At 50.4% G+C, this 72089-nt stretch overlaps 1 protein-coding gene across 1 annotated transcript; it reads left to right on the top strand.

The window, feature by feature from the left end:
- The first annotated feature begins 29607 nt into the window (after positions 1-29607).
- On the top strand, positions 29608-68312 carry LOC138371307 (uncharacterized). Its single transcript, XM_069336091.1, has 3 exons — positions 29608-30056; positions 30173-30610; positions 68175-68312. The coding sequence occupies exons 1-3, from the start codon at positions 29859-29861 to the stop codon at positions 68310-68312; spliced, it is 774 nt and encodes a 257-aa protein (XP_069192192.1). The 5' UTR covers positions 29608-29858.
- Positions 68313-72089: the final 3777 nt, after the last annotated feature.

The raw sequence follows: 72089 nt of genomic DNA, 5'->3' as shown, positions 1-72089 counted from the left end.
CAAGCCAGTAGAGGGGGGCTGGAGCTACAGGTCCAGCACCAACCCCCTGCCAGTAGAGGGGGGGCTGGAGCTACACGTCAAGCACCATCCCCCTCCCATTAGAGGGGGGGGGTGCTGGAGATACAGGTGCAGCACCTACCCCCTGCCAGTAGAGGGGGGCTGGAGCTACAGCTCCAGCACCTACCCCCTGCCAGTAGAGGGGGGCTGGAGCTACAGGTCCAGCACCAACCCCCTGCCAGTAGAGGGGGGCTGGAGCTACAAGTCCAGCACGAAACCCATTCCAGTAGAGGGGGGCTGGAGCTACTGGTCCAGCACCAACCCCCTGCCAGTATAGGGGGGGGCTGGAGCTATAGGTCCAGCACCTACCCCCTGCCAGTAGAGGGGAACTGGAGCTACTGGTCCAGCACCAACCCCCTGCCAGTAGAGGGGGGCTGGAGCTACAAGTCCAGCACCAACCCTCTTCCAGTAGAGGGGGGCTGGAGCTACAGGTCAAGCACCAATCCCCTGCCAGTAGAGGGGGGGCTGGAGCTACAGGTCCAGCACCAAACCCCTGCCAGTAGAGGGGGGGGGGGCTGGAGCTACAGGTCCAGCCCCACCCCTCTACCAGTAGAGGGGGGCTGGAGCTATAGGTCCAGCACCTACCCCCTGCCAGTAGAGGGGAGCTGGAGCTACTGGTCCAGCACCAACCCCCTGCCAGTAGAGGGGGGTTGGAACTACAGGTCCAGCACCAACCATCTGCCAGTTTAAGGGGTCCTGGAGCTTCAGGTCCAGCACCAATTCCCTGCCAGTAGAGGGGGGGGCTGGAGCTACAGGTCCAGCACCAACCCCCTGCCAGTAGAGGAAGGTTGGAGCTACAGGTCCAGCACCAACCATCTGCCAGTAGAAGGGGTTCTGGAGCTTCAGGTCCAGCACCAATCCCCTGCCAGTAGAGGGGGGCTGGAGCTACAGGTCCAGCACCAACCCCCTGCCAGTAGAGGGGGGGGGGGCTGGAGCTACAGGTCCAGCCCCACCCCTCTACCAGTAGAGGGGGGCTGGAGCTACAGGTCCAGCACCAACCCGCTGCCAGTAGAGGGGGGCTGGAGCTACAGGTCCAGCACCAAACCCCTGCCAGTAGAGGGGGCTGGAGCTACAGGTCCAGCACCAACCCCCTGCCAGTAGAAGGGGGCTGGAGCTACAGGTCCAGCACCAACCCCCTGCCAGTAGAGGAGGGCTGGAGCTACAGGTCCAGCGCCAACCCCCTGCCAGTAGAGGGGGGCTGGAGCTACAGGTCCAGGGCCAACCCCCTGCCAGAAGAGGGGGGCTGGAGCTACAGGTCCAGCACCACCCCTCTGCCAGTAGAGGGAAGGCTGGAGCTACAGGTCCAGGGCCAACCTCCTGCCAGTAGAGGGGGGCTGGAGCTACAGGTCCAACACCACCCCTCTGCCAGAAGAGGGAAGGCTGGAGCTACAGGTCCAAGGCCAACATCCTGCCAGTAGAGGGGGGCTGGAGCTGCAGGTCCAGCACCAACCCCATGGCAGTAGAGGGGAGCTAGAGCTACAGGTCCAGCACCAACCCCCTGCTAGTAGAAGGGGGCTGGAGCTACAGGTCCAGGACCAACCCCATGCCAAAAGAGGGGGGGGGGGGGGCTGGAGCTACATGTCCAGCACCATCCCCCTGCCAGTAGAGGAGGCTGGAGCTGCAGGTCAAGCACCAACCCCCTGCCAGTAGAGGGGAGCTGGAGCTAAAGGTGCAGCACCAACCCCCTGCCAGTAGAGGGGGGGCTGGAGCTACAGTTCCAGCACCAACCCCCCTCCTAGTAGAGGGGGGCTGGAGTTACAGGTCCAGCACCAACCCCCCTCCTAGTAGAGGGGGCTGGAGCTACAGGTCCAGCACCATCCCCCTGCCAATAGAGGGGGGTTGGAGTTACAGGTTCAGGACCAACCCCCTGCCTGTAAAAGGCGCGGCTAGAGCTACAGGTCCAGCATCAACCCCCTGCCAGTAGAGGGGGCTGGAGCTACAGATTCAGGGCCAACCCCCTGCCAGTAGAGGGGAGCTAGAGCTACAGGTCCAGCACCAACCCCCTGCTAGTAGAGGGGGGCTGGATCTACAGGTCCAGCACCAACCCCCTGCCAGTAGAGGGGGGCTGGAGCTACAGGTCAGGCGCAAACCCCCTGCCAGTAGAGGGGGGGAAGGAACTGCTGGTTCAGCACCAACCCCCTGCCAGTAGAGGGGGGGCTGGCGCTACAGATCCAGGGTCAACCCCCTGCCAGTAGAAGGGAGCTGAAGCTACAGGTTCAGCACCAAATCCTTGCCAGTAGAGAAGGGGCTTGAGCTATAGGTTCAGCAACAACCCCCTGTCAGTAGAGGGGGGCTGGAGCTACAGGTCCAGCCCCAACCCCCTGCCAGTAGAGGGGGGCTGGAGCTACAGGTCCAGCACCGACCTCCTGCCAATAGAGGGGGCCTGGAGCTACAGGTCCAGTACCACCCCCCCTGCCAGTAGAGGGGGGGGGCTGGAGCTACAGGTCCAGCTCCAACCCACTGCCAGTAGAGGGGGGGGCTGGAGCTACAGGTCCAGCACCAACCCCCTGCCTGTAGAGGGGGAAGGCTGGAGCTACAGGTCCAGCTCCAACCCCCCCCCCTGCCGGTAGAGGTGGGCTGGAGGTACAGGTTCAGCACCAACTCCCTGCCAGTAGAGGGGGAGGCTGGAGCTACAGGTTCAGCACCAACCCCCTGCCAGTAGAGGGGGGAGGCTGGAGCTACAGGTCCAGCACAAACCCCCTGCCTGTAGAGGGGGGGGGGCTGGAGCTACAGGTCCAGGACCAACCCCATGCCAGTAGAAGGGGCTGGAGCTACAGGTCCATCATCAATCCCCTGCTAGTACAGGGGGGCCGGAGCTACAGGTCCAGGACCAACCCCTTGCCAGTAATGGGGGGCTGGAGCTATAGGTCTAGCACCAACCCCCTGCTAGTAGAGGGGGGCTGGAGCTACAGGTCTAGCATCAACCCCCTGCCAGTAGAGGGGGGCTGGAGCTACAGGTCCAGCACCTACCCCCTGCCAGTAGAGGGGTGGCTGGAGCTACAGGTCCAGCACCTACCCCCTGCAAGTAGAGGGGGGCTGGAGTTACAGGTCCAGCAGCATCCTCTGCCAGTAGAGGGGGGCTGGGTCAACACATCCAACACCAACCCCCTGCCAGAAGAGGGGGGGACTGGAGCTGCAGGTCCAGCACCAATCCCCTGCCAGTAGAGGGGGGCTGGAGCTACAGGTCCAGCACCAACCCCCTGCCAGTAGAAGGGGACTGGAGCTACAGGTCCAGAACCAACCCCCTGCCAGTAGAGGGGGGAGCTGGAGCTTCAGGTCCAGCACCAACCCCCTGCCAATAGAGGGGGGCTGGAGTTACAGGTTCAGGACCAACCCCACCCTGCCCCTAGAGGGGGCTGCAGCTACAGGTCCAGCACCAACACCCTGCCAGTAGAGGGGGGGGGCTAAAGCTACAGTTCCAGCATCAACCCCCTGCCAGTAGAAACGGCTGGAGCTACAGATTCAGGGCCAACCCCCCTACCAGTAGAGGGGAGCTAGAGCTACAGGTCCAGCACCAACCCCCTGCTAGTAGACGGGGGCTGGAGCTGCAGATCCAGGACCAACCCCATGCCAATAGAGGGGGGGCTGGAGCTACAGGTCCAGCACCATCCCCCCTGCCAGTAGAGGGGGGCTGGAGCTATAGGTCCAGCATCAACCCCCTGCCAGTAGAGGAGGGCTGGATCTACAGGTCCAGCACCAACCTCCTGCTAGTAGAGGAGGCTGGAGCTGCAGGTCAAGCACCAACCCCCTGCCAGTAGAGGGGGGGAAGGAACTGCAGGTTCAGCACCAACCCCCTGCCAGTAGAAGGGGACTGGAGCTACAGGTCCAGCACCAACCTCCTGCCAGTAGAGGGGGGGGGGCTGGAGATACAGGTGCAGCACCTACCCCCTGCCAGTAGAGGGGGGGCTGGAGCTACAGGTCCAGCACCAACCTCCTGCCAGTAGAGGGGGGGGGGGGCTGGAGATACAGGTGCAGCACCTACCCCCTGCCAGTAGAGGGGGGCTGGAGCTACAGGTCCAGCACCAACCCCCTACCAGTAGAGGTGGGGTGGAGCTACATGTCAAGCACGATCCCCCTGCCAGTAGATGTGGGCTGGAGCTACAGGTCCAGCACCAACCCCCTCCCAGTAGAGGGGAGTTGGAACTACTAGTCCTGCACCAACCCCTGCCAGTAAAGGGGGGGGGGCTGGAGCTACAGATCCAGCACCAATCCCCGGCCAGTAGAGGTAGGGGGCTGGAGCTACTGGTCCAGCACCAACCCCCTGCCAGTAGAGGGGGGCTGGAGCTACAGGTCCAGCACGATCCCCCTGCCAGTAGAGGTGGGCTGGAGCTACAGGTCCAGCACCAACCCCCTCCCAGTAGAGGGGGGTTGGAACTACTAGTCCTGCACCAACCCCTGCCAGTAGAGGGGACTGGAGCTACAGGTCCAGCACCAACCCCCTGCCAGTAGAGGGGGGCTGTAGCTACAGGTCCAGCACCTACCCTCTGCCAGTAGAGGAGGGCTTGAGCTATAAGGCCAGCCCCAACCCCCCCCCCCGCCAGTAGAGGGGGGCTGGAGCTACAGGTCCAGCACCAACCCCCTGCCAGTAGAGGGGTGGCTGGAGCTACAGGTCCAGCACCTACCCCCTGCCAGTAGAGGGAGGTTTGAACTACTAGTCCTGCACCAAACCCCTGCCAGTAGAGGGGGGGGGGGCTAGAGCTACAGGTCCAACATCAACCCCCTGCCAGTAGAGTGTGGCTGGAGCTACAGGTCTAGCACCAACCCCCTGCCAGTAGAGGGGAGCTGGAGCTTCAGGTCCAGCACCAACCCCCTGCCAGTAGAGGGGGGCTGGAGTTACAGGTCCAGGACCAACCCCACCCAGCCCGTAGAGGGGGCTGCAGCCACAGGTCCAGCACCAACCCCCAGCCAGTAGAGGGGGGGGGGCTAGAGCTACAGGTCTAGCACCAACCCCCTGCTAGTAGAGGGGGGCTGGAGCTACATGTCCAGGACCAACCCCATGCCAATAGAGGGGGGGGGGGGCTGGAGCTACAGGTCCAGCACCATCCCCCCTGCCAGTAGAGGGGGGCTGGAGCTATAGGTCCAGCATCAACCCCGTGCCAGTAGAGGAGGGCTGGATCTACAGGTCCTGCACCAACCTCCTGCCAGTAAAGGAGGCTGGAACTACAGATCCAGCGCCAACCCCCTGCCAGTAGAGGGGAGCTGGAGCTACAGGTGCAGCACCAACCCCATGCCAATAGAGGGGAGGGGGGCTGGAGCTACAGCTACAGCACCAACCTCCTGCCAGTAGAGGGGGGGCTGGAGCTACAGGTCCAGCACCAACCCCTTGCCAGTAGAGGGGGCCTGGAGCTACAGGTCCAGCACCAACCCCCTACCAGTAGAGGGGGCCTGGAGCTACAGGTTCACCACCAACCCCCTGCCAGTAGAGGGGGGGCTGGAGCTACAGTTCCAGCACCAACCCCCCTCCTACTAGAGGGGGGCTGGAGTTACAGGTCCAGCACCAACCCCCTGCCAGTAGAAGGGGGCTGGAGCTACAGGTCCAGCACCAAACCCCTGCCAGTAGAGGGGGGCTGTAGCTACAGGTCCAGGACCAATCCCCTGCCAGTAGAGGGGGGCTGGAGCTAAAGGTCCAGCACGAACCCCCTGCCAGTAGAAGGCGGAGTGGAGCTACAGATTCAGGGCCAACCCCCTGGCTATAGAGGATGGCTGGAGCTACAGGTCCATCTCCAACCCCCTGCCAGTAGAGGGGGGCTGGAGCTACAGGTCCAGCACCATCCCCCTGCCAATAGAGGAGGCTGGATCTGCAGGTCAAGCACCAACCCCCTGCCAGTAGAGTGGGGGGGGGGTTGGAGCTACAGGTCCAGCACCAACCCCCTGCCATTAGAGGGGGGGCTGGAGCTACAGGTCCAGCACCAACCCCCTTCTAGTAGAGGGGGGTGGGGCTGGAGCTACAGTTCCAGCACCAACCCTTTACCAGAAGAGGGGGGCTGGAGCTACAGGTCCAGAACCAACCCCCTGCCAGTAGAGGGGGCTGGAGCTACAGATTCAGGGCCAACCCCCTGCCAGTGGAGGGGAGCTGGAGCTACAGGTCCAGCACCAACCCCCTGCCAGTAGAGGGGGGCTGGAGCTACAGGTCCAGCACCAACCTCCTGCCAGTAGAGGGGGCCTGGAGCTACAAGTCCAGCACCATTCCCCTGCCAGTAGAGGGGGCTGGAGCTACAGGTCCAGCACCAACCCCCTGCCAGAAGAAGGGGGCTGGAGCTACAAGTCCAGCACCATTCCCCTGCCAGTAGAGGGGGCTGGAGCTACAGGTCCAGCACCAACCCCCTGCCAGTTGAGGGGGCTGGAGCTACAGGTCCAGCATCAACCCTCTTCCGGTAGAGGGGGGCTGGAGTCTTCATTTCCAGGACCAACCCCCTGCTAGTTGAGGGGGGGGGGGCTGGCGCTACAGATCCAGGGTCAACCCCCTGCCAGTAGAAGGGGGCTGGAGCTACAGGTCCAGCACCTACCCCCTGCCAGTAGATGGGGGCTGGAGCTACAGGTCCAGCACCTACCCCCTGCCAGTAGAGGGGTGGCTGGAGCTACAGGTCCAGCACCTACCCCCAGCAGGTAGAGCGGGGCTGGAGCTACAGGTCCAGCACCAACCCCCTGCCAGTAGAGGGGGGCTGGAGCTACAGGTCCAGCAGCATCCCCTGCCAGTAGAGGGGGGCTGGGTCAACACATCCAACACCAACCCCCTGCCAGTAGAGGGGGGGGGGCTGGAGCTGCAGGTCCAGCACCAATCCCCTGCCAGTAGAGGGGGGCTGGAGCTACAGGTCCAGCACCAACCCCCTGCTAGTAGAAGGGGACTGGAGCTACAGGTCCAGAACCAACCCCCTTCCAGTAGAGGGGGGGCTGGATTTTCAGGTCCAGCACCAACCCCCTGCCACTAGAGGGGGGAAGGTCTAGAACTACAGGTCAAGAACCAACCCCCTGCCAGTAGAGGGGGGCTGGAGCTATAGGTCCAGCATCAACCCCCTGCCAGTAGAGGAGGCTGGAGCTGCAGGTCAAGCACCAACCCCCTGCCAGTAGAGGGGGGGAAGGAACTGCAGGTTCAGCACCAACCCCCTGCCAGTAGAAGGGGACTGGAGCTACAGGTCCAGCACCAACCTCCTGCCAGTAGAGGGGGGGGCTGGAGATACAGGTGCAGCACCTACCCCCTGCCAGTAGAGGAGGGGCTGGAGCTACAGGTCCAGCACCAACCCCCTACCAGTAGAGGTGGGGTGGAGCTACATGTCAAACACCAACCCCCTCCCAGTAAAGGGGGGGGGCTGGAGCTACAGATCCAGCACCAACCCCCTGCCAGTAGAGGTGGGGGGCTGGAGCTACTGGTCAAGCACCAACCCCCTGCCCGTAGAGGGGGCTGCAGCTACAGGTCCAGCACCAACCCTCTTCCAGTAGAGGGGGGCTCGAGCTACAGGTCCAGCACCAACCCTCTTCCAGTAGAGGGGGGCTGGAGCTACAGGTCCAGGACCTACCCCCTGTCAGTAGAGGGGGGTTGGAACTACTAGTCCTGCACCAACCCCTGCCAGTAGAGGGGACTGGAGCTACAGGTCCAGCACCAACCCCCTGCCAGTAGAGGGGGGCTGGAGCTACAGGTCCAGCACCTACCCTCTGCCAGTAGAGGAGGGCTGGAGCTATAAGGCCAGCCCCAACCCCCCCGCCAGTAGAGGGGGGCTGGAGCTACAGGTCCAGAACCAACCCCCTGCCAGTAGAGGGGTGGCTGGAGCTACAGGTCCAGCACCTACCCCCTGCCAGTAGAGGGAGGTTGGAACTACTAGTCCTGCACCAAACCCCTGCCAGTAGAGGGGGGGCTAGAGCTACAGGTCCAGCAGCCCCTCCCCGCTCAGCTCGTTGTCGCCGTGTGGGGGCTTAGTGGGCGGCTGCCGGAGTGTGATGCTCCTTGGGACAGTCCTCTGTCCTTTTCTAGCCTTGTGCTCCTGCTGCCGTCCTCTCCGATTTTGCTGGGCATCTTTTCCTTTTCCTTCTGTTTCGTTTTTCTCCCCCCTCTTCTCCTATCTGCTTGCCGTTTCCTGCCGACCTTTTGCTCGTTCTGGTTCTTCCCTTGGACTTCTTCTATTTTGACGCCCGGGTGCTTGAGGAGGCATACTCATGCACCCGTAGAACTGCAGTACCCGACGTCGAGAGCGAGGGGAACCTTTTATTGTCAATCCCCACTTCGTCACTGAACCCGATCTCGACGGACTGTCGGTTTCTTAAGGTGGCGTTTGTGGGGCGTATACTCACGACGCACCCCTAGGGGGCCCCGACAAGATCGGCGATAGCTTCTTGTTGGGTGTCCTGCCTCTAATTGTGGCTCCATGGTGGGTGTGGGGGCACATTCGTGAGTGAATTCTTCATTTCGTCAAGATGATAACCCCTGCTTCGGCTACTTCTGGCTTACCTTCTCAGGCTCGTGGGGTGGGCGACCAAGCCCCCGAGTCGGTCCGTATTGGAAGACCGGGCTCTGTAGCCTCCGCTGCATTGGGCCCCGACCTTGCTCCTCCTTTGGCCTCTCTGACTCCTTCCCCTGGCTCCCCTCCCTCCTCTGTGGTTGGGTCGAGCCCCAAGCCCCCAGTGGTGACTACCTCGTCCCCTGGCGCGGCTCCTTCTCTAGTTGTAACTACTGCGCCTTTTAACCCCTCTCTCTCTGGGCGTTCTCACCGCCGTCCTCGTCACGGCCGCCCTCGCTCGATTCCTTCCAGTTCTGCTACCTATCAAGCCTTGTTTGGTCCCGCTTCGTGGGCCAAATATTTTGATCTCCTCCCTCTTGATTCTGCGCCTCCTGACGATTTCTCCCTTCATCGACATCTCATTGATTCCGTGGATGCCTCCATTACTTTCAACCCCACTCGTCTCGGTACACGTGTCGTTGCTGCTCCTTCTCAGGATGCTGCTTCCCGCTTGGCTGCCTTATCCTGCCTTGGCGAGACCCCCGTTCGGGTCTCGAAGAACGCTCAGTTGAATGCCAGTGTTGGCACTATTTTGCTCCCGCCCCATGTTGCAACCGGTGTTCGGGACCTGCGCGACTGCCACGACGATATTCGCCATATCCTCGCTGCCCAGGGCCATTCTATTCTCCAGGTGGACACGTTTACTCGTCTCCCTCGTGGTAGTCGCCGTCAACCCCTCCGGGTTGTGAAGATTACCTTTGATGGTAGGACCCTTCCACCCTCTGTCATTCTTGCTGGTGCCAGGTGCTCTGTCCAGGAGTACATTCCTTCTCCTCGGCTCTGCAACAAGTGCTGGAGGTTTGGGCATGGTGCCCTCCGCTGCTCCGGGACTGTCTCTCTCTGTCCTTTGTGTGGTGGCGAAGGTCACTCTAAGTCGGACTGCACTTCTCCCCAGGCTCGTTGCCTCAACTGCGGTGAGGCCCATCCTACCTTCTCCCGTGCGTGTGTCCATTACAAGCTTGAGGCAGCCGTCCTCAACCTGAAACACCGGGAGCGTTTATCTTTTCCTGAGGCGAGGCGCCAGGTTCGCCGGCTCCCGCCTTATGCTAATATCTCTTATGCTCGCGTGTTGCGCTCTTCCTCTCCTCGTCCTTCCCGCCTTCCTCAGACTCACAACCGTTTCCGGGCCTTGGACCCTGATGTGCCCACTGCCCCCTCCTCTGTTCCTTTGGGTTCTCTCCCGAAGGATCCTCCTCCTGGTCCTCTGTCTGGGGTTCCCCTTCCTTCTACCCGGTCTGTCGTGTCTTCTGTGTCTTCTTCCTCGTCCCCCTCCGATCCTCCTTCCCATCCTCTTCCTCCATCTATCGGCTCTCCCCACCGCCTGTCGGTGCGGGCGGATGTCCATCGCTCTCCTAACGGCCGTCGTGTGTGCTCTCGTTCGGCTTCTCCTGTTGAGACACTGGAATCCGTTGCCCGGTACGTAGTTGCTGGGACACCGGTCTCTTTAAGTCAGAAGCGTAAGCCTGGCTCCTCTCCTTCCTCTTCCCCAGCGGGTAAGAAGGCTTCGCTTTCTTCCTCAGCTCCTCCTTCTGGCTCTGTTGCTCCTTCCCCTCCCGTTTCAGTGCTTGCGCCCCCTGTTCCTGCTATGGAGGTTTCTTTGGCCCCTGCTTCCCTTTCGGTTGCTGCTCTTGCTGGGGTGCGCTCCCCTCTTTCTACTCCCCCTCCTCCTGCTGCTGTCCTTGACGGCTCCTCTCCGTTGTCTCCTCCTCTTCCTCCTCCTCCTCCTCCTCTAGACCCTGCCCGCCCACCTCTGCTCTGTTCTCCCGTTTCCTTCCCTCCGTCTTTGCTCAGTTTACCCATGCCCCCTAACCCTGACTTTGCTGACCCTGATATTCTTTAACGTGCTCTGTTGCTCTTTCGCCTTTGTTTCTTCCTTGTTCTCTGTTTTTGTCCTTTCTCTTCTCGTCGTTGTCCATTCTTCAATGGAACGTTCGAGGTTATTACGCCAATTTCCTCGAACTCCAACTTCTGATTTCGCGGTTTTCGCCCCTTTGTGTCTGTCTCCAGGAGCCAATGCTTGGTGCTCGTCCTGGTCGTTTTCGTGGCTATTCCTTTCTCTCCCCTCCCCCCCAGCCATTGCTGGGGCTTCTAATTCTTCTGCTCTTTTGATTCGGGCTGATGTTCCCTTTGTTCCTTTACTTTTTCCTTCGCCTCTCCATTGTTCTGCTGCTCGTATCTTTGTGGGGAAATGGTACACAGTTTGTTCCATTTATCTCCCCCCGAGTGTCCCGCTCTCTCTTCCTGATTTGAAACACCTCCTGGACTCCTTGCCGGAGCCTGTGCTCCTGCTGGGTGACTTCAATTGTCGTCATTCTCTTTGGGGTGACGTTCTGACGAATACCCGGGGTCGCCTCCTTGAGCCGTTTCTCCTCTCTACTTCCCTGTCTCTTCTGAATTCTGGTGAGCCCACTCATTTGGACTCTCGGACTCGCACCCTTTCTTGTCTTGATCTTTCTCTCTGCTCTTCTTCTCTTTACTTAGATTTCACGTGGCAGGTTCTTGATGACCTCCATGGAAGTGATCATTTCCCCATCCTTGTTTCCTTTTTCTCTTTTCGCCCTTCCCTCTCTTTCCCTAGGTGGCAGTTTGCTAAGGCAGACTGGACCCTATTTACCCTCAGTGCTGCTCTCCCTGACCTCTCCCTTCTGCCTCTCTCTCGCGCTCTCCTCCTTTTTCATGACACTGTCTTCAACGCTGCCCTCCGCTCTATTCCTCGCTCTTCCTCTCGGGGTCCACGGAAGTGCGTTCCCTAGTGGAATGCGGACTGTGCCTGGGCTGTCCGCTGTAAGCGTGCAGCCTGGAAGAGACACCGCCGTAGGCAGACGACCGATTCTTTCCTTTTCTTTCGGAAAGCGAGTGCGGTGGCCCGTAGGGCCATCCGTACGGCTAAACGTGAATGTTGGGCATCTTATGTCTCAACAATTACGTCCGAGACCCCTCTGGCCCAGATCTGGAAGCGTATCCGCAAGATAGCGGGTAAGTTCGTTCCCGATGTTTCACCGGTCCTTCACCTCCATGATACTCTTGTGGCGGACCCGTTGCAGGTCGCTTCCGAACTGGGTTCCCACTTTTCTTCTGTTAGCTCTGGTCTTCATCTTCCCCAATCTTTCCTTCTTCGTAAACCTGTCCTTGAGTCTCGTCCTTTAGATTTCTGCACTCATCTTCAGCTTCCCTATAATGATCCCTTCTCTCTCTCTGAACTTCGTTCTGCCCTGGCCCTCTGCGGTTCTACGGCGGCGGGCTCCGATGGTATTCATTATGAGATGCTTCGCCATCTCCCTCCGAGCACGTCTCAGTATTTACTGAGTCTGTATAATCGGATCTGGGAGTCGTCGTCAGTCCCTGAGGACTGGCTCGATGCCGTTGTCCTCCCTGTTCGCAAACCGGGGTCTCTGGGTACTTCCCCTAAGGACTTTCGCCCTATTGCTCTCACAAGTTGTGTCTGCAAACTCTTTGAACGTATGGTTAACGTTCGTCTGATGTGGTTCCTGGAACACCATCACCTCCTCTCCCCTTCTCAATTTGGTTTCCGCAAGTGCCGCAGCACGACAGATGTCCTGGTGAACTTGGAGGTCTATATTCGTACTGCTTTTGCTGCGAAGACCTCCGTTGTTGCCATCCTTTTTGACCTAGAAAAGGCTTACGACACCACTTGGCGTTATCATATCCTATCTCAACTTCATTCTTTTGGCCTTCGTGGTCATCTCCCTCTCTTTCTCCGCAGCTTCCTCTCTCGTCGTTCCTTTCGGGTGCGCCTTGGTACCGCTCTCTCTCCCTCTTTTCAGCAATACGAAGGTGTGCCCCAGGGTAGTGTTCTGAGCACTACTCTTTTTCTTGTTGCCCTCAATGGTCTTCTTTCCTCTCTTCCTTCTGGTGTCTTCTCCGCTCTCTATGTCGATGATCTTACCCTTTGTTGTCAGGGTGATGATTCGCCTCTCCTTCAACGCCGGCTTCAACTTGCAATTGATGCCGTGTCGTCTTGGGCCACAGGTCATGGCTTCAAGTTCTCTACTTCTAAGACTTGTGCCATGACTTTTACGCGGAAACGGGTTGTTCTTCGTCCCTCTTTGTCACTTTATGGTCATCCCCTTGAATACAAAGATTCCGCGAAGCTTTTGGGGTTATTCCTTGACACTCGTTTGTCTTGGTCTCCCCATATCTCTTACCTCCGTGTTGAGTGCTCTAAGGCCCTTACCCTCCTTCGGGTCTTGTCCCATACTTCTTGGGGGGCAGATAGGCGCACTCTCCTTGCTTTACATTCCTCTCTCGTCCTGTCTAAGCTCGATTATGGTTGCCCTGCTTACTCGTCTGCTTCTCCTTCTACTCTTCGCCGTCTTGATGCTTTGCACCATACTGGGTTGCGCCTCAGTTCTGGTGCCTTTCGTTCGACTCCCATCCTTAGCTTGTATGTTGACACTGGCTTCCTGTCTCTCCAGGACCGCCGTGATCGCTACTGTCTTCGCTATCTTGCGCGGTCCTTGCAACATCCTTCCTCTCGCCTCTGTCGTGCTTTAACTTTTACCCCTCCTGCGGTTCCTGTTCCTCTTCACCACCTCCCTCTTTCTGTCCGGTTATCTCGCCTACAGGATTCTCTCTCCGTTCGTATTTCTGATGTTTCTCCTCGTGTTGTTCCTTCTTTGCCCCCGTGGAGGGTCCCTCTTCCGCGGTTTTGTACTTCCTTGACCCGTATCACTAAAGCTTTTACCCCTCCTACGGTTCTAAAACGCCTTTTCCTCGAGCACTTTTCTTCTCACTCCCGCTCCGTTTCTGTCTTCACCGATGGGTCTAAGTCAGCGGACGGTGTTGGCTACTCTGTTGTTTTTCCTGATCGCACTTATATGTGTCGCTTGCCTCCGGAGACTAGCATCTTTACAGCAGAACTTTATGCTATTCTCTATGCTCTCCGTCTCCTGCTTTCTCGTTGTCAGTCTTCCTTTGTGGTTGTTGTTGACTCTCGTAGTGCCCTCATGGCTCTCGGGTCCTTTAATCCGGTTCATCCAGTAGTTGTCGAGATCCAGCATTGGCTGTTTCTCGTTCACAGTAAATTTAAGTCGGTTGAGTTTTGTTGGGTTCCCAGCCATATTGGTGTGTCTTTAAATGAGCGTGCGGATGCTGCCGCTAAGGAAGCTGTCCGCTCTTGTCCCATCTCTCGTAAAGGCATTCCGTATTCCAACTTTTACCCAGTTATCCATTCCTCAGTCCTTACCCGTTGGCAGGCTTCTTGGTTGTCTGTTACTGGTAACAAGCTACGTACTCTTAAATGTTGTGTTTCCTCGTGGCCGTCCTCCTTCCACCGTAACCGGCGGTGGGAAACAGCTCTGGCGAGGTTGCGTATTGGCCATACTCGCTTAACCCATGGTCACTTGATGGAGCGCCGCCCTGCTCCTTATTGTCCTAGTTGCATTGTCCCTCTTACGGTCGTGCATGTCCTTCTTGAATGTCCTGACTTCCAGGACGAGCGTGTGTCTTGCTTTCCGACCGCCCCTCGCGGTCACCTGTCCCTCGATAGAATTCTTGGTGACTCGGATACTTTTGATATCGTTCGCCTTATGCGTTTTTGTTCTCGTATTGGCATCCTTGGTGATATTTAGCGCCCTCTGATTATTTTGCGTATTTGATGGTGCTACATAGCCTTCCCGGTTTGGTGCCTTCTTTTGATAATTACTTACTTACTTACAGGTCCAGCATCAACCCCCTGCCAGTAGAGTGTGGCTGGAGCTACAGGTCTAGCACCAACCCCCTGCCAGTAGAGGGGAGCTGGAGCTACAGGTCCAGCACCAACCCCCTGCCAGTAGAGGGGGGCTGGAGTTACAGGTCCAGGACCAACCCCACCCAGCCCGTAGAGGGGGCTGCAGCTACAGGTCCAGCACCAACCCCCAGCCAGTAGAGGGGGGGGGGCCAGAGCTACAGGTCCAGCATCAACCCCCTGCCAGTAGAGGGGGGCTAAAGTTACAGGTCCAGGACCAACCCCACCCTGCCCGTAGAAGGGACTGCAGCTACAGGTCCAGCACCAACCCCCTGCCAGTAGAGGGGAGCTAGAGCTACTGGTCTAGCACCAACCCCCTGCTAGTAGAGGGGGGCTGGAGCTACAAGTCCAGGACCAACCCCATGCCAATAGAGGGGGGGCTGGAGCTACAGGTCCAGCACCATCCCCCCTGCCAGTAGAGGAGGGCTGGATCTACAGGTCCTGCACCAACCTCCTGCCAGTAGAGGAGGCTGGAACTACAGATCCAGCGCCAACCCCCTGCTAGTAGAGGGGAGCTGGAGCTACAGGTGCAGCACCAACCCCATGCCAATAGAGGGGAGGGGGGCTGGAGCTACAGCTACAGCACCAACCTCCTGCCAGTAGAGAGGGGGCTGGAGCTACAGGTCCAGCACCAACCCCTTGCCAGTAGAGGGGGCCTGGAGCTACAGGTCCAGCACCAACCCCCTACCAGTAGAGGGGGCCTGGAGCTACAGGTTCAGCACCAACCCCCTGCCAGTAGAGGGGGGCTGGAGCTACAGTTCCAGCACCAACCCTCCTCCTAGTAAAGGGGGGCTGGAGTTACAGGTCCAGCACCAACCCCCTGCCAGTAGAAGGGGGCTGGAGTTACAGGTCCAGCACCAAACCCCTGCCAGTAGAGGGGGGCTGTAGCTACAGGTCCAGGACCAATCCCCTGCCAGTAGAGGGGGGCTGGAGCTAAAGGTCCAGCACCAACCCCCTGCCAGTAGAAGGCGGAGTGGAGCTACAGATTCAGGGCCAACCCCCTGGCTATAGAGGATGGCTGGAGCTACAGGTCCATCTCCAACCCCCTGCCAGTAGAGGGGGGCTGGAGCTACAGGTCCAGCACCATCCCCCTGCCAATAGAGGAGGCTGGATCTGCAGGTCAAGCACCAACCCCCTGCCAGTAGAGTGGGGGGGGGGGCTGGAGCTACAGGTCCAGCACCAACCCCCTGCCATTAGAGGGGGGGGGCTGGAGCTACAGGTCCAGCAAAAACCCCCTTCTAGTAGAGGGGGGTGGGGCTGGAGCTACAGTTCCAGCACCAACCCTTTGCCAGAAGAGGGGGGGAAGGAACTGCAGGTTCAGCACCACTTAACCCCCTGCCAGTAGAAGGGGACTGGAGCTACAGGTCCAGCACCAACCTCCTGCCAGTAGAGGGGGGGGGGCTGGAGCTACAGGTGCAGCACCAACCCCCTGCCAGTAGAGGGGGCTGGAGCTACAGGTCCAGCACTAACAATCTGCCAACAGAGCAGGGCTGGAGCTACAATTCCAACACCAACCCCCTGCCAGTTGAGGGGGCTGGAGCTACAGGTCCAGCATCAACCCTCTGCCGGTAGAGGGGGGCTGGAGTCTTCATTTCCAGGACCAACCCCCTGCCAGTTGAGGGGGGGGCTGGCGCTACAGATCCAGGGTCAACCCCCTGCCAGTAGAAGGGGGCTGGAGCTACAGGTCCAGCACCTACCCCCTGCCAGTAGAGGGGGGCTGGAGCTACAGGTCCAGCACCTACCCCCTGCCAGTAGAGGGGTGGCTGGAGCTACAGGTCCAGCACCTACCCCCAGCAGGTAGAGCGGGGCTGGAGCTACAGGTCCAGCACCAACCCCCTGCCAGTAGAGGGGGGCTGGAGCTACAGGTCCAGCAGCATCCCCTGCCAGTAGAGGGGGGCTGGGTCAACACATCCAACACCAACCCCCTGCCAGTAGAGGGGGGGGCTGGAGCTGCAGGTCCAGCACCAATCCTCTGTCAGTAGAGGGAGGGCTGGAGCTACAGGTCCAGCACCAACCCCCTGCCAGTAGAAGGGGACTGGAGCTACAGGTCCAGAACCAACCCCCCTTCCAGTAGAGGGGGGGCTGGATTTTCAGGTCCAGCACCAACCCCCTGCCACTAGAGGGGGGGAGGTCTGGAACTACAGGTCAAGAACCAACCCCCTGCCAGTAGAGGGGGGGCTGGAGCTTCAGGTCCAGCACCAACCCCCTGCCAATAGAGGGGGGCTGGAGTTACAGGTTCAGGACCAACCCCACCCTGCCCGTAGAGGGGGCTGCAGCTACAGGTCCAGCACCAACACCCTGCCAGTAGAGGGGGGGGGGGCTAGAGCTACAGTTCCAGCACCAACCCCCTGCTAGTAGAGGGGGGCTGGAGCTGCAGATCCAGGACCAACCCCCTGCTAGTAGAGGGGGGCTGGAGCTGCAGATCAAGGACCAACCCCATGCCAATAGAGGGGGGGCTGGAGCTACAGGTCCAGCACCATCCCCCCTGCCAGTAGAGGGGGGCTGGAGCTATAGGTCCAGCACCAACCTCCTGCCAGTAGAGGAGGCTGGAGCTGCAGGTCAAGCACCAACCCCCTGCCAGTAGAGGGGGGAAGGAACTGCAGGTTCAGCACCAACCCCCTGTCAGTAGAAGGGAACTGGAGCTACAGGTCCAGCACCAACTTCCTGCCAGTAGAGGGGGGAGGGGCTGGAGATACAGGTGCAGCACCTACCCCCTGCCATTAGAGGGGGGCTGGAGCTACAGGTCCAGCACCAACCCCCTACCAGTAGAGGTGGGGTGGAGCTACATGTCAAGCACCAACCCCCTCCCAGTAAAAAGGGGGGGGGGTCTGGAGCTACAGATCCAGCACCAACCCCCGGCCAGTAGAGGTGGGGGGCTGGAGCTACTGGTCCAGCACCAACCCCCTGCCAGTAGAGGGGGGCTGGAGCTACAGGTCCAGCACGATCCCCCTGCCAGTAGAGGAGGGCTGGAGCTATAAGGCCAGCCCCAACCCCCCCGCCAGTAGAGGGGGGCTGGAGCTACAGGTCCAGCACCAACCCCCTGCCAGTAGAGGGGTGGCTGCAGCTACAGGTCCAGCACCTACCCCCTGCCAGTAGAGGAGGGCTGGAGCTATAAGGCCAGCCCCAACCCCCCCGCCAGTAGATGGGGGCTGGAGCTACAGGTCCAGCACCAACCCCCTGCCAGTAGAGGGGGGCTGTAGCTACAGGTCCAGCACCTACCCTCTGAAAGTAGAGGAGGGCTGGAGCTATAAGGCCAGCCCCAACCCCCCCGCCAGTAGAGGGGGGCTGGAGCTACAGGTCCAGCACCAACCCCCTGCCAGTAGAGGGGTGGCTGGAGCTACAGGTCCAGCACCTACCCCCTGCCAGTAGAGGGAGGTTGGAACTACTAGTCCTGCACCAAACCCCTGCAGGTCCTAAAGTTACAGGTCCAGGACCAACCCCACCCTGCCCGTAGAGGGGGCTGCAGCTACAGGTCCAGCACCAAACCCCTGCCAGTAGAGAGGGGCTGTAGCTACAGGTCCAGGACCAATCCCCTTCCAGTAGAGGGGGGCTGGAGATAAAGGTCCAGCACCAACCCCCTGCCAGTAGAAGGCGGAGTGGAGCTACAGATTCAGGGCCAACCCCCTGGCTATAGAGGATGGCTGGAGCTACAGGTCCATCTCCAACCCCCTGCCAGTAGAGGGGGCTGGAGCTACAGGTCCAGCACCATCCCCCTGCCAATAGAGGAGGCTGGATCTGCAGGTCAAGCACCAACCCCCTGCCAGTAGAGTGGGGGGGGGCTGGAGCTACAGGTCCAGCACCAACCCCTTGCCATTAGAGGGGGGGCTGGAGCTACAGGTCCAGCACCAACCCCCTTCTAGTAGAGGGGGGTGGGGCTGGAGCTACAGTTCCAGCACCAACCCTTTGCCAGAAGAGGGGGGCTGGAGCTACAGGTCCAGCACCAACCCCCTGCCAGTAGAGGGGGCTGGAGCTACAGATTCAGGGCCAACCCCCTGCCAGTAAAGGGGAGCTAGAGCTACAGGTCCAGCACCAACCCCCTGCTTGTAGAGGGGGGCTGGATCTACAGGTCCAGCACTAACCTCCTGCCAGTAGAGGGGGGCTGGAGCTACAGGTCCAGCACCAACCCCCTGCCAGTAGAGGGGGGGCTGGAGCTACAGATTCAGGGCCAACCCCCTGCCAAGGGAGGGGAGCTAGAGCTACAGGTCCAGCACCAACCCCCTGCCAGTAGAGGGGGGCTGGAGCTACAGGTACAGCACGAACCTCCTGCCAGTAGAGGGGGCCTGGAGCTACAAGTCCAGCACCATTCCCCTGCCAGTAGAGGGGGCTGGATCTACAGGTCCAGCACCAACTCCCTGCCAGTAAAAGGGGGCTCGAGCTACAAGTCCAGCACCATTCCCCTGCCAGTAGAGGGGGCTGGAGCTACAGGTCCAGCACCAACCCCCTGCCAGTTGAGGGGGGCTGGAGCTACAGGTCCAGCATCAACCCTCTGCCGGTAGAGGGGGGCTGGAGTCTTCATTTCCAGGACCAACCCCCTGCCAGTTGAGGGGGGGGGGCTGGCGCTACAGATCCAGGGTCAACCCCCTGCCAGTAGAAGGGAGCTGAAGCTACAGGTTCAGCACCAACCCCCTGCCTGTAGAGGGGGGGGCTGGAGCTACAGGTCCAGCACCAATCCCCTGCCAGTAGAGGGGGGAGGCTGGAGCTACAGGTCCAGGACCAACCCCCTGCCAGTAGAGGGGGGGGGGGGCTGGAGCTACAGATTCAGGTCCAACCCCCTTCCAGTGGAGGGGAGCTAGAGCTACAGGTCCAGCACCAACCCCCTGCCAGTAGAGGGGGGCTGGAGCTACAGGTCCAGCACCAACCTCCTGCCAGTAGAGGGGGCCTGGAGCTACAGGTCCAGCACCAAATCCCTGCCAGTAGATGGGGCTGAAGCTACAGGTCAAGCACCAACCCCCTGCCAGTAGAAAAGGGGCTTGAGCTATAGGTTCAGCAACAACCCCCTACCAGTAGAGGGGGGCTGGAGCTACAGGTCCAGCACCAACCCCCTGCCAGTAGAGGGGGGCTGGAGCTACAGGTCCAGCACCAACCTCGTGCCAGTAGAGGGGGCCTGGAGTTACAGGTCCAGTACCAACCCCCTGCCAGTAGAGGGGGGGCTGGAGCTACAGGTCCAGCTCCAACCCACTGCCAGTAGAGGGGGGAGGCTGGAGCTACAGGTCCAGCACCAGCCCCCTGCCTGAAGAGGGGGGAGGCTGGAGCTACAGGTCCAGCTCCAACCCCCCCCCCCCTGCCGGTAGAGGTGGGCTGGAGGTACAGGTTCAGTACCAACCCCCTGCCAGTAGAGGGGGAGGCTAGAGCTACAGGTTCAGCACCAACCCCCTGCCAGTAGAGTGGGGATTCTGGAGCTACAGGTCCAGCACCAACCCCCTGCCTGTAGAGGGGGGGCTGGAGCTACAGCGCCAGGACCAACCCCATGCCAGTAGAAGGGGCTGGACCTACAGGTCCATCATCAATCCCCTGCTAGTACAGGGGGGCCGGAGCTACAGGTCCAGCACCAACCCACTGCCTGTAGAGGGTGGCTGGAGCTACAGGTCTAGCACCAATCCCCTGCCAGTAGAGGGGGGCTGGAGCTACAGGTCCAGCACCATCCCCTTGCCTGTAGAGGAGGCTTTAGCTGCAGGTCAAGCACCAACCCCCTGCCAGTAGAGGGGGCTGGAGCTACAGGTTCAGCACCAACCCCCTGCCAGTAGAGGGGGGGGGGCTGGAGCTACAGGTCCAGCACCAACCCCCTGCCAGTAAAGGGGGCTGGAGCTACAGGTTCGGCACCAACCCCCTGCCAGTAGAGGGGGGGGGCTGGAGCTACAGGTCCAGCACCAACCCCCTGCCAGTAAAGGGGGCTGGAGCTAAAGATCCTGCACCAACCCCCTGCCAGTAGAGCGGGGCTGGATCTACAGGTCCGGCACCAACCCACTCCCAGTAGAGGGGGGGCGGGGCTGGAGCTACAGGTGCAGCACCTACCCCCTGCCAGTAGGAGGAGGCTGGAGCTACAGGTCCAGCACCTACCCCCTGCCAGTAGAGGGGGGCTGGAGCTATAGGTCCAGCACCTACCCCCTGTCAGTAGAGGGGGGTTGGAACTACTAGTCCTGCACCAACCCCTGCCAGTAGAGAGTACTGGAGCTACAGGTCCAGCACCAACCCCCTGCCAGTAGAGGGGGCTGGAGCTACAGGTTCAGCACCAACCCCTTGCCAGTAGAAGACGGCTGGAGCTACAGGTCCAGCACCAACCCCCTGCCAGTAGAAGGGGGCTGAAGCTACAGTTCCAGCATCAACCCCCTGCCAGTAAAGCGGAGCTGGAGCTACAGTTCCAGCACCAACCCCCTGCCAGTAGAGGGGGCTGGAGCTACATGTCCAGCAGCAACCCCCTGCCAGTAGAGTGGGGCTGGAACTACATTTCCAGCACCAACCCCCTGCCAGTAGAGGTGGGCTGGAGGTACTGGTACAGCACCAACCCCCTGCCAGTAGAGGGGGCTGGAGCTACTGGTCCAGCCCCAACCTCCCTGCCAGAAGAGGGGGGGCTGGAGCTATTGGTCTAGTACCAACCCCCTTCCAGTAGAGGGGGCCTGGAGCTACAGGTCCAACACCAACCCCCTGCCAGTAGAGGGGGGATGGAGCTACAGGTTCAGCACCAACCCCCTGCCAGTAAAGGTGGGCTGGAGCTACATTTTCAGCACCAACCCCTTGCCAGTAGAGGGGGGCTGAAGATACAGGTCCAGGACCAACCCCCTGCCAGTAGAGGGGGTGTTATAGCTACCGATCCAGCACCAACCCCCTGCCAGTAGAGGGGAGCTGGAGATACAGGTCCAGAACCAACCCCCTGCCAGTAGAGGGGGGGGCTATAGCTACCGATCCAGCACCAACCCCCTGCCAGTATAGGGGAGCTGGAGATACAGGTCCAGGACCAACCCCCTGCCAGTAGAGGGGGGGGGGCTATAGCTACCGATCCAGCACCAACCCTCTGCCAGTAGAGGGGGGCTGGAGATACAGGTCCAGGACCAACCCCCTGGAAGTAAAGGGGGGCTGTAGCTACAGATCCAGCACCAACCCCCTGCCAGTAGAGGGGGACGCTGGAGCAACATTTCCTGCACCAACCCCCCCTCCCCTGCCAGTAAAGGGGGGCTGGAGATACAGGTCCAGGACCAACCCCCTGCCAGTAGAGCTGGGCTGTAGCTACAGATCCAGCACCATCCCCCCTGCCAGTAGAGGGGGCAGGGGGCTGGAGCTACAGGTCCAGCACCAACCCCTCTGCCAGTAGAGGAGGGCTGGAGCTACATGTCCAACATCAACCCCCTGCCAGTAGAGGGGGGCTGCAGCTACAGGTCCAGCACCAATCCCCTTCCTGTAGAGGGGGACAGGAGCTACAGGTCCAGCACCAACCCCCTGTCAGTAGAGGGGGGGCTGTAGCTACAGGTCCAGCACCAATCCCCTGCGGTAGAGGGAGACAGGAGCTACAGGTCAATCGCCAACCTCCTTCCAGTATAGGGGGGCTGGAGCTACAGGTCAAGGACCTACCCCCTGTCATTAGAGTGGGGTGCTGCAGCTACAGGTCCAGCATCAACCCCCTGCCATTAGAGAGGCGCTGGAGCTACAGGTCCAACATCAACCCCCTGCCAGTTTCAGGAGGGGGCTGGAGCTACGGGTCAAGGACCTACCCTCTGCCACTAAAGAAGGGGGTGCAGCTACAGGTCCAGCATCAATCCCCTGCCAGTAGAAGAGGGGTTTGAGCTATTGGTCTAGCACCAACCCCCTGCCAGCAGAGGGGGACTGGAGCTACATGTCTAACACTAACCCCCTGCCAGTAGAGGGGGGCTGGAGCTACAGATCCAGCGCCAACCCCCTTCCAGTAGAGGTGGGCAGGAGCTACAGGTACAGAACCAACCCCCTTCCAGTAGAGGTGGGCATGAGCTACAGGTCCAGCACCAACCCCCTGCCAGTAGAGGTGGGCTGGAGCTAAAGGTCCAGCACCAACCCCCTGCCAGTATAGGAGGGCTGAAGCTACAGGTCCAGCACCAACCTCCCTGCCAGAAGAGGGGGCACTGGAGCTACATTTCCAGCACCAACCCCCTGCCAGTAGAGGGGGCTGGAGATACAGGTCCAGGACCAACCCCCTGCCAGTAGAGGGGGGCTGGACATACAGGTCCAGCACCAACCCCCTGCCAGTAGAGGTGGGCTGGAGCTACAGGTCCAGCACCAACCCCCTGCCAGTAGAGGGGGGGGGGCTGGAGCTACAGGTCCAGCACCAACCCCCTGCCAGGAGAGGGGGGGGGTGGCTACACGTCCAGCACCAACCCCCTGCCAGTAGATGGGGGCTGGAGCTACAGGTCCAGCACCAACCCCCTGCCATTAGAAGGGGGCTGGGGCTACAGGTCCAACTCCAACCCCCTGCCAGTAGAGGGGGGCTGGAGCTACACGTCCAGAACCAATTCCCCCCCCCCCTGCCAGTAGAGGTGGGCTGGAGCTACAGGTCCAGCACCAACCCCCTGTCAGTAGAAGGGGACTGGAGCTACAGATCCAGCACCAACCCCCTTCCAGTAGAGGTGGGCAGGAGCTACAGGTACAGAACCAACCCCCTTCCAGTAGAGGTGGGCATGTGCTACAGGTCCTGCACCAACCCCCTGCCAGTAGAGGTGGGCTGGAGCTAAACGTCCAGCACCAACCCCCTGCCAGTAGAGGGGGGCTGGAGATACAGGTCCAGGACCAACCCCCTGCCAGTAGAGGGGGGCTGGAGCTACATTTCCAGCACCAACCCCCTGCCAGTAGAGGTGGGCTGGAGCTAAAGGTACAGCACCAACCCCCTGCCAGTTGAGGGGGCTGGAGCTAATGGTCCAGCCCCAACCCCCCTGCCAGAAGAGGGGGGGCTGGAGCTATTGGTCTAGCACCAACCCCCTTCCAGTAGAGGGGGGGCTGGAGCTACAGGTCCAGCATCATCCCCCTGCCAGTAAAGGTGGGCTGGAGCTACATTTTCAGCACCAACCCCTTGCCAGTAGAGGGGGGATAAAGATACAGGTCCAGGACCAACCCCCTGCCAGTAGAGGGGAGCTGGAGATACAGGTCCAGGACCAACCCCCTGCCAGTAGAGGGGGGGCTATAGCTACCGATCCAGCACCAACCCCCTGCCAGTAGAGGGGAGCTGGAGATACAGGTCCAGGACCAACCCCCTGCCAGTAGAGGGGGGGCTATAGCTACCGATCCAGCACCAACCCCCTGCCAGTAGAGGGGAGCTGGAGATACAGGTCCAGGACCAACCCCCTGCCAGTAGAGGGGGGGCTATAGCTACCGATCCAGCACCAACCCCCTGCCAGTAGAGGGGGGGCTATAGCTACCGATCCAGCACTAACCCTCTGCCAGTAGAGGGGGGCTGGAGATACAGGTCCAGGACTACCCCCTGGCAGTAAAGGGGGGCTGGAGCTACAGATCCAGCACCAACCCCCTGCCAGTAGAGGGGGGCTGTAGCTACAGATCCAGCACCAACCCCTGCCACTAGAGAGGGAGGCTGTAGCTACAGATCCAGCACCAACCCCCTGCCAGTAGAGGGGGGACGCTGGAGCTACATTTCCTGCACCAACCCCCCTCCCCTGCCAGTAGAGGGGTGCTGGAGATACAGGTCCAGGACCAACCCCCTGCCAGTAGAGGTGGGCTGGAGCTACAGGTCCAACATCAACCCCCTGTCAGTAGAGGGGGGGCTGCAGCTACAGGTCCAGCACCAATCCCCTTCCTGTGAGGGGGACAGGAGCTACAGGTCCAGCACCAACCCCCTGTCAGTAGAGGGGGGGCTGCAGCTACAGGTCCAGCATCAACCCCCTGCCATTAGAGAGGCGCTGGAGCTACAGGTCCAGCACCAACCCCATGCAAGTAGAGAGGAGCTGGAGCTACAGGTCCAACATCAACCCCCTGCCAGTTTCAGGAGGGGGCTGGAGCTACAGGTCAAGGACCTACCCCCTGCCACTAAAGAAGGGGGTGCAGCTACAGGTCCAGCATCATCCCCCTGCCAGTAGAAGAGGGGTTTGAGCTATTGGTCTAGCTCCAACCCCCTGCCAGTAGAGGGGGACTGGAGCTACATGTCTAACACTAACCCCCTGCCAGTAGAGGGGGGCTGGAGCTACAGGTCCAGCATCAACCCCCTGCCAGTAGAGGGGGGCTGGAGCTACAGATCCAGCACCAACCCCCTTCCAGTAGAGGTGGGCAGGAGCTACAGGTACAGAACCAACCCCCTTCCAGTAGAGGTGGGCATGAGCTACAGGTCCAGCACCAACCCCCTGCCAGTAGAGGTGGGATGGAGCTAAAGGTCCAGCACCAACCCCCTGCCAGTATAGGAGGGCTGAAACTATAGGTCCAGCACCAACCTCCCTGCCAGAAGAGGGGGCGCTGGAGCTACATTTCCAGCACCAACCCCCTGCCAGTAGAGGGGGCTGGAGATACAGGTCCAGGACCAACCCCCTGCCAGTAGAGAGGGGGCTGGAGATACAGGTCCAGGACCAAACCCCTGCCAGTAGAGGGGGGCTGGAGCTACATTTCCAGCACCAACCCCCTGCAAGTAGAGGTGGGCTGGAGCTACAGATACAGCACCAACCCCCTGCCAGTAGAGGTGGACTGGAGCTACAGGTACAGCCTCAACCCCCTGCCATTAGAAGGGGGCTGGGGCTAAAGGTCCAGCATCATCCACCTTCCAGTAGAGGCGAGCTGGAGCTACTGGTCCAGCACCACCCCCCCCCCCCCATGCCATTAGAGGGGGCTGGAGCTACAGGTCCAGCACCAACCCCCTGCCAGTAGAGGGGGGCTGGAGCTACAGGTCCAGCACTAACCACCTGCCAGTAGAGGGGGCTGGAACTACAGGTCCAGCACCAACCCCCTGCCAATAGAGGGGGGCTGGATCTACAGGTCCAGCACTAACCACCTGCCAGTAGAGGGGGCTGGAACTACAGGTCCAGCACCAACCCCCTGCCAATAGAGGGGGCTGGAGCTACAGGTCCAGCACCAACCCCATGCCAGTAGAGGGGGGGCTGGAGCTACAGGTCCAGCACCAACCCCCTGCCAGTAGAGGGGGGGGGGCCCTGGAGCTACAGGGCCAACATCAACCCCCCTGCCAGTAGAGGGGGTGCTGGAGCTACATTTCTAGCTCCAACCCCCTGCCAGTAGAGGTGGGGGCGGGGCTGGAGCTACAGGTCCATTACCAACCCCCTGCTAATAGAGGAAGGGCTGGAGCTACAAGTCCAACACGAACCCCCGCCTGTAGAGGAAGGGCTGGAGCTACAGGTCCAGCACCAACCCCCTGCCATTAGAAGGGGGCTGGGGCTACAGGTCCAGCACCATCCCCCTTCCAGTAGAGGGGGGCTGGAGCTACAGGTCCAGCACCATCCCCCTGCCAGTAGAAGCGAGCTGGAGCTACAGGTCCAGCACCCCCCCCCCCCTTGCCATTAGAGGGGGTTGGAGCTTCAGGTCCAGCACCAACCTCCTGCAATTGAAGGGGGCTGGAGTTACAGGTCCAGCACCAGTCCCCTGCCAGTAGAGGGGGGCTGGAGCTACAGGCCTACCACCAACCCCCTGCCAGTAGAGGGGCGCTGGAGCTACAGGTCCAGCACCATCCTCCTGCCAGTAGAGGGGCGCTGGAGCTACAGGTCCATCACCAACCCCCTACCAGTAGAGGGGGCCTTGAGCTACAGGTCTAGCACCAAACCCATGCCAGTAGAGAGGGGGCTGGAGCTACAGGTCCAGCACTAACCACCTGCCAGTAGAGGGGGCTGGAGATACAGGTCCAGCACTAACCCTCTGCCAGTAGAAAGGGGCTGGAGCTACAGGTCCAGCACTAACCCTCTGCCAGTAGAAGGGGGCTGGAGATACAGGTCCAGGAGCAACCCCCTGCCAGTAGAGGGGGGCTATAGCTACCGATCCAGCACCAACCCCCTGCCAGTAGAGGGGAGCTGGAGATACAGTTCCAGGACCAACCCCCTGCCAGTAGAGGGGGGGCTATAGCTACCGATCCAGCACCAACCCTCTGCCAGTAGAAGGGGGCTGGAGATACAGGTCCAGGACCAACCCCCTGCCAGTAAAGGGGGGCTATAGCTACCGATCCAGCACCAACCCCCTGCCAGTAGAGGGGAGCTGGAGATACAGGTCCAGGACCAACCCCCTGCCAGTAGAGGGGGGGCTATAGCTACCGATCCAGCACCAACCCTCTGCCAGTAGAGGGGGGCTGGAGCTAATGGTCCAGCCCCAACCCCCCTGCCAGAAGAGGGGGGCTGGAGCTATTGGTCCAGCACCAACCCCCTTCCAGTAGAGGGGGGGCTGGAGCTACAGGTCCAGCATCATCCCCCTGCCAGTAAAGGAGGGCTGGAGCTACATTTTCAGCACCAACCCCTTGCCAGTAGAGGGGGGATGAAGATACAGTTCCAGGACCAACCCCCTGCCAGTAGAGGGGGGCTATAGCTACCGATCCAGCACCAACCCCCTGCCAGTAGAGGGGGGCTGGAGCTACAGGTCCAGGACCAACCCCCTGCCAGTAGAGGGGGGGCTATAGCTACCGATCCAGCACCAACCCCCTGCCAGTAGAGGGGGGGCTATAGCTACCGATCCAGCACCAACCCTCTGCCAGTAGAGGGGGGCTGGAGATACAGGTCCAGGACCAACCCCCTGCCAGTAGAGAGGGGCTGGAGATACCGATCCAGCACCAACCCTCTGCCAGTAGAAGGGAGCTGGAGCTACAGGTCCAGGACCAACCCCCTGGCAGTAAAGGGGGGCTGTAGCTACAGATCCAACACCAACCCCCTGCCAGTAGAGGGGGGACGCTGGAGCTACATTTCCTGCACCAACCCCCCCTCCCCTGCCAGTAGAGGGGGGCTGGAGATACAGGTCCAGGACCAACCCCCTGCCAGTAGAGGTGGGCTGGAGCTACAGGTCCAACATCAACCCCCTGTCAGTAGAGGGGAGGCTGCAGCTACAGGTCCAGCACCAATCCCCTTCCTGTAGAGGGGGACAGGAGCTACAGGACCAGCACCAACCCCCTGTCAGTAGAGGGGGGGCTGCAGCTACAGGTCCAGCACCAATCCCCTGCCAGTAGAGGAAGACAGGAGCTACAGGTCAATCGCCAACCTCCTTCCAGTATAGGGGGGCTGGAGCTACAGGTCAAGGACCTACCCCCTGTCATTAGAGGGGGGTGCTGCAGCTACAGGTCCAGCATCAACCCCTGCCATTAGAGAGGCGCTGGAGCTACAGGTCCAGCACCAACCCCATGCAAGTAGAGAGGAGCTGGAGCTACAGGTCCAACATCAACCCCCTGCCAGTTTCAGGAGGGGGCTGGAGCTACAGGTCAAGGACCTACCCCCTGCCACTAAAGAAGGGGGTGCAGCTACAAGTCCAGCATCAACCCCCTGCCAGTAGAAGAGGGGTTTGAGCTATTGGTCTAGCTCCAACCCCCTGCCAGTAGAGGGGGACTGGAGCTACATGTCTAACACTAACCCCCTGCCAGTAGAGGGGGGCTGGAGCTACAGGTCCAGCATCAACCCCCTGCCAGTAGAGGGGGGCTGGAGCTACAGATCCAGCACCAACCCCCTTCCAGTAGAGGTGGGCAGGAGCTACAGGTACAGAACCAACCCTCTTCCAGTAGAGGTGGGCATGAGCTACAGGTCCAGCACCAACCCCCTGCCAGTAGAGGTGGGCTGGAGCTAAAGGTCCAGCACCAACCCCCTGCCAGTATAGGAGGGCTGAAGCTATAGGTCCAGCACCAACCTCCCTGCCAGAAGAGGGGGCACTGGAGCTACATTTCCAGCACCAACCCCTTGCCAGTAGAGGGGGCTGGAGATACAGGTCCAGGACCAACCCCCTGCCAGTAGAGGGGGGGCTGGAGATACAGGTCCAGGACCAAACCCCTGCCAGTAGAGGGGGGCTGGAGCTACATTTCCAGCACCAACCCCCTGCAAGTAGAGGTGGGCTGGAGCTACAGATACAGCACCAACCCCCTGCCAGTAGAGGCGAGCTGGAGCTACAGGTCCAGCACCACCCCCCCCCCCATGCCATTAGAGGGGGCTGGAGCTACAGGTCCAGCACCAACCCCCTGCCAGTAGAGGGGGGCTGGAGCTACAGGCCTACCACCTACCCCCTGCCAGTAGAGGAGCGCTGGAGCTACAGGTCCAGCACCAACCCCCTGCCAGTAGAGGGGGGCTGGAGCTACAGGTCCAGCACTAACCACCTGCCATTAGAGGGGGCTGGAACTACAGGTCCAGCACCAACCCCCTGCCAATAGAGGGGGGCTGGAGCTACAGGTCCAGCACTAACCACCTGCCAGTAGAGGGGGCTGGAACTACAGGTCCAGCACCAACCTCCTGCCAATAGAGGGGGGGGCTGGAGCTACAGGTCCAGCACCAACCCTATGCCAGTAGAGGGGGGGCTGGAGCTACAGGTCCAGCACCAACCCCCTGCCAGTAGAGGGGGGTCTGGAACTACTGGTCCAGCACCAACCCCCTGCCAGTAGAAGGGGGGCTGGAGCTACAGATCCAGCACCAACCCCATGCCAGTAGAGGGGGGGCTGGGGCTACAGGTCCAGCACCAACCCCCTGCCAGTAGAGGGGGGGTCTGGAACTACTGGTCCAGCACCAACCCCCTGCCAGTAGAAGGGGGGCTGGAGCTACAGGTCCAGCATCAACCCCCTGCCAGTAGAGAGGGCTGGAGCTACAGGTCCAGCATCAACCCCCTGCCAGTAGAGGGGGTGCTGTTGCTACATTTCTAGCACCAACTTCCTGCCAGTAGAGGGGGGGGGCGGGGCTACTGGTCCAGTACCAACTCCCTGCCAGTAGAGGGGGGACTGGAGCTACAGGTCCAGCACCAACCCCCTGCCAGTAGAGGGGGACTGGAGCTACAGGTCCAGCACCAACCCCCTGCCAGTAGAGGGGGCTGGAGCTTCAGGTCCAGCAGCAACCCCCTGCCAGTAGAGGTGGGGGGAAACCTGCAGCTACAGGTCCAACACCAACCCTTTGCCAGTAGAGGGGGGCTGGAGCTACAGGTCCAGCACCAACCCCCTGCCAGTAGAGGGGGGGGGACTGGAGCTACAGGTCCAGCACCAACCCCCTGCCAGTAGAGGGGGGCTGGAGCTACAGGTCCAGCACCAACCCCCTGCCAGTAGAGGGGGGCTGGAGCTACAGGTCCAGCAACAACCCCCTGCCAGTAGAGGGGGGGGGCTGGATCTACATGTCCAGCAACAACCCCCTGCCAGTAGAGGGGGGGGGGCTGGAGCTACAGGTCCAGCAACAACCCTTTGCCAGTAGGTGCTTTCCTTGACTGGCTTCAGTTTATGTGTAGTGTAATGTGCTGATTGTGGTGAATTTTGTAGGTGTGATTGACTGATAATGGGTCTCTCACTGACTAAAGGTGATAATGGGGCTGACATTGTCTACAGATGATAATGGGGCTGACACTGACCACAGGTGATAATGGGACTGACACTGACCACAGGTGATAATGGGGCTGACACTGACAACAGATGATAATGGGGCTGACACTGTCCACAGGTTGAGGACCTCCGCAGGATGAGTGAGCCCGTCAAGAGGCTGGTGGAGGCTGGCCGGGTGTTGGCCGTCAAGAGGCTGGTGGAGGCTGGCCGGGTGTTGGCCGTCCAGGAAGACCAAGATGGCCGCCGCTCCGCCAGGATAATTCTACAAGACGGACAGCTGTACCTCCACCCACTCCTGCGTCAGCCCACGCCCGCCCACGCCCATACCCTCCAGGTAACTTTATTACACCCACTAGTCTTACTGACATTACTGACTTACTAAGTTTTGATAACTAATATGATAACATTTTGATATACAGTTATCAGCATGATTTATTTGATTTCCTGCAGGAGAGTGAGGTTGTGGGCGTGCTGGAGCCCTCCTGCACCCTGGCGTTCCTTGACCTCGGGTGGGCGGGGTCAACAAAAGGGCGGGTCACCATCCGGCTGACCCCTGACACTCCGCTGGCCAGACAGTTTGTGTTGTTGTGTACGGGCCAGCGGGGCCACACCTACCGCAACACCAAACTGTTGCAAGTGTGCGACAAGGGTCAGCCGGGGGAGTGGGTGAAGGGCGGAGACTACGAGAGTAATGATGGTGCGCGAGGAGCCCCACTGCTGCCTGACCTCCAGGGGCGGTACCGGGAGTCACGCCGGGCAGGAGCTGTGTTGTGCTGCGATGATCTGGGGGGTCCCAGGAGTGCCCAGTTCTTCATCACCACCAGGGACCGCCAGGATGGTTACCTGTGGTCACATGTCTTCGGTGATGTGGTGAGCGGCCTGGATGTGGTGAGGGCAGCAGTCAACCACAGTGACATTACGGAGGTGACTGTGGTGGACTGTGGTGTTGTGCTGCCACTCTAGTTCACTGTACCATCACCATCACTACTGTGGTGTTGTGCTGCCACTCTAATTCACTGTATCATCACCATCACTACTGTGGTGTTGTGCTGCCACTCTAGTTCACTGTACCACCACCATCACTACTGTGGTGTTGTGCTGCCACTCTAGTTCACTATCACCACTACTGTGGTGTTGTGCTGCCACTCTAGTTCACTGTACCATCACCATCATCACTGTGGTGTTGTGCTGCCACTCTAGTTCGCTGTACCACCACCATCACTACTGTGGTGTTGTGCTGCCACTCTAGTTCACTGTACCATCACCATCACTACTGTGGTGTTGTGCTGCCACTCTAGTTCACTGTACCATCACCATCACTACTGTGGTGTTGTGCTGCCACTCTAGTTCACTGTACCACCACCATCACTACTGTGGTGTTGTGCTGCCACTCTAGTTCACTGTACCACCACCATCACTACTGTGGTGTTGTGCTGCCACTCTAGTTCACTGTACCACCACCATCACTACTGTGGTGTTGTGTTGCCACTCTAGTTCACTGTACCATCACCATCACTACTATAGTGTTGCCACTCTAGTTCACTGTACCATCACCATCACTACTGTGGTGTTGTGCTGCCACTCTAGTTCACTGTACCACCACCATCACTACTGTGGTGTTGTGCTGCCACTCTAGTTCACTGTACCACCACCAGCACTACTGTGGTGTTGTGTTGCCACTCTAGTTCACTGTACCATCACCATCACTACTATAGTGTTGCCACTCTAGTTCACTGTACCATCACCATCACTACTGTGGTGTTGTGCTGCCACTCTAGTTCACTGTACCATCACCATCACTACTGTGGTGTTGTGCTGCCACTCTAGTTCACTGTACCACCACCATCACTACTGTGGTGTTGTGCTGCCACTCTAGTTCACTGTACCACCACTATCACTACTGTGGTGTTGTGCTGCCACTCTAGTTCACTATCACCACTACTGTGGTGTTGTGCTGCCACTCTAGTTCACTGTACCACCACCATCACTACTGTGGTGTTGTGCTGCCACTCTTGTTCACTGTACCACCACTATCACTACTGTGGTGTTGTGCTGCCACTCTAGTTCACTATCACCACTACTGTGGTGTTGTGCTGCCACTCTAGTTCACTATCACCACTACTGTGGTGTTGTCCTGCCACTCTAGTTCACTGTACCATCACTACTGTGGTGTTGTGCTGCCACTCTAGTTCACTGTACCATCACCATCACTACTGTGGTGTTGTGCTGCCACTCTAGTTCACTGTACCATCACCATCACTACTGTGGTGTTGTGCTATCACTCTAGTTCACTGTACCATCACTACTGTGGTGTTGTGCTACCACTCTAGTTCACTGTACCATCACTACTGTGGTATTGTGCTGCTACTCTAGTTCACTGTACCAGCACCATCACTAATGTGGTGTTGTGCTACCACTCTAGTTCACTGTACCATCACTACTGTGGTGTTGTGCTGCCACTCTAGTTCACTGTACCATCACCATCACTACTGTGGTGTTGTGCTACCACTCTAGTTCACTGTACCATCACTACTGTGGTGTTGTGCTGCCACTCTAGTTCACTGTACCATCACCATCACTACTGTGGTGTTGTGCTGCCACTCAAGTTCACTGTACCATCACCATCACTACTGTGGTGTAGTGCTGCCACTCTAGTTCACTGTACCATCACCATCACAACTGTGGTGTTGTGCTACCACTCTAGTTCACTGTACCATCACCATCACTACTGTGGTGTTGTGCTGCCACTCTAGTTCACTGTACCATCACTACTGTGGTGTTGTGCTGCCACTCTAGTTCACTGTACCACCACCATCACTACTGTGATGGTGTGCTGCCACTCTAGTTCACTGTACTACCACCATCACTACTGTGGTGTTGTGCTGCCACTCTAGTTCACTGTACCACCACCATCACTACTGTGGTGTTGTGCTGCCACTCTAGTTCACTGTAACACCACCATCATTAATGTGGTGTTGTGCTGTCACTCTAGTTCACTGTACCATCACCATCACTACTGTGGTGTTGTGCTGCCACTCTAGTTCACTGTACCATCACTACTGTAGTGTTGTGCTGCCACTCTAGTTCACTGTACCACCACCATCACTACTGTGGTGTTGTGCTCCCACTCTAGTTCACTGTACCACCACCATCACTACTGTGGTGTTTGCTGCCACTCTAGTTCACTGTAACACCACCATCACTACTGTGGTGTTGTGCTGTCACTCTAGTTCACTGTACCATCACCATCACTCTTGCATCACTGCGTGTTTTGATGCCAATGTAATTTAAGGACAGACTTTTTTCACAATATCATCATAACTTCACTATCTTTGGTATTATACTTTGGTATCATATACCTGACAATCACGGCTGTATCACCATCAATGCTATATCTTCCCAGTCCTGTAACCTATCATTGCTGTATCACTATAGCTTCACTATCACCTCTATATATCACCATCACCTCAGGCCCCACACTTGTTGTCATATACTGACCATGTTGAATAACAAACTGTTGGTGTCACTATATGACAGCTATTGTCACTGTTATATCACCAACAGCTCACTATCACATAACACTATCACTGCTACACCAACATCATTTCACTTTCACTGCATTATCTTCTCGTTGATATTTTTCCTCCTTACATTTACTGATATATCACTATCACTGTCATATCACTATCACCTCACTATCACTGCTATTTCACTATTACACGGGTGTGTTGTGATATTACCATACTGGACCATGGTGTGTTGTGATATTCCCATACTGGTCCATGGTGTGTTGTGATATTACCATACTGGACCATGGTGTGTTGTGATATTACCATACTGGTCCATGGTGTGTTGTGATATTACCATACTGGACCATGGTGTGTTGTGATATTCCCATACTGGACCATGGTGTGTTGTGATATTATCATACTGGACCATGGTGTGTTGTGATATTACCATACTGGACCATGGTGTGTTGTGATATTACCATACTGGACCATGGTGTGTTGTGATATTACCATACTGGTCCATGGTGTGTTGTGATATTACCATACTGGACCATGGTGTGTTGTGATATTACCATACTGGTCCATAGTGTGTTGTAATATTAACATACTGGTCCATGGTGTGTTGTGATATTACCATACTGGTCCATGGTGTGTTGTGATATTACCATACTGGACCATGGTGTGTTGTGATATTACCATACTGGACCATGGTGTGTTGTGATATTACCATACTGGACCATGGTGTGTTGTGATATTACCACACTGGACCATGGTGTGTTGTGATATTACCATACTGGACCATGGTGTGTTGTGATATTACAATACTGGCCCATGGTGTGTTGTGATATTACCATACTGGTCCATGGTGTTTTGTGATATTACCATACTGGACCATGGTGTGTTGTGATATTACCATACTGGTCCATAGTGTGTTGTAATATTAACATACTGGTCCATGGTGTGTTGTGATATTACCATACTGGTCCATGGTGTGTTGTAATATTACCATACTGGTCCATGGTGTGTTGTGATATTACCATACTGGTCAATGGTGTGTTGTGGTATTACCATACTGGTCCATTGTGTGTTGTGGTATTACCATACTGGACCATGGTGTGTTGTGATATTACCATACTGGACCATGGTGTGTTGTGGTATTACCATACTGGTCCATGGTGTGTTGTGGTATTACCATACTGGTCCATGGTGTGTTGTGATATTACCATACTGGTCCATGGTGTGTTGTGATATTACCATACTGGTCCATGGTGTGTTGTGATATTACCATACTGGCCCATGGTGTGTTGTGATATTACCATACTGGACCATGGTGTGTTGTGGTATTACCATACTGGACCATGGTGTGTTGTGATATTCCCATACTGGTCCATGGTGTGTTGTGATATTACCATACTGGACCATGGTGTGTTGTGATATTACCATACTGGTCCATGGTGTGTTGTGATATTACCATACTGGACCATGGTGTGTTGTGATATTCCCATACTGGACCATGGTGTGTTGTGATATTATCATACTGGACCATGGTGTGTTGTGATATTACCATACTGGACCATGGTGTGTTGTGATATTACCATACTGGACCATGGTGTGTTGTGATATTACCATACTGGTCCATGGTGTGTTGTGATATTACCATACTGGACCATGGTGTGTTGTGATATTACCATACTGGTCCATAGTGTGTTGTAATATTAACATACTGGTCCATGGTGTGTTGTGATATTACCATACTGGTCCATGGTGTGTTGTGATATTACCATACTGGACCATGGTGTGTTGTGATATTACCATACTGGTCCATGGTGTGTTGTGATATTACCATTTGGGTGTGAGGTGGTGTTATGACCACACACACACCAGTATGATCATACTGTAGCTGGTGTATGATGTGCTCAAACTGTATAGTGATGTCTTGGCTGATTAGCCTAGTGTCATGAATATTAATTTATGTAGTTATTCTTCTTTCGACAACACACTAGTATTAAATGTGTATTGCCAATGTATTCCATATATATCTATGTATATTATATATCTGTACTATAAGTCCTTGCCATGTATTTGTGGATATATATTAGAAGTCTAGTGAATAGCAGTAGCCTAATGTCATGTAGCTTGAAAAACATCTGTATATGCTTTTATTATGGAATGCTACATAATGCTGTATAGGAAATATTATGTGAACTATGATGGAGAATGTATAAATTTAGGTCTCGGAAGTATTACTGTCATGTATACTGTGTAATTTCCTTTCATTATTGTTCATTGCATTGTCCTCTAACATTAAATTATATTTTGGCACTGTGAGATGTATACCACATAGACATGGTTTTGATACACATGTTTTATATATATATACTTTATATTGTATTCATGTATACTTATGTATAATGGCTGGCTGACAGACGTCTTGAAATCCTCCCTTAACCCCTCCTCCCCTCTCCCGCCAGTGTTACCATGTCTTGCCAATATGAATTCTTTGTTCACATATTTTTATATCGTTATATAATCTTTAATGTACTGAATTATTGATATGTAAGGTTGTGTATTATAGTCTTTATTTTGTTGATATATGAATTAGAAGTTCTTGATCGAGATATGTCTGTGTATGAGCTTGAGATATTTGAAAGAGAGGCGTCAGCTGACTCATAGAGGTGGATACAGTGTCGCTCCCGGCCAGCATGGCTCTGGGCGGTCACTCTTTGATTTTCTCAGTTGATTATTAATATTAACATCTTTATTGACAAAAATAATTACAATTTTGCCTAATCTGAGGATTTTGATAAAGTCTTATTAAAGTGAGGATAATGCTGGTATTCACTGTCACGCAGGACAGAGGGTCATAATAAGACAATAGGTCTAAACTGTAGGCGGAAGCACATATATATAATGGTTACAATCAATGTTTTAATGTATGGATATGTGAAAACAACTTTCTATTGTGCACTGCCACACAAGAGCAGGGATGGTTCATAAGTGATGCAGCTTAGAAGTGATATAAATAAAAATTGGTCTTCATTCTTTAAAATGGACAAGCAAATTTTGGATAAATTGTTAGGATGTCGTCCAGAACACCTCAGTCAATGAAATAGTTACACAGTTGGTGGTACAAGAGGCCAGGAGGTCCAAAGTCCTTTACGGTTTCACATTCAACAATATAGTGTTCTAGTGAATGCATTAAAGGTTTATCACAGAATTTACAATCTGAGTATTCTGGTAGTGGCTCAGCCTCACTAACCTGCCAGATGTCTCTATAGCCAAGGCGAATTCGCGCAATGACTACATCACACTGCCTGATTCGGTTACTGTGCTGACCATACAAATACCTATTATTACAAAACTTGTCATAACTTTTAATACTGCAGCTTTCAGGCCTCTGGGCATTTCTTAGTTCTTCTAAATCTGAAGTAATTTCTTTAATTTGTATGTTATTAATAATTGCATTACATAGTCCAAAGTCATAATCAATGTTTTCTTTTCTGCGAGCCTCATTGGCCAATCGATCTACAAAGTCATGTTTTCCAACTCCAACATGGGATGGGATCCACACAAATTTTATACAAGAGTTATTATCATTGGCAAAAATTACATTCCATTTAATATTACAAGCTACTTCCAACATACATTGTGATGGGTTATTTAAGGACTGCAGAGCACTTTTAGAGTCACAGAAAATAACTCCACCACCATTGAGCTTAAGGTATTCAGTGGCTAGATAAATACCCAATAGCTCGGTCTGTGTCGTGCTTGCCCAGTTGTTCAATCTCTGTGTACTAGTCATGATCATTTCATTCCCTTTATACACTGCACATGCACAACCTGTTCTACCAGTGCCTAACTGCACAGAGCCATCAGTAAAGGCATAGGATTCAGTCGGTTTGAGAATTTGAAGATGACTGTCAATAGCTTCTAATGTTATACATCTCCAAATGTCAGTGTTATACATTTGTTTTACACTGATGGGAGTATAATGCAGAAAGACCTCCACATCTTTCCAAGGGGGAATATAGTAAACAGTTTTATCAGGGTTAAGAGACACATTCTTTTTTTCTGAAGATTATAGGCACAACAACTGAGCCACACACTGTAGGGAGCTTTTTGCGGCGGATTGAGGGAACAGTCAGAATTGTTTAGAATGGATCTCAATTTAATTGGAATAGAGCAGAGGGGACCATTATTTTTCAAAGTTTTGGCGCAAAACATAGTACTAAGTAGAACTATTCTTTCGTAAATGGAAGGTAAGTTTAGTTCCTTTCTCATGTTAACAATTCTGACAGTTCTAGGACAACCCAGGATGATGCGCATGGCATCATTCTGTACTACATCTAGGCCTTGTAATTGTTTAGGAGAAAAATTAAGAAGATGCAAGGCATAATAATCAACAACAGATCGTGTAAAGGCAATATGAAAACTACGAGCATATTTTGTTAATGCCAAATCCTTTGCCAACAAGAGTTTTGAGAGGTTTAAGACGCTCAACTAGTTTTTTGCCCAGGTTGCTGACGAGATTTGTATCATTAACCTCGACTCCAAGATATTTATAAGACTCGCACGTCTCCACGGGCATTCCATTAATAGTATAGTTAGCATGAAGAGAATGGGGAATAAGAACCCTTGTTTTATCAACAGAGATTATGAGGCCACATTCTACTACTTTCTTGGAGAATGCATCAAGTAACACTTGTAGCCTTGGTTTACTGTGTGCCATAATACAAATATCATCAGCATAACATATAACAGTTTCAGTAGTTTGTACAGGTATGTCATGGATAAGTTTGTGCATAAGTATATTGAAGAGCATAGGGCTTAGGACACCACCTTGAGGTGTGCCTAGTTCGAATGCATCTGTTCTTGTACTTTTAACTCCTTTAAATAGGATACTAGCACGCCTGTTGGATAGGTAGCTCTTTATCCAACTCAGAAGATTACCTTTGATTCCAAATTCAGCAAGTTGCTCTAATATTATTTTGCCATTCGCTACATCGAAAGCTGACTTTAGGTCAATAAAGGCTGCCTGTGTGCCATCCTGGGAGTGTACAAAATATTCAGCAAAGCATGTTTGTGTGCTACACTTGGGCATGAACCCATATAGGTTTGGGGCCAGTTTTTCTTTGACCTGAAACATGACACGATTGAGAACAATTCTCTCCAAGACTTTACACATGCAAGATGTAAGGGAAATGGGTCTGAATTTTTGAGAGTTAGGTTTAGGAACTGGTATTATGAGACTTTGTGTCCATTTCTTTGGCAAGATACCTTGTGAGAGACTCATTTGATAGAGGTCAAGCAGAGGATGGCTAGGGACATCATTCAGTAAGCTCAAGGTGTTATAAGTTATACCATCCTCACCAGGGGCAGTTTGCTTAGGTTTTCCTAATGCTGATGTTAATTCAAAGGGGGTTATAGCAAACTGATCTGTTAAATCTGGTGAGAAGCGTGCTATTTCAATATTAAAGTTTCTGTTAATGTTGCTATGTCTTAAATGCTGCTGTATATCTGGGGGTAAGGAAGAAATTTGTGAGACACTAGACCATTGAGCTAGGAGCATGTCAGCATATTCTGCAGGAGTATGATGAAGTTGAACTGGGGCTGAAGGTTTGGTAATGTTTTTAATTTTGTTCCACATTTTTGATAATGTTGTAGTTCTATTGATACTTTGTAGGAATTGTTCCCAATATGGGTCCTTAACTTGACCCTTAAGCTCGCGAAAATCTCTGTTGGCATTAACGAATGCAAGTAAATTGTCAGCTGTTTTGTATCGTTTATAACAGCCAGCAGCTGAAGCACTTTAGCTCTGCAATAATAATAGGATCCTCTGTCCATGAGGAAGAACGAGTGTTCTTTTTTTTCCTTGATTTAACCCAGGTATCATAATAACTGGTAATGATACTGACAAGATCATTGTAAAAGTGGTCCACTGATACAGGTGTATACCCAGTGTACCACTTATGTACATAAGCCTTAAAGTGCTGTTTAAGATTGTCTGGAATGTTAATTTTAACTTTAGAATGAGGACTGGACCTAATATCCGCCACATTGTATTCACAATATATTGCAAAATGATCACTTGCTAGTTTTGGGATGAGCTTAACGTTGACGTTGCTATCTACTAGGCTGTAACCAATCACATAATCCAGTCTACCCCACAATAAATGGGTCTGTTTATCAATATCATACACAGTAACATTATGATCATTAAGGTATTTCCAGAAGACCCTTCCATTATTGTTACACTGAACGTCACCAAGAGCAGTGTGACGAGCATTAAAGTCACCCATACATAACATAGCTGTGTTACCTGTAGGTGTCGGTAGCAGGTCTGCTTTAAGTACACTACATCGTCCATATATGTTATACAGTAGGAAATGGCTATTTGCAGTTTGTAATTTGAATTTTTGATAATGTATACTATCACTCCTGTGATTTTTAATTAGTTTACAGATTAATCCACTCTTAATATACGTTAGTAAACCAGTTCCAATACTGTTGTTGTATGCTATATACCCAGGTATCCTGGGTGGGACCTTCTTGATAGTTGTGGTCGTATATGGTTCCTGTAAACAGATCACATCCGCGTCTCTCATTTTAGCATACAAGATTACGTCATTTATCCGAAGATTAACACTTCGAATATTCCAAGAAAGAAACTTAATTGTTTTTGTTTGATGAGTCATGGTTAAGTGTCAAGGGAATTAAGGTAACATTTAAGCTCGTTAAACACTTGGATAACATAAGCAACTTTGTTCCGTGTGTCCTGAGTACTTTTGTCTAGGAGGCGTTTAACCTGAGTAGGAGTTGGTGTTCTCTTAAACTCTCTACCTGCAACCAAACCAAGGGTGTCTTGACGATCCTTTGAGTTTGCTAGAAAACCTAGTAAGACGTCACGTGGCTATAGAAGCTTAGCCGGTCAAACAGCTAAGACCAAGTGGCGTGGGACTCGGCTATAGAGTATACTCTGGGGTCCTTTGAAAGTCGGTTTAAGTTTCAGTAAGCATAGTCACGGACAGGGTAAAGGACAGAGTAGAGCCAATACCGTCCCGTGTTACAACTGCCATATCCACCTTCGGTAAGAGGCAGAACAAGTCAGCAGATTGGTTCGAGGCCAGTGCAGAGGAACTCTTACCCCTTGTAGAGGAAAAGAGAGGAGCTCTCTCATCCTACAAAAACCTGCCCTCAGAAAGGAAGATACAGGCCCTCCGTACTACCCGCAGTAGAGTTCAACAAACTGTGAGGTGCTGTGCTAACGATTACTGGCTCCGACTCTGTTCCAGCATCCAGACTGCGGCCACTGTTGGCAACATAGGAGGCATGTACGAAGGGATCAAACAGGCAACAGGCCCTACACAAAACAGGACGGCTCCTCTTAAGTCAGCCACTGGAGAGATCATTAAAGACCGTGATCAACAGATGAATCGCTGGGTAGAGCATTACTCCGAACTCTACTCCAGAAAGAACTTGGTCAGCGTAGAGGCTTTGGATGCAATCAAGTGCATGCCCATCATGGAAGAACTTGACCTTGAACCGACTGTGGAAGAAGTTGAGAAAGCATTGGATTCACTTTCCTCAGGGAAGGCCCCAGGAGACGACGGGATTCCGCCTGAAGTTCTCAAGTGCGCTCGTGGAACACTTAAAACTGAGCTTCATGAACTTCTGTGCCAGTGCTGGAGGGAGGGCTCGGTGCCACAAGACATGAGAGATGCAAACATCATCACTCTCTACAAAAATAAAGGTGACAGAAGCGATGTCAACAAGAATCGTAGCATCTCCCTCCTCAGCGTCGTCAGCAAACTCTTCGCCAGGGTCGTCTTGGTCAGGCTTCAGATTCTTGCTGAAAGAGTGTACCCTGAGTCACAGTGTGGTTTCCGAGCAGAGGTCGACCACTGACATGGTGTTCTCCCTGAGACAGCTTCAAGAAAAGTGCAGGAGGCAGAGAAATACCTTGTACATTGCCTTCATTGACCTTACAATGGCCTTCGACCTCGTGAGCAGGGACGGACTCTTCAAGATCTGGGCCAAAATTGGCTGCCCACCCACCCTACTCAGCATGATACAATCGTTCCACAAGGACATGAAGGGCACGGTCGTGTACGACGGCTCAACTTCTGAACCATTCAACATCAAGAGTGGTGTTAAACAGTGGTGAGTTCTTGCTCCAACCCTGTTTGGCATCTTCTTCGCGATCCTCGTCAAGCATGCCTTTGAAACAACCACAGAGGGCATCTATCTCCGTACAAGATCTGATAGAAAGCTCTATAATCTATCCAGACTCCGAGCAAAGACAAAAGTACAGATGCGAATCCTCAGGGAGTTCATCTTCGCCGACGACGAAGCGATCATACACACAGCAGAAGGCCTGCAGCAACCGCTTTGCCGCAGCCTGTTCCGCATTCAGCTTGACAATCAGCCTGAAGAAGACACAGGTGATGGGACAAGACGTCAATGAGCTACCCTGTATAAACATAGCAGACTATGTGCTGGAGGCAGTTCACAAGTTTGTGTACCTGGGCTCCACAATCTCAGACACCCTTTCCCTGGACATTGAGCTCAACAGGCGTATCGGGAAGGCCGCAACAACACTGGCCAGGCTCACAAAGCGTGTTTGGGAAAATGCCAAACTGACAGTGCACACCAAGGCACAAGTCTTCATGGCATGTGTGGTGAGTACACTTCTCTACGGCTTGGAATCCTGGACCGTGCGCTCTCGCCAGGAGAGACGGCTCAATACCTTTCACATGCGGAACCTGAGACGCATCCTTGACATCACGTGGAAAGACCACGTCACCAAGAATACAGGACTCGAGGGAACAAGAGTCCCTTCAATGTTCACTCTCCTGAAACAGACACTTGCGATGACTGGCACATGTCACACATATGGAAGATGGCCGCAAACCAAAGGACCTCTTGTATGGAGAACTGGCATCAGGAAGGAGACCCACCGGAAGACCTCAGCTGCGTTTCAAAGACGGCTGCAAACGCGACCTCAAGCAGATGAGCATCGACATCAACAGAGGAGGTCTCGACCACTGTCAGACGCACCCGCTTCGGCGTTTACCTGCACTCGCTGTAGTTGGGACTGTCATTCTCGGGTTGGCCTTCACAGCCACAGCAGGCGCAGCATCCAACTACACTATAACAACTAGACACCCAGGGCACAACTCCATAACCCGCACGGGGTTGACCTTCACAGCCACAGCAGGCGCAGCATCCAACTACACTATAACAACTAGACACCCAGGGCACAACTCCATAACCCGCACGGGGTTCACCTTCACAGCCACAGCAGGCGCAGCATCCAACTACACTATAACAACTAGACACCCAGGGCACAACTCCATAACCCGCACGGGGTTGACCTTCACAGCCACAGCAGGCGCAGCATCCAACTACACTATAACAACTAGACACCCAGGGCACAACTCCATAACCCGCACGGGGTTGACCGATGCCTACTTCTAGTTAAGGTAATTATGGCAAAATTATAGTACTAATAAAGACAATCATGTTAATATTATAGTAATAATTAGGTATTTTTTGTAAAATTATAGTAATAATTAAAGAAATTATAGTAATAATTAAAGAAATTATAGTAATATTATATTAATAGTTCAGGTAATTATGGTAATATTATAGTATTCTTTAGGTAATTATCTTATATTCCTTTCAATATCTTATGACATTTAAAAGGTTTTTGATAACATAAGTTTATTTACTCAAGAGAGGAAAGACTCCTGAATGAAAACCGGACTTTAGATAAAACTTGTCAAATACATATCCAAAAATACAGACTTCAAACGATTGCACACACACACACACACACACACACACACACACACACACACACACACACACACACACATGCTGCACGTGTGGCAACGTACAAGAATAGCGTGTTTTGGGTGTGGCAACACATAGATAAGGTGTTGTGAGTGTTGAGAATTTGAATAAGGTGTTGTGAGTGTTGCAACACTGAAATGAAAAGTTATAAGTGTTTGAACACATGAAGGAGTTTTGCGAGTGTTGCAAAATAAAACGTGTTGTGAGTGTTGCAACAAAACAATACGTAGCCAGGATGGTCACTCATAAATAACATACTGTGAGGGTTACAACATGTTATTACTGTAATGTAACGTTTCAACACATTATGCCGGCATTGTAATACAACACATTATACCGGCATTGTAATACAACACATTATGCTGGCATTGTAATACAACACATTATGCTGGCATTGTAATACAACACATTATGCCAGCATTGTAATACAACACATTATGCCTGCATTGTAATACAACACATTATGCCGGCATTGTAATACAACACATTATACCGGCATTGTAATACAACACATTATGCTGGCATTGTAATACAACACATTATGCCAGCATTGTAATACAACACATTATGCCGGCATTGTAATACAACACATTATGCTGGCATTGTAATACAACACATTATGCCAGCATTGTAATACAACACATTATGCCGGCATTGTAATACAACACATTATGCCGGCATTGTAATACAACACATTATGCCGGCATTGTAATACAACACATTATGCTGGCATTGTAATACAACACATTATGCCGGCATTGTAATACAACACATTATGCTGGCATTGTAATACAACACATTATGTCTGCATTGTAATACAACACATTATGCTGGCATTGTAATACAACACATTATGCTGGCATTGTAATACAACACATTATGCCGGCATTGTAATACAACACATTATGTCTGCATTGTAATACAACACATTATGCTGGCATTGTAATACAACACATTATGTCTGCATTGTAATACAACACATTATGCTGGCATTGTAATACAACACATTATGTCTGCATTGTAATACAACACATTATGTCTGCATTGTAATACAACACATTATGCCGGCATTGTAATACAACACATTATGTCTGCATTGTAATACAACACATTATGTCTGCATTGTAATACAACACATTATGCTGGCATTGTAATACAACACATTATGTCTGCATTGTAATACAACACAATATTTCTTTGTTGACCAGACCACACACTAGAAATTGAAGGGACGACGACGTTTCGGTCCGTCCTGGACCATTCTCAAGTCGAAGAATTCTCATCGACTTGAGAATGGTCCAGGACGGACCGAAACGTCGTCGTCCCTTCAATTTCTAGTGTGTGGTCTGGTCAACATACTTCAGCCACGTTATTGTGTCATCGCCTGCACAATATTTCTTTGTTGCAACATCACAACACGTTATTTCAATGTTGCCACACGCAATTATATTTATAAGTACTGCAACATTCAGAACACATTATTTATGTTGTAACTGTAACAACAGGTTATTGCCTTGCAACACTCACACCGCGTCATTGCTGTGTTGTAACACTCAAAGCACAGTTTACAGCGTTGCAATTTTGCAACTGTCATCGTGTAATTTTTGTGATGCAACACTCACAACTGTCATCGTGTAATTATTGTGATGCAACACTCACAACTGTCATCGTGTAATTATTGTGATGCAACACTCACAACTGTCATCGTGTAATTATTGTGATGCAACACTCACAACTCAAATTGCCATCAAGTGTTTAACGTTGTATTCTTGCCAGATATTAATGTTTTATTGCTAATTTGTAAATTATATAAAAGTTAGCGATTGAATAAATAAACAAAAGGTGATAGAAAACAAATAACTAACAAGTGATTAAATAGATGTATATAAAATAAATGAATAAATAAAATGTGACTGAATGAACAAACTTTGTTAGATTCAATAAAATGTTATTTAATATATATAATAAAGTTGCTGTAATTGACAAACATAACGAGATTGAACATTTAAAATGTGATTATATAAATGAAAATTGCGAATAAATAATTAAAACTGAATCATTATGTAACTAAATGAAAAAAGGAAATGTCAGCCACTGAGAGTTGGAACTGGTGACCGCGTGAACACCGGGTCCAACTGGTGACCGCGTGAACACCGGGTCCAACTGGTGACCGCGTGAACACCGGGTCCAACTGGTGACCGCGTGAACACCGGGTCCAACTGGTGACCGCGTGAACACCGGGTCCAACTGGTGACCGCGTGAACACCGGGTCCAACTGGTGACCGCGTGAACACCGGGTCCAACTGGTGACCGCGTCAACACCGGGTCCAACTGGTGACCGCGTGAAACCGGGTCCAACTGGTGACCGCGTCAACACCGGGTCCAACTGGTGACCGCGTGAACACCGGGTCCCACTGGTGACCGCGTGAACACCGGGTCCAACTGGTGACCGCGTGAACACCGGGTCCAACTGGTGACCGCGTCAACACCGGGTCCAACTGGTGACCGCGGGAACACCGGGTCCAACTGGTGACATCGTGAACACCGGGTCCAACTGGTGACCACGTGAACACCGGGTCCAACTGGTGACCGCGTGAACACCGGGTCCAACTGGTGACATCGTGAACACCGGGTCCAACTGGTGACCGCGTGAACACCGGGTCCAACTGGTGACAGCGTCAACACCGGGTCCAACTGGTGACAGCGTCAACACCGGGTCCAACTGGTGACCGCGTGAACACCGGGTCCAACTGGTGACCGCGTGAACACCGGGTCCAACTGGTGACCGCGTGAACACCGGGTCCAACTGGTGACCGCGTGAACACCGGGTCCAACTGGTGACCGCGTCAACACCGGGTCCAACTGGTGACCGCGTGAAACCGGGTCCAACTGGTGACCGCGTCAACACCGGGTCCAACTGGTGACCGCGTCAACACCGGGTCCAACTGGTGACCGCGTCAACACCGGGTCCAACTGGTGACCGCGTCAACACCGGGTCCAACTGGTGACCGCGTCAACACCGGGTCCAACTGGTGACCGCGTCAACACCGGGTCCAACTGGTGACCGCGTCAACACCGGGTCCAACTGGTGACCGCGTGAACACCGGGTCCAACTGGTGACAGCGTGAACACCGGGTCCCACTGGTGACCGCGTGAACACCGGGTCCGACCTCCCAGTCTGGCCACGACTCTTCCTGCTTAATGAAGAACTCAACAGTCATACATTCATCCACTTCATCATACATCATCAACTGACAATTGAGGCGTGAGAAGGAGAAAGTCGGGAAGGAAAAGTCTCTGAGGAAGCGAGGTAAGGTAAGGTAATTATGAGGTGAAAGTACTAGGCCAGTATGATTATACAGCACTTGGAAGGGATATTAAGATCATCTGGGATATATAAGGACGAAGTGAAGGAATGGAAAGCTACCACTTGGGTCATCAGGGATCGAACGCGGACCCGGCAAGAAGCGAGAGGACGGAGTGGAGTAACGGTGCCCATGAAGCACTGGGAGCATCGGGGATCGAACACAAACGTATTTTATAAGCAGCACAGATCTAATAAATGTCAGCAAACTGAAGTGTACACAGTTGTTCTCACCAGTTCTTTAAGGTTTATCAGTTAGTTACTGAACTTAATTAATTAATCAGTATTAAAGTTATGTTTATCAGTTAGTTATTGAACTACGCCTGGAACCCGTAGGTGCGGGACTCTGAAGTCCTCCTCCTTGGGCTCTAGCAGCCCCAGGCTCTGCTTCAGGAGGCTGGGGTCGTTCTTGCACTTGCTGGGGTGCTTCTTCTCCGGCCCCGACCACGGCGGTCTCCGGGTTATGAGTCCCTTCACCAGCTTCCAGGTCAACTCCGGAGCTCACAGTTCCTGCGACGGCGCTGGAACCAATCATATTGGCGTTTGCCTTTCCATTGGAGACTTTCGGCGCCGTGGAGAGGGGGACCTGCTGCATGGTTGACAGCTTCTCCCCCGTATCAACCTACCCTGGCTTTGTGCCCTGGAGAGGCCACTTCAGACCGACAACCAGAGCGCAACTCCATAGTCTCCTGAGACTGATGAATGTCTGCTACTACTACGACTAGAAGATATAGGTAATAATATATATGTAATAGTATTAGTTAACACAAAACTATATATTGGAGGAACTCTACAACCTGTAATAAGAAGTCTTGTACTTTGAATGTAACCAATGTTGTAACTCTTTTTGTGTAATGAAATTTTAAATAAAATAAAATGGCAAAATAAAAAAAATATAGGGGTGAAAAGACAATATGTAAGTTTATGCGGGTGCCCCACAAGGCTTCCCCGGATGCTGCATGTCGTCTTCTTCGAGGTCGAGGGTCCCTACAAACGCAACCAAAGATGGTAACCCCTATATATTTATATAACCTATATCTATAAAATAGAATGTTTATCCGAGGATGGTGACCAGACACTTGGTGGGACTTGCCTCGCCCAGCTTTCCAAGATGAGTCATGTTGGGTAGGGGAGCGTCATAGCGTAGTCGGTGTCCGCCGAATTGTAATACTTTAAGAAATATCGGCAATTATATTAATAGCAAACCTAAGACAACCGTGCAGTAATAACATCTATGTAGGAGAAATCCACAAGGGCCGTGACGAGAGTTCGAAGCTACATCCGAGAGCATCCCAGACGCTGCCTTAGTCGACTGAGCTACGACATGGTAAAAGAATTGCAACCAGAAGTTCTACTGACCTTACATGGATCCTGCAGCCTCTCTGAGACAAAAACCAGGATTTTACACAATTCCCCCCATGCACCCGAGCTCTGTCAATAAGCCGTTCTACCTCTTTACAAAATGAAGTAAGAGCGAAGAGGTAGAACGGCTTATTGACAGAGCTCGGGTGCATGGGGGGATTTGTGTAAAATCCTGGTTTGTGTCTCGGAGAGGCTGCAGGATCCAAGTAAGGTCAGTAGAACTTCTGGTTGCAATTCTTTTACCATGTCGTAGCTCAGTCGATTAAGGCAGCGTCTGGGATCCTCTCGGACGTAGGTTTGAACCCTCGTCACGGCCCTTGTAGATTTGTTCATATGATGCATCACGCTATTGTGATTTCTGTCTGTAATCTATGTAGGAGCTTATGATATATTAATAGCAGTGCTTATAAGCAACACATCCATCCTCCATCGTACATATATTGATGTAATGAACAATTGGATAGCAGAATTTGGTATTATTGAATTTGGATAAACCGGCAAAGGTTTTGTCAAATCAAATCAAATGTTTATTCAGGTAAAGTACATACATACAAGGTGAGACACAAATATGTTGTGGGATTTATAGATAGAGCTTGTACATACAATGTCTAAAGCCGCTATTACGCCAAGCGTTTCGGGCAAGGTTGGCCCGAACCTTTGTATTTGTTTCTCATAAATCCTAACGTAACTTACCATCCAAGGTCTAATTCTAATACATGCTAACTGAGGCCAAATGTGGGAACCGACCTGTGAGATATATATTTATTTGATTTATATGAATTTATATAGAATTTATATTTACGTTAATTTGTATACTTCGATAGCAATTTGTATGATGATAAGTGGACTGTATTTCTGCAATAATCTCACAAATCGATCCTCTACACATTAGGGGGGTTTATATTGAATTTATATATATGCAGCCAATCAAACTACAGTATTAGACTACATACATTGAAGAGGTTCCTTATCTTATTGTACAGCCGGCCTTAGTCCACCAGGTATAACCAGGATGTAGACACCAAATTATCCTCTTTGAGGTAGCTTCCATCACCCAGTAACTGGTACACAAAGCATGCTTCCTTGTCTTGACCTGTCAAAAGGGCGCTAGCTGTAAAGCCAGAATCCTAATATATGACAGCTATATCAGAGAAAACACTGTACAAGGAATCATAAAGACCTGGCTTAATTACCTTTAGTAGGAGGCGATCTCGTGATCTAACTGGCTCACCCTATCTAATGACATTAATGGCCACAAATGATAGATAAATGGGTTTCGACAGAACACTTAACTTGTATTTGTTGACAGCGTGTTGATGATGGTACACCTTTGGTTTCCATAACACTTCGTCCAAGTAAAATTAACAGGAGCCGAAATGCTCCCAGCGCCTCTGGTCTAAGTACAATAACAATGGCTGACCACTCCCTCACAACTGACGCTACTGGCCTACATTGTCCAGATGACAGTAAGTGATAGAAGGGTCACATTTACTCTATTTTAATTCTGATAATTAAGTTAATTTATATGAGATGTTTTTATGATGGTAAAGTCCAAAGACTAATGTATTTAAGAATAATTCCCACCATAATAGGTGGTGAATTTATAATAGTATGTGGTAATGATATTCCGTTTTCTATAGACGGTAATCCCACTACATGTTACATTTTCTATGGGTTAACTTGTTTATACAACGCAGCAGCAATATTATCTGCCTGCATGTAATATTAAATGATGTCGGATTTTCCGACATAATTCCCCAGGGGGCTGCTCCCGGGTAGAAGTCCTATTTAGAACAGACGAACACCGATACTCCTCCTTCGAATTATTAGATTAATTTGATGTTAGTAGTTAGTAATCACACATTTGTGCGTCTGTTCGTACAGGACGGATGTCCCGTACTAGAGTTGCAGGGGTTAGATGTCTAATGCTATTTCATTTCCCTGTTAACTCTTGAAAGGCTAATGTTCAAGCCTAATTACATATTATTTAACCCAGAAGACTGAATGTGATCAAGTACTACAGTCAAGTATGATTCAGGGACTGCAGTGAGATCAGTGACATTAGATATAACTTGAAGTTTGTTCAGGTAACTGGTCACTGATATATAAACACTGAGGCCCATGGAATACATATTGATTAAATAATAAATGTATCAAATCAGTCATCAGATTTATTGGGGTTTAATTCAGTTAATTGATTCAGAGGATTGAATAGCTCATCATTAAAGTAAAATATGGTTCTGAGACTGCTGTGGGTTCAGTGACACTGGTCGCAGTGGCTTGTAGCTGTTTTAGGCTACTGTTCACTGATTTGCCACTGAGGCCTCATGAACTCATCTTCAGCTTTAAATGATGATACTAACATCAACCTCTGTTGGTATAGTCAGCTGTAATCTCCTTAGTATAATGCTACTGGAGAAATATAATCAGCTGACAAATTTAGATTTCTACTGGTATTGTTTATCTGCAGCCATAGGTCTCCTCAGGCTTGATACTGGGCCTGAGAGTAATTTACCTCCTGCAGATTTTAACATGGTTATGCCCTGATATTTAGTAGGGCTACCGATGAATCGATGGCAATGGTCTGTCCCTACAAGGAGACCGAAGTCGGTGAGGTGATCAGACTTAATATTATCTGCCAATTTTATTCCTCTATTTCTCAGGAATTTGGCTGTTGCTCTCAGACCTTGAACTTGTAGGTCTACTGGTATTTTGTCCACCACAATGGCTTGTACTCTACAGACGTACCTGCCTATACGTACTGATGGTTGTACCACCTGGTAGACTTGAGGTCCTGCATCTGTTACAAACCCTGAGATATTGAATGACATCTGGGCTACAGGCCTTAATTGTAGTTCATCTGCCAGCCTTTTAGTGACAAATGTTCTCTGGGATCCTTGGTCAAACAACCCACGGGTATGGACCTTGGCCCTGTTATTCAGGATGGTAATTTGGGCAGTAGGCAAAGTCGTATTACCTTTAGACTTTGCCGATTGGACACTCTTTGTTTGTTGCACTTTGCAGTACTGTACTGTGGTGGAAATGCAATCTTCCACCTTGGGTCTTGAATACGTTAATTTCGTATATTTGCACAGTGCTGCATGGTGCCTACCTCTTCTACACCTGTTACAGGTGTTGAATTGGGTATCACAATAGTCTATGTTGTGTGACTTGAGACACCTTGAACATCTCCCTAATTCCTGGAATCGCTCAATACGAGTGTCTCTGGTTGGATAATTAGCACAACAGTATGTTGAATGTTTCTTTTTGGAGAACATACATGTCCCCCAGCCTACTGCACGTTTGGAAGTTACCGGTTTGGGTGAACTAGTAACAGTAGGCTTGGAGGATTCTGCTGCATTGTCAGATTTTCTGCAACTTGATGTTAGAGTAATTGACTGACGTTTATTTGGGGTAGTTGTTTTACCCTTTAATTGACTATTATTTTCTATTTCTGAAGGCTTGCATGAGGCTTTAACTTTCTCATTTGCTCGTCGTTTGTTTATGATGGAATGTAAACCTTCAGTGATGTCCTGTACTGTCAGGATGGTGTTATGTTGATGTGCATATAATTCATCTAGTATATCTCTGGACAATTTTCGTTGAAGGACTACTTTGGTCATCCATTCACTAGTAGTTATATCAGCCTTAAGACTGAATGTTCTTAGTAGTGACTCAAACTCCATGCTGAAGGATTGTAATTAGTCAGCAGTCTGATCAGGTTGAGGTAAATCTAGCAGTTGTAGTACTAGATGTATGACAGTTTTCTCATTGCCAGCATTATCCCTAGGAAGCTGGACTGGGAAATTAGTGCTGTCGCTATTTTCATTTACATTTTCTACTACTGGTTAAGCTTCACCTCTAGCTTGGAGGCATGTTAACTTAGTAGCCTCAGGTATTGGGTTTTCAGAATCCACAGAGACTGTGGATAAATTGTCTGAGAACTGCTTAATTTCTGGTGGTATAATATTGGGTGAAACTGTAGTGGGTGAAGCTTTACTGGGTGAAGCTTTATCCTTGTTGATTAAAGGATCTAATCTGGCTTGACATTTATTCTCAAAAAGATCCAGATCATCCATAACATTATCTACTTTATTTGATGTACTGACTAATTGTTCTGATTCAATTATCCTGTGTAAATGTTCCAACCTGCCTTGAGTTTCTTCTTCATATTGTGCTAGGTCAGACAGGAATTGTTCCACATCTTCAACTACTACGTCGTCGTGGACTTGATTTTGGTAAGATTTCCTATTTGCTTTCAATATATGCAATTGGGTTTGAATATGTAATAGTGGTATTTTCAACCGACGATAATTAATTACAGGCTCATATAACAACTGTTCATATTGGTCGAGATCTCTTGTCAGTTGACGTTTGCTTGCTACTAAAGCACACTTTGATTTCTGTGGCTTAGTCATGGTGACTTGTTAATTGGGCACCACTGGCTCATAAATTGTGAGCAAGTACTAATGGTAGCCTAGGGTAAATTTCTGCACTCGCTAGGCTGTAATCCTACCTCTACTAGAGGTTAGCACTTAAAATTAATACACATTATATATATACTATCATACACACTAATGATTTGAGTGATAAACCAGTGTCACTGGAAGTACCTTTAGGTTAGCTCTTCTATATCACCCTAGGATGGAATACACTAATTAATCACTCAAAGGTGTAATGATCATAAGTAAATTATTATATACACAACTCAACTCGAGTTGATAAAAATTACACCCAAAATAGGGTCTGCACCATTCATTAATGGTGCTAGGTTGTTCAATATAGTACAACTAGACTATGGTAATAATGGGACTAGGATGAACAATAAATAGTTCAACTAGTCAATGGTAATATCCTACCCTGTTGTGGGTTGGCAATTGGTAAATATTATACTGTGATCACTAGTGCAATATATATTAAATAATTCTCTATTTTGGAGAAATAATATACACAATTATTGATAATAGCCTCTTAATTAGCCTCTATGAAACTTCTAATATTATCTAGAAGTATTAAATATTATTAGTGACCTCGCGAAATAAAGTCCACAAAATTTGTGGATAATCTCTCGCGAAATTTAACACCACGAAATCCGTGAACAATCTCGCGACACAGCCACTAATTTGGCTGGCTTCAATATTAGCGCAGTCATTTCACAGAATAACACGCCACCAAATCTGTAGGTGTGCATGAAACCGCTGATGAGGCTGATCTGAACTGAGCGGGGCTCGTGAACTCGCTCAAGGCAACGCCGCCGTCTTTGACTGCTGGCTTTGTATAAATCACACTGCACTAATATATTTAATGAATCCACTGGTTAACTGGTTCATCCGGTACTAAGATGACCAAATGTGGGTTCAAAGGACCAAATAATCCAGTTCCTTAGGTCCAAATAATTCGGTTTCGAAGGACCAAATAATGTGGGAACCGACCTGTGAGATTTATATTTATTTGATTTATATGAATTTATATAGAATTTATATTTACATTAATTTGTATACTTCGATAGCAATTTGTATGATGATAAATGGACTGTATTTCTGCAATAATCTCACAAATCGATCCTTTACACATTAGGGGGGGTTTATATTGAATTTATATATATGCAGCCAATCAAACTACAGTATTAGACTACATACATTGAAGAGGTTCCTTATCTTATTGTACAGCAGGCCTTAGTCCACCAGGTATAACCAGGATGTAGATACCAAATTATCCTCTTTGAGGTAGCTTCCATCACCCAGTAACTGGTACACAAAGTATGCTTCCTCGTCTTGACCTGTCAAAAGGGCGCTAGCTGTAAAGCCAGAATCCTAATATATGACAGCTATATCAGAGAAAAGACTGTACAAGGAACCATAAAGACCTGGCTTAATTACCTTTAGCATGAGGCGATCTCGTGATCTAACCGGCCCACCCTATCTAATGACATTAATGGCCACAAATGATAGATAAATGGGTTTTGGCAGAACACTTAACTTGTATTTGTTGACAGCGTGTTGATGACGGTACACCTTTGGTTTCCATAACACTTCGTCTAAGTAAAATTAACAGGAGCCGAAATGCTCCCGTGCGCCTCTGGTCTAAGTACAATAACAATGGCTGACCACTCCCTCATAACTGACGCTACTGGCCTACATTGTCCAGATGACAGTAAGTGATAGAAGGGTCACATTTACTCTATTTAAAATTCTGATAATTAAGTTAATTTATATGAGATGTTTTTATGATGGTAAAGTCCAAAGACTAATGTATTTAAGAATAATTCCCACCATAATAGGTGGTGAATTTATAATAGTATGTGGTAATGATATTCCGTTTTCTATAGACGGTAATTCCACTACATGTTACATTTTCTATGGGTTAACTTGTTTATACAACGCAGCAGCAATATTATCTGCCTGCATGAAATATTAAATGGTGTCGGATTTTCCGACACCAAATATAGTACATATATATGTTATACTAGGCCTAGGAATATATCTGTTTGGTTTTAGCTGTATTTTTTCCCGACTATAAGGTGAATAGTACCAAATTCTACTATGTAATTGTCCATTACGTCAATATTTAATTTATATGTACGATGCTCTACATAGTTACAAAATGTACAGGAGGATGGATTGCTATCATTAAAGATAAAAACATTTCTTTTGGTTTGTTATGGTAGGAAAAATTTAGACTGTAGCAGAGCGTAGTTTCGATCTACGGACCTCTAGTGGGATTATGGGCCCAGCACGCTTCCACTGCGCCACTTTGCTCCACAATGCATAGTTATATGACTCTCAATATTAATAATTAGTATAATGTAGTATTAGCAAATTACAAATTGGTATAAGTTTTATGATTTAATAAATATTGTCAATATTCTTTGTTATTAATTTTAGCTCTTTGAAGGGGAGGGAAGGGAACTATCAGGGGGGAAAGCGCCAAGCCATTACAAGTATATAGCACTGGGAAGGGGTCAGGATAAGGATTTGGGATGGGACGGAGGAAAGGAATGGTACCCAACCACTTGCTCGGTCGGGGATTGAACGCCGACCTGCAAGAAGCGAGACCGTCGCTCTACCGTCCGACCCAAGTGGTCGGACACTTTGAGTTTATTTCAATAGGTTATGAAAACAAACATTTAAAAAGTCAAATGTTTCCGCCCGGGATCGAACCGGGGACCTTGCGCGTGTGAGGCGCACGTGATAACCACTACACTATGGAAACCTGAAGTATAGCGACCTGTTATTATATGGACCAAATCCGGTTAATTGCTACCAAAGATGCACATAGTTTTTCTTCAGCGATATAATATGATCAAAACACATTGCTTGAGTAATTATATAAATTAAACAAGGTTTAATAACGAAAATAGAGAGAAAATCCTGTTTTATGTGTGTACGGGGTGTATGACGTCACGATAACATGAGAGGTTTAGTTTAGTTTAGTTCACTTATTATGCACCCCATACCCATCTTGTGGGAGGTAGAAGGAGTTACAGAAGCACATAATGGGCTCAGGGACTGAACCCCACAATTCACTTAGTTAAGCAAGTTCAAATCTTGATAACTAGTTACAAAATTCAGTATAAGTCGTCACATCATAAATGGGTTCGTGATTGACCACAAGTACGGTTTCTAAATTAAGCAACTGACATGTGGAGAGCTAGTGTCACAATTTTTTTTTTTTTTTTTTTTAGATATATACAAGAGTTGTTACATTCTTGTACAGTCACTAGTACGCGTAGCGTTTCGGGCAGGTCCCTGGAATACGATCCCCTGCCGCGAAGAATCGTTTTTTCATCCAAGTACACATTTTACTGTTGCGTTAAACAGAGGCTACAGTTAAGGAATTGCGGCCAGTAAATCCTCCCCGGCCAGGATACGAACCCATGACATAGCGCTCGCGGAACGCCAGAACCCCCCTCCAGTGGGCAGCGGTGGATAGCAGATCATTTTGAATTAAATATTTACACATCTCTGGAACATTTAATTTGTTAAAGGAAGCAGAAGGAAGTGATATTAGGGTCTCAGAGTGCGGGAGCAGGTGTTTTTAAGGGTTCAGAGAAAGGGAGCGAGCGGGAAAAAGCAGGAAAAACTGATTTTAGGGCTTCAGGAAGCAAAAGGAAGTGTTTTTAAGGCTTCAGAGAGCGGGAGGAAATAGGAGGAAGTATTTTTAGGGATTCGGAGAGCGGAAGGAATTGTTATTAGGGCTTCAGAGAGCGGGAGCGAGTGGCAGGAAGCAGGAGAAATAATTTGTAAGGCTTCAGAGAGCGATTGATTGATGAAGATTAAGCCACTCAAAAGGTGGCACGAGCATGAATAGCCCGTAAGTAGTGGCCCTTTTGAGCCATCACCAGTATCAAAAGCTGATACTGGATATCTGTGGAGGTGCGAATGCACCCTGCATGACGGGAGATGTCTCCCTTATGAATGTTTTAAGATGAAGATGAAGCCACCCAAAAGGTGGCACGGGCATGAATAGCTCGTAAGTGGTGGCCCTTTTGAGCCATTACCAGTATCAAGAGCTGATACTGGAGATCTGTGGAGGTGCGACTGCACCCTGCGTGACAGGAGATGTCTCCCGTGAGAGAGCGAGAGGGAATATTTTTAAGGCTTCAGAGAGCGGGAGGTAGGAGAAGGAAATATTAATAGGGTTTCAGAGATCGGGAACGAGCAGGAGGAAGTATTTTTATGGGTTCAGAGAGTGGTAGGAAGTGTTACTAGCGCTTCAGAGAGCGGGAGGAAGCAGGAGGAAGTGTTTTTAGGGCTTTCGATGGCGGGAAGGAGCGGTAAGAAGCAGGAGGAAATATTTGTAAGGTTTTAGAGAGCGTAGCCTCCGTAACACAGTTGGTTAGCGTACAAATGTTTCTCGCTGTAGGGCTCTCACCATGTCAGTTGCTTAATTTAGAAACTGTACTTGTTGGCGGTCTCGAGCCCATTGTTGATGTGATGATGTGCATTGAATTTTGTAACTCTCTCAGCAAGATTAACTTGCTCAGGTAAATGAATTGTGGGGTTCAGTCCCTATGAGCCCATTATGTGCCTCTGTAACTCTTTCCACTACCGTCCAAAGGACAGGTATGGGGTGCATATTAATTGAACTAAACTATAAACAAGGTCGAGGGAGGGGGAAGAAGTACCGTGCGCGCTCCGTTAAAATCGTGACATTAACCGGGATTCTTAGGACTACTACCGTGGATTACTGATTACGGACATAACAAAGTGCATAGTGACCCGCTGGAAAAAATTGAAAATAGTCATTAACAATAGAACTTGGTGTTAAATAGAGAATAAACGGGAGACCACGTGTGAGCCAGTGAACGAGGCTTTGTGTACATGCGTGTATTAGGGAAAAAAAATAGTGAACGGTGATTCGTGGAACAGTGATGTGGAACGGGTATCACAACAACATATAAGTTGGAAGTGAATATTATAAATATAGAATACTAGAAATATAGAATAGTGGCAAGAGGCGGCATCAGTGGTTATAAATCGGGTAACTGGAAACTGGTGACATCAACCTGGGACAACAAGAGGTCACCTGTACCGACCGGGGACCAGCTTCGCACCCTACGCTAAGTACCTGCCATAAAGTTTGAACAAAATAACATACATAATATTACAAATATACGGTATACATATAATATTATAAATATTAAACATATAAATATATATACATATATATTGTTACAAATATACAATATACATATAATATTATAAATATATAGATATATACAACAAAACAAGGCAAAATGGGAGTAAATAAACAAATTTGTGGCCACTGTAACAACTCCTGAAAGACGAAGGTAACGGGAATTGAATGTTATATCTGTAAGACTAGATTCCATTCGGCTTGTACAGGAGTGAGTAACACTACGGCACTGAGAGCTGGCCACTTGCTCTGGGTGTGTAAAAACGACCTGCCAGCTTGGAATATCCTAAAAAACCTTCTAGATAACATGACGCATGATCGGAAAACATCATTCATTGGAAGCCTACCAGCCATCCAGGAGTGGGAAAGGAACAACAATTCTAATATACCAGGGGCGGAGGCTATAGTCAGGGAAGAAACTGAGGCTGAAACTCAGGAAGTTGTAAACTCTGACTCAGTAGGCCAGGATGTAGATGACAGTAAACTAGAAAGTGTACCAGACAGCACTGACAGCTCGATAGGTACAGACACTACGACGGTTCCCGATAGAGCAATTCAGGACAGACTTATGCAAATTTTATGCAAAGGGCATATGCAGACATAGATATGCTGGTAATAAGAAAGAATTAGAATGCAGTTACCAACATCCCAAAAAATGTTTAAATATGCTTAGGAAAGGTGAGTGTCGATTTGGATCAATATGTAGGTTTTTCCATCCTGACATGTGCCAAACCTCACTGGAGGACAGAAAATGCTATGACCTCAGCTGCCCACACTTTCACGTGAAAGGCACGGAACGCTACATAAAGAGTGGCAAACAGGATAATGAATTTGGAGGAAACTATAAATTTTTTATACCAGACCGACAGAGAATTCAAAAGGAGCAGCATGGAGAGTGTATGAAACTGGATGCCAGATCCACTTGCATTCCAGAATTACAGATACAATTACCCACCGAAAGGGAACTACAACTACGACAGACAACTGCCCTACAACAATCAGTACTGGTCAGAACAAACTCATTATGTCCACGCATAATGGGCTTGCCGAAAAAGTCTCCCATCCAAACTATCACTAATAGAGTAACCTCATTCATCTTTGCCAACATACAAGGACTGAAAACAAGAACAAACAACAAAGTACAGTTCATAAATGGCCTCCTCACGGAGTCAAATGCAGTATTTGCAGCTTTCACAGAAACCTATGCAGGGGAATTGTTGGACAGTGAGATCTGGATTCCAGGATATAACCTATACAGGTGTGATAGGAAAATTAGGTCACATGGAGGAGTGGGTCTGTATATTAAGGAAGACCTTGTATGCTCGGTGCTTCTAAACGTTATAAATGAGGTGGTAGAGGTACTGGGATTAAAAATAGAGAAAATAAATTTAGTGATTATTCTAAATATACAAACCGCCAGATGCAACGGCTGAGGAATTCACAGAACAGATAAGCAAAATAGAGAATAGCCTTGATAATTTGGAGAACCCGATACCTGATATTATCTTCCTAGGTGACTTCAACTTGCCTAGTCTCAGGTGGAAAATATCAAACAATAATATTATACCAGGAAATCTATCAGGACCTAACCAACCACAGATTAGAGAACTACTTAGATTCTGTGACAAATTTTCACTCAATCAGCAGATATCGGAGCCAACGAGAAATGAAAATATTCTAGATCTGGTCTTTACGAACAATGAAGACATTATCAGAGACATTACGATATCAGATACCACATGCTCAGATCACAAGCTCATTGAAGTGCAAGCGACCATCAATACTCAGAATAGACCTAAAACGTTGATAAAGCGAGAGGGGCTATTCAGTAAATTCAATTTTAATAATAAAAGGATAGCCTGGGAGATAATAAACAGGGAACTTACAAACATTCCATAGGGGACTGTTCTAAGTAATACAAGTCCTACAGAAGGAATATAAAAACTGACTTCAGAAGCGTATCAAGTCTGCCTGAAACATGTTCCTTTGAGGAAAGCCAGAAAGAGATCTAACGTAGAAAGAGAACGCAGACGACACTATAAACACAGAAAAAAAATAACGGAACTGCTTATGCAGACACGAATTTCCCGTCAAAGAAGGAATAATTTAAATAGGGAGATTGAAGAAATCGAGCGGAAATTGAAACACTCATATGAAACTGAAGAAAGGCAGTTAGAACAGAAAGCAATTCAGGAAATAAAGAAAAATCCAAAATATTTCTTCTCATATGCGAAATCAAAAGCAAAAACCACTGCCAGTATTGGACCTATTTGTACAAGTGAAGGTTCATACACGGAGGATGACAAAGAAATTAGTGAAATCCTAAAAAAGCAGTATGAGGACATGTTTAGCACTCCAATAAACAACATGAAGGTGGAAGATCCAGACAATTTCTTTATGCGGGATATTCAAACCCCTGTAAATATAACTGATATAAACACGAGCGCACTAAATTTTGAAAGAGAAATTGAAAACATGCCCATGCACTCGGCCCCAGGTCCAGACTCATGGAATTCAATATTTATAAAGAAATGCCAAGTGCCGGTAGCACAGGCACTCAGTATAGTGTGGAGGAAGAGCTTGGACACGGGGGAGATACCAGATGCACTTAAAGTAGCAGACATAGCCCCTCTACACAAGGGAGGGAGCAAAGCATTGGCAAAGAATTATAGACCAGTTGCACTAACATCGCACATCATAAAAGTATTTGAGAGAGTGATTAGGAGTCAGGTCACCAATTTCATGGAGACCAATGACCTTCACAACCCAGGCCAACATGGATTTCGAGCGGGAAGATCGTACAGCTACTTGAGCACTACGACAAAGTCACTGAGGCATTAGAAGAAAAACAGAATGCTGATGTGATATACACGGACTTCGCAAAGGCTTTCGATAAATGTGACCATGGCGTGATAGCACACAAAATGAAGTCAATGGGAATAACCTGTAAAGTAGGACGCTGGATACTCAGTTTTCTGTCAAACAGACTCAGCGAGTAACGGTCAACCATATAAAATCTAGTCCAAGTGCAGTTAAAAGCTCTGTACCTCATGGTACAGTTCTTGCACCGCTGCTTTTCCTTATTCTCATATCAGATATAGACAAAAATACAAGTCACAGCTTCGTATCGTCCTTTGCAGATGACACAAAAATCAGTATGAAAATTACCTCGGCTGAAGACATTGAAAAACTTCAAGCTGATATTAATAAAGTTTTCGACTGGGCATCAGAAAATAACATGATGTTTAACAGTGATAAATTCCAGGTACTCAGGTACGGTAAAAATGAGGACCTTAAACATAATACAGAGTACAAAACACAATCAAATGTACCCATAGTAGGAAAACAGCATGTAAAGGATTTGGGAATAATAATGTCTGACGACCTAACGTTTAAGGAGCATAACCAAGCAAATATTCCGACAGCCAGAAAAATGATTGGATGGATTACGAGAACTTTCAAATCCAGGGATCCCATCACAATGGTTGTACTCTTCAAGTCACTTGTGTTGTCCCGTCTTGAGTACTGCTCAGTACTCACTTCCCCCTTCAGAGCAGGAGAGATTGCTGAAATTGAGGGAATACAGAGAACATATACGGCACGCATAGACGCAATAAAGCACCTAAATTATTGGGATCGTCTCAAACCCCTCCAAATGTACTCACTAGAAAGAAGACGAGAGAGATATCAAATAATATACACCTGGAAGATACTGGAGAGCCAAGTACCAAATCTACACAGTAAAATAACAACGTACTGGAGTGAACGATATGGAAGAAAATGTAGAATAGAACCAGTGAAGAGCAGAGGTGCCATAGGCACAATCAGGGAACACTGTATAAACATCAGAGGTCCGCGGTTGTTCAACATCCTCCCAGCAAGCATAAGAAATATTGCCGGAACAACCGTGGACATTTTCATGAGGAAACTAGATTTATTCCTCCAAGGAGTGCCGGACCAACCGGGCTGTGGTGGGTATGTGGGCCTGCAGGCCACTCCAAGCAACAGCCTAGTGGACCAAACTCTCACAAGTCAAGCCTGGCCTCGGGCCGGGCGGACGTACTGCTATGTACTTACATTTGTAATGAAAAAAAAAACATTATTAATACATTAAAACAATTTCGTAGCAGAGCGTAGTTTCGATCTACGGACCTCTGGGTTATGGGCCCAGCACGCTTCCACTGCGCCACTCTGCTGCTCATATTAATTGGATGATACATTTTATACGTCTTTTATAAAATTATAATTGGTAATATTTTCTTCATAAATAAAAGTACCAGTGTTTCTGCGCAGTAACGCTCCAGTATGTACGGAGTTTATTTTTATTTTATTTATTTATATATTCAAGAGTTCTTACATTCTTGTACAGCCTGTATATTCTTGTACGCGTAGCGTTTCGGGTAAGTCCTCAATCCTATGTTCCCTGGAATACGACTCCGCGAAGAATTGTTTTTACAACCAAGTACCCATTTTACTGTTGAATTAAACAGAGGCTACAGTTAAGGATTTGCGCCCAGTAAATCCTCCCCGGCCAGGATACAAACTCAGGACAAAGCGCTCGCGGAACGCCAGGCGAGCGTCTTACCACGACGCCAAGGAGACATCCCATGCGTCATCTTGCGCATGGGATGCATACATCATGGTAACTGTGCGCAGCTAGCTGCGTATGACATACATCATAGCACAGCCAGCTGCGTATGACATACATCATAGCATGAGTATGTGATCACTGCTGCACACGATGGGTATGGGTTCACTACCACTCATGAACAGGACATGTATTGGAGGCACTAACGCTCACAGGATAGGTATACATGGGGTCTACAGGATAAGTATGGGATCCACTCAGCCCTGGAGGCTGATCTGTCGTGTTTGTTGAGGTCTATAGCAACTCTTCTTGCATGTAAACATTCCAAGCATAAGAATTATATTTTGTGTCTGGACCGAGATTCATCAGTCAGTTACGCAAGTACTTACGAACATGTTATCTCAATCTTTGGCGACTTTACACATATTAAACAGTTGATGAGCTCCGAAGGACTGGGAGGCAGTTTATAATTATATATTATTTTCTAAATTGTTGTGTTATGCCGCCAAAACTCGGCATGTAGATGTTCAACCCGTCCTCCTAATAGAACGGCGCCTTTTGACGAATACTCTTCCCGAGACCAAAATTTGTCGTACTAGAAAATGGTAGCGGCTCATGAAACTGCAGCCCATCCTCTTATTGTTGCAAAGACAACCTTAACTAACTGAACCTTCCTAGGCCTAATACACGCTATTTAAGGCCTAATATCGTACATATGTCTGCTATGCTAGACCTAGGAATATATATGTTTTTTTAGCTTTATTTTTTCAGACTATAAAGTGATGAGTGCTATATACTTCACTTCCGACTATAAAGAGTCTATAATTAAGACTATAATTAAGAATTCAGACTATAAAGTGATCAGTAAGTTCTATTATGTAATGACTTAGTACGTCAACGTTTGTACTATGGAGCATATACAACAACTACTGTGTAAACAGGAGGATGGGTCGCGACGTTGACATACTGTGCCGTTCTCTGTTGTGTTAGGATAAGGTCACTTACGCGCGAGAGTTTGTTGACGTTGGGAGACTTGAGAAGGACGGGCTGGATCACGGGGCCAAGTGTGACATCGCTGTCAAGTGTGTTATGTCGGTCTTGTCTGAGGTCAACCCCTAGAGTTGGTCTAAATAATCGCCCCCGGGTGGGCTCGAACCACCAACCTTTCGGTTAACAGCCGAACGCGCTAACCAATTGTGCCACGGAGGCTCGAGGAAAGTACTAAACAAATTTGTAATAAGGCGGAAATACTTAGATATCGAAGTGTAATAATTATCTGAGTTTGAGAGCTACTAATAGTGGCCTCGATGAGGACAGGAGGCCGGCGGCTTGTCGACGGTCCCCCATTTGCTTTGATGATATTTTCCTGATGATGATAATTCCTATAGTGTCCTAATGCCTAAGTAACCTTGTGTCTAGTGGTCACGACGGAGACGGGAAGCCGGCAGCTTGTCAATGGCTCCCCCATTTTTCCTAAGTTTCCTCCTTTTCTTTCTTCCCTAATTTTCCTCCTTTCCCCCCACAAAAAAGAGTAACAACAACAAAAAAGACTCTGGGGTTGGAGTCCCTGTGCCTTCTTGTACCAACTTCGAGGTTAACTCCGGAGCTGGAGCCCCCTGGAGCAGTTCCTTGTTGCCTTCAACCTCGTTCTGACAGTTCCTGCGACGGCGCTGGAACCTGTCTTAGTGGCGTTTGCCTTTCCAATTGAGACGTTCGGTGCTGTGGAGTGGGGGACCTGCTGCATGGGTGACAGCTTCTCCCCCCGTATCAACCTACCCTGGCTTTGCGCCCTGGAGAGGCCACTCCAGACCGACAACCAGAACGCAACTCCATAGTCTCCTGAGACAGATGGACGCCTACTACTTGGATGGTCCACCAGTTTTTACATTCTTATAAAGCCAATAGCACGCATAGCGTTTCGGGCAGGTCCTTTATTCTAATACAGTTAGAATAAAGATAATTCAAGATAATTAACTAAGATTAATATTAATCTTAATTAAAAAACCCAAATACGACCAGCCAGATCGTTTCACTGCTGGGTGAAGAGAGGCGTACAGTTAAGGATTAGAACCTAGTCAATCCTCCCCGGCCAGGATACGAACCCAGACTAAATTATTCGCGAAGTGCGGGGACTAGTGTTTCACCACTGCGCCACGGGGACTGCATGCACGGTGACCAGTCATTGAAAGATGCACACCAATTGGGAACTCTAATAAGAAAGTCAACTTTATTTTCAAGGAAAATAAAGTAAACATCTCTGGTGCGGCCACATTTGGACTGCTGTATCAAGCATAGAGGCCTCAGCTTCAGAACATATCTGCTGTGGAGAAAGTACAACACAGAGCGACAAAAAGCATCTGAGAACTATATTGGCTCCCATACCAGGAACGGTTGAGGGCCCCAGGACTAACACAGCAAGCCAGACGTGGCATGGTGGCTCCCATACCAGGAACGGTTGAGGGCCCCAGGACTAACACAGCAAGCCAGACGGGGCATGGTGGCTCCCATACCAGGAACGGTTGAGGGCCCCAGGACTAACACAGCAAGCCAGACGGGGCATGGTGGCTCCCATACCAGGAACGGCTGAGGGCCCCAGGACTAACACAGCAAGCCAGACGGGGCATGGTGGCTCCCATACCAGGAACGGTTGAGGGCCCCAGGACTAACACAGCAAGCCAGACGGGGCATGGTGGCTCCCATACCAGGAACGGTTGAGGGCCCCAGGACTAACACAGCAAGCCAGACGTGGCATCGCGGCTCCCATACCAGGAACGGTTGAGGGCCCCAGGACTAACACAGCAAGCCAGACGGGGCATGGTGGCTCCCATACCAGGAACGGTTGAGGGCCCCAGGACTAACACAGCAAGCCAGACGTGGCATCGCGGCTCCCATACCAGGAACGGTTGAGGGCCCCAGGACTAACACAGCAAGCCAGACGGGGCATGGTGGCTCCCATACCAGGAACGGTTGAGGGCCCCAGGACTAACACAGCAAGCCAGACGGGGCATGGCAGCTCCCATACCAGGAACGGTTGAGGGCCCCAGGACTAACACAGCAAGCCAGACGGGGCATGGTGGCTCCCATACCAGGAACGGTTGAGGGCCCCAGGACTAACACAGCAAGCCAGACGGGGCATGGTGGCTCCCATACCAGGAACGGTTGAGGGCCCCAGGACTAACACAGCAAGCCAGACGGGGCATGGTGGCTCCCATACCAGGAACGGTTGAGGGCCCCAGGACTAACACAGCAAGCCAGACGGGGCATGGTGGCTCCCATACCAGGAACGGTTGAGGGCCCCAGGACTAACACAGCAAGCCAGACGGGGCATGGCGGCTCCCATACCAGGAACGGTTGAGGGCCCCAGGACTAACACAGCAAGCCAGACGGGGCATGGTGGCTCCCATACCAGGAACGGTTGAGGGCCCCAGGACTAACACAGCAAGCCAGACGGGGCATGGCGGCTCCCATACCAGGAACGGTTGAGGGCCCCAGGACTAACACAGCAAGCCAGACGGGGCATGGCGGCTCTCATACCAGGAACGGTTGAGGGCCCCAGGACTAACACAGCAAGCCAGACGTGGCATGGTGGCTCCCATACCAGGAACGGTTGAGGGCCCCAGGACTAACACAGCAAGCCAGACAGGGCATGGCGGCTCTCATACCAGGAACGGTTGAGGGCCCCAGGACTAACACAGCAAGCCAGACGTGGCATGGTGGCTCCCATACCAGGAACGGTTGAGGGCCCCAGGACTAACACAGCAAGCCAGACGGGGCATGGTGGCTCCCATACCAGGAACGGTTGAGGGCCCCAGGACTAACACAACAAGCCAGACGGGGCATGGTGGCTCCCATACCAGGAACGGTTGAGGGCCCCAGGACTAACACAGCAAGCCAGACGGGGCATGGCGGCTCTCATACCAGGAACGGTTGAGGGCCCCAGGACTAACACAGCAAGCCAGACGTGGCATGGTGGCTCCCATACCAGGAACGGTTGAGGGCCCCAGGACTAACACAGCAAGCCAGACGGGGCATGGTGGCTCCCATACCAGGAACGGTTGAGGGCCCCAGGACTAACACAGCAAGCCAGACGGGGCATGGCGGCTCCCATACCAGGAACGGTTGAGGGCCCCAGGACTAACACAGCAAGCCGGACGGGGCATGGCGGCTCCCATACCAGGAACGGTTGAGGGCCCCAGGACTAACACAGCAAGCCAGACGGGGCATGGTGGCTCCCATACCAGGAACGGTTGAGGGCCCCAGGACTAACACAGCAAGCCAGACGTGGCATGGTGGCTCCCATACCAGGAACGGTTGAGGGCCCCAGGACTAACACAGCAAGCCAGACGGGGCATGGTGGCTCCCATACCAGGAACGGTTGAGGGCCCCAGGACTAACACAGCAAGCCAGACGGGGCATGGTGGCTCCCATACCAGGAACGGTTGAGGGCCCCAGGACTAACACAGCAAGCCAGACGGGGCATGGTGGCTCCCATACCAGGAACGGTTGAGGGCCCCAGGACTAACACAGCAAGCCAGACGGGGCATGGTGGCTCCCATACCAGGAACGGTTGAGGGCCCCAGGACTAACACAGCAAGCCAGACGGGGCATGGTGGCTCCCATACCAGGAACGGTTGAGGGCCCCAGGACTAACACAGCAAGCCAGACGGGGCATGGTGGCTCCCATACCAGGAACGGTTGAGGGCCCCAGGACTAACACAGCAAGCCAGACGGGGCATGGTGGCTCCCATACCAGGAACGGTTGAGGGCCCCAGGACGAACACAGCAAGCCACAGTATACAGAACAGCGTACAGTATACAGAACCCCGTACAGTATACAGAACAGCATACAGTATACAGAACCCCGTACAGTATACAGAACAGCATACAGTATACAGAACCCCGAACAGTATACGGAACAGCGTACAGTATACAGAACAGCATACAGTATACAGAACCCCGAACAGTATACGGAACAGCGTACAGTATACAGAGCAGTGTAAATTATACAGAACAGTGTACAGTATACAGAACAGCGTACAGTACACAGAACAGTGTACAGTATACAGAACAGTGTAAGTATACATAACAGCGTACAGTATACAGAACAGTGTACAGTATACAGAACAGTGTAAGTATACAGAACAGTGTATAGTATACAGAACAGTGTACAGTATACAGAACAGTGTAAGTATACATAACAGCGTACAGTATACAGAACAGTGTACAGTATACAGAACAGTGTACAGTATACAGAACAGCATACAGTATACAGAACAGTGTACAGTATACAGAACAGTGTAAGTATACAGAGCAGTGTACAGTATACAGAACAGTGTACAGTATACAGAACAGTGTACAGTATACAGAACAGCGTACAGTATACAGGACAGCATACAGTATACAGAACAGTGTACAGTATACAGAACAGTGTACAGCATACAGAAACCCTATACAGTATACAGAACTGCGTACAGTATACAGAACACCATACAGTATACTGAACCCCATATAGTATACAGAACCCTGTAAAGAATACAGAACAATGTACAGTATACACAACAGTGTACATTATACAGAACAGTGTACAGTATACAGAACAGTGTACAGTATACAGAACAGTGTACAGTATACAGAACAGTATACAGGAGAGCATACAGTATACAGAACCCCGTACAGTATACAGAACAGTGTACAGTATACAGAACCCCGTACAGTATACAGAACAGCATACAATATACAGAACCCCATACAGTATACAGAACAGTGTACATTATACAGAACAGCGTAGAGTATACAGAACAGTGTACAGTATACAGAACCTCGTACAGTATACAGAACAGTGTACAGTATACAGAGCCCTGTACACTATACAGCACCCCGTACAGTATACAGCACCCTGTACAGTATACAGAACACTGTACCAATAATCCTGTCCAATAACGATGGTCTGCTTTCAGCCACTGATACTGCTATTGAATTCAAGAGATTCTTCTCTTCCATTGGGTCAACCTTGCAAATGATATTCCATCTTTCAGTACTGATGTTCAGGACTATCTTACAGATAACTACCCACAGTCTCTGTACCTAACGCCCGCTAATTCCACTGATGTTACTGACATAATCATTTCCCTTAAGACCAAATCTAGTGCCCTTGCTGAGATACCAACTCTAATCTACAAAAAAAAATCCAGATCTTTAGCCCATGCCATTGCATTGCTCTACAAGTCACTTAAACTCCAAACTTTTCCAGATATTCTAAAAAAGCGAGAGTAACCCCAGTCCATAAATGTGGTGATCTCACTGATGTCAACAACTTCAGACCTATATCAGTTCTGCCAAGCTCGTCAAAAGTATTTGGAAAACTAATCTACAAGCAGCTTTACTCTTATCTAGCCAAACACAATATACTTAGCTCTTGTTAATATGGCTTCAGACCCCCCAAAAAAGTATTAACGATGCACTTAACTTGATACATGCAGCTCTTGATAAAACTTGATACATGCAGCTCTTGATAAAAATGAGTTCCCTGTTGGGTTGTTTGTGGACCTGCATAAGGCTTTTGACACTGTCAACCACCAAAACCTTCTTCTTAAATTACATCATTATGGAGACAGAGGTCACTTCCTGCAATACCTTCAATCTTACCTTACTGACAGGCTTCAGTATGTTTCTGTGAATAATTCAATTTCTCCCACCCTACCCATCAACACTGGTGTTCCTCAGGGCAGCATACTTGGCCCTCTCCTCTTTCTCATCTACATTAATGACCTTCCAAATGCCTCTCAACACCTCAAACCAATTCTATTTGCTGACGACACAACCTTCATCTTCTCCAGTCCTGACCCTCTTACTCTAAATGTCACAGTGAATACTGAACTAAATAAAGTCCATCTCTGGCTAACTGCCAACAAACTCACCCTCAACATTGACAAAACTTTCTATATTTTGTTTGGCAATAAATCCTCAAATCAAATTAATCTCGGGATAAACAATATCCAAATTTGTAACAAAGTAGATGGCAAATTCTTTGGTGTTGTTACGGCCCTCTCGGGTCGCAACTGGGTTCTTACTCTGATGTTGTTAGAGGAAGGGTATCCGGCCCCAAGCCAGTAGTGGCTTTCAAGGGATGTGATCCGTAACGCAAGTAAACTAAAAGGGGAAGGGAAAGAAAGGCAAAAACTTAATATAATATAATAACCGCCACCAATAAATAATATATATAAAGTTACACAGGGGGAGGGGTATTAACACTGCACAGGGGAATTATCTACACGGTCGTCTTCTCCTGAAGACTCTGGATCCTCTCGGTGTCAAGCCCTCGGTGCTCTCGTGGCCTCACGACGAATTCTTCGAGAAGCTGAGTCTACCCCGGCCACAGGCCAGCCAAAACACAGTTCCACTGGGGGCACCGCCGTGGAGGCCGTCAACCACAAGTCCAGCAGACTGCTGGCAGGTTCCGGATCAGCAACGCTGTTCAGGCCACTCCACGAGCGATACTAGGGTAGCGCCCTAGTCAGGAGCCTCGTGTGATACCACAGATCACTCTCCTGTCCACAATACCCCAGTGGTCAATCGTCTCCACCAGTCGGTCCCGGGTACGACAATCCTTCAACTGCCACTTCACTGGCAGGGTAACACCACAGTGTTCCTCCGGGAGGCGACTCACAGCTGCTGCAGCAAAGCACTTGGTATGGGGACGGCTGCCTTGGGTAGACTGACTCAACTTCTCTTACAGCAGTCCCAGGTCGACTCTGTAAGCAGACACGTCATCAATAACAGGGACACACTAAAGCACCTCACTTACAGGCTCAGACACAAACGCCCGACGTATCCACTCCATAGATGGCGTTGTCGTCTGAGCACCACCTCACCAGAGGTCAGCAGCGGCGGTGTTGTGAGCTGAACAGGACTGGAAACTGGCCCTTGTGGCCGGTACACTTCGTCCTCACCAGGTGTCGTCGTCCATTTGGAGGGGGTTTCGAGAGCTGACCCACAGATGGCGCGGTCGTCACTGCTCTGTGCTCGGACGCTGGATTCGGGTTCGTAACAGGTGTTCTCATAGACAACAAGCTGAATTTCCAGGGTCACATTCTAAATATATAAAAAAAAGTTTCAAAAACTGTTGGCATTCTTTCTAATATCAGATATTATGTACCCCGCCCAGCCCTGGTGACTCTCTATTACTCCCTCATCTATCCATATCTCAACTATGGTATTTGTTGTCGGTTTTCCTGCCCGAAACGCTTTGCGTAATAGTGGCTTTAGGCATTGTATGTACTAGCTCTATCTATTAAGCCAACAAACTTTGTAAAATCTCTTTATGTATGTACCTTTGCCTAAATAAAAATTATTATTATTAAAAAATTATTATATTATTGTGCTTGGGGTTCTACTACACAAAATCATTTACGTCCTCTAATTACTCAACAAGAAGCTGCTATTAGAACAATATCTAACTCTGGCCCCAGACAGCACTCGGTACCCTTACTCAAATCTTTAAATATGTTAGATATTAAGTCACTGCACATCCTCTCATGTGTACTCAATATATTTAAAACTCTGAACTGCAATGTCAATCCTGACCTTAGAAGCTTCCTAGAAGGTTGTAACAGAACTCATGGGCATCACATCAGAAACAAATACCTATTTGATATTCCAAGAATGCGACTTAACCAAACTAGAAATGCTCTACAATTCAAGGGACCCAGAACGTGGAATGACCTCCCCTATCATGTCAAAGACTGTACCTCTCTCAACCAGTTTAAGAGTAAAACCAAGTACTACCTAATTAACTCCATGTAACCTACCTTACCCCTTATATGTCAACCCCATGTCGTGCTATTTTTTTTTAAAACAATGCTGTTTGTTCACGAACTTGTACAATTTCTGATTTTTGCCATGTTCCCCCCACCCCTTTTTTTGTATTTTTTATTCCTTTTTTCAACATAATTTATACCAAATCCCAATTACTATTAAGTTTTATTCTAAGTTTTTTTTTCCCATACCTTGCCCAAAACGCTATGCGTACTAGTGGCTTTAGGTACTGTATGTACTAGCTCTATTTATAAATCCAACATTATGTTTGTAAATCAACTATTTATGTACTTTCCTGAATAAAATTTACTTTACTTTACTTTACTTATTTTACCGGTAACAGAAGACAAACGACCCTGCCAACGGGCAAGGATTGAAGAATGAATAACTGGGTAGAAGTTGGAATAGAAGATAGAAGGAGACAAATGGGCAAAATGTTTCTTTCACCCTAATGCCCCTGTTACCTAGCAGTAAATAGGTACCTGGGAGTTAGACAGCTGCTACAGGTTGCTTCCTGGGGGTGTGGAACAATAAGGAGGCCTGGTCGAGGACTGGGCTGCGAGGATGCTAAGCCTCGAAATCATCTCAAAATAACCTCAAGATAACCTATTGTAAAGTCTAGGAGAGGGAATGTACTCCTGAATGGAGTATCTGGCATCTGGCATCAGCAATAATTATAGAAAGCAGAAGGGAAGGTACTATCAAAAGTGATCTTCACAATTTATATATTTATTTATTAATTTATTTATTTATTTATTTATATATATACAAGAAGGTACATTGGGATTGTGCGGATACATAGCATAGTAATTACACTCTTGTAAAGCCATTAGTACGCGCAGCATTTCGGGCAGGTCCTTAATCTAAGAAAATTTTAAGTAGGTAAATACTTGCAAAATTTATAAAAATTATAACAGTTACATAGCAAGAAAAAAAAATAAAAATTGAGAGAAAATTGTAGGCATATTAAGGCACATAGGTAGCTCAGATTGACTGCAATGACAGCTTGAATGGTAATTTAACAAAAATTAGTAGGCACAATACAGCATATGGCTAGCACATAAAAGAAGACAGCAATGAACACAATGATAAGGTTGTTTGGGTTAAGTACATAAAGATTGGGAGATTGGCTAACACTAGATACAGAGCAAATTTAAAGTTCAATGTAGGAAACTACGAAGATGAAATTAGGTACTTTTTGGTTTTGTTTTTAAATGACGCAAAAGTTTGACAGCT

The sequence above is a fragment of the Procambarus clarkii genome, chromosome 35 (genome assembly GCF_040958095.1).
Source record: "Procambarus clarkii isolate CNS0578487 chromosome 35, FALCON_Pclarkii_2.0, whole genome shotgun sequence".
Lineage (NCBI taxonomy): Eukaryota > Metazoa > Arthropoda > Malacostraca > Decapoda > Cambaridae > Procambarus > Procambarus clarkii.
The sequence above is the reverse complement of the archived record's forward strand: the minus strand, read 5'-3'. Positions and strand labels throughout refer to the sequence as shown.

Coding starts and splice junctions, on each gene's coding strand:
- LOC138371307 (XM_069336091.1), top strand. CDS start 29,859: ATGAGTGAGCCCGTCAAGAGGCTGGTGGAGGCTGGCCGGGTGTTGGCC. Junction 30,057..30,172: donor CCCACGCCCATACCCTCCAG/GTAACTTTATTA, acceptor GATTTCCTGCAG/GAGAGTGAGGTTGTGGGCGT. Junction 30,611..68,174: donor TGGTGAGCGGCCTGGATGTG/GTGAGGGCAGCA, acceptor ATTTCCCTTAAG/ACCAAATCTAGTGCCCTTGC.